The following is a 60,948-nucleotide window of genomic DNA, read 5'->3' as shown; positions in this document are numbered from 1 at the left end:
GAATGAAATAAAATGAAATGAAATAAAGTAAAAAATGGAATGGAATGAAATAATGAACAGAAAAAAAGAAAAATTAATGAAGAATAACAAATAAAAAAAGCGAAAAAATATAGGTATAAAAAAAAACAAAAAAAAAATTAAATTAATTAATTAAAATAAACTTAATTAAAGTAAATACAATTTTATAAAATTAACAAAATTCCAATAAAAGCAGAAAAAATTAGAAAAGAGCAAATTAAATAAAGGACAGAAAAAATGAAAAATTAATGAAGAATAAAGAATAAAATAAAATAAAATAAAATAAGGAACAAAAAAAATTAAGTAAAAAAATTTGAATAAAATTAAAATAAATTGAATACGATTATACAAAATTAACAAAATTCCAATTAATGAATAAAATATATTAAATTGAAACGAAATTAATTTAATTAAATTTTAGAAAATTTGTAAAAATCTAATAAAAGAAAACAAATAATAAAAAGGAATAAAATAAAATAAAACAAAAGAAAAAATAAAAATAAAAAGTAAAATAAAAACATAAAAAATGAAAAATTAATGAAAAACTAAAAAAAGAAGAACCAAAAATAAAATAAAGTGAAAAAAGAAAATAGTGAAAATAAAAAATGTTTACTAAATTGAATAAAAAAATGAAGAAGAAAAAATGAAGTAAAAAAATTTGATTAAAATTAAAATAAATTGAATACAATTTTAAAGAATTAAACAAATTCCAATAATGAAAAAAGTAATATAATAATAAATCAATTAAAAGCGAAATAAATAAATAAAAATATAATTAAACTAATTTGAATGAATTAAATAAAATTAAATAATATAAATAAATAAAATTTTACAAAATTAAATAAAATCCAATAAAAGAAAAAAATTCTGAAATGAAATAAATTAAAACGAAACTTAATTGAATAAAACTTTAGAAAATTAGCTAAATTCCAATAAAAACAACAAAATAAGAATAAAAAATTAAAATAAGGAACAGAAAAATTAATAAAGAATATAAAAATAAAGCGAAATAAAAAAATAAAAAGCAAAAAAATTGATAATAAAATAAGTAAAATAAAATAAACTTAAATAAATAAAATACAGTTTTATAAAATGAGCAAAATTCCAATAAAAGAAGGAAAAAAAGAATAAAATAAATACAATAACAAAAAAATGAAAAATTAATAAAATAAAAAAAATAAATAAAACAAACTAAAATTACAATAAAAGTAAAATAAACTTAAATATTATGTAATAACAATAAAAAATTTGAATAATATAAAATAAAATAGAGCAAAAGAAAATAAATAAAACAAACTAAAATTACAATAAAAGTAAAATAAACTTAAATATTATGTAATAATAATAAAAAATTTGAATAATATAAAATAAAATAGAGCAAAAGATATAATAATTAAAAAAATCCATAAAGCAAAAATTCAAAATAAAATACAATTTATAAATTTACAGCTGTGGACATCTAAATAAAACCAATATGAAATTGTATGTTCGTTCAAAATTTAAACTAACTCATAATTCCGCAAAATGTAGAGCAAAAAACTATGCTCTATTCAGTTGCTCTTTTTTTTTCTAAAGTGAATTTGAAATTAAAAAAAAAATTGAAATTATGATTTTTTTTTTTTAATTATGAACTTTTTTCATAAATTTAAAAATTTTTAGTTAACCGTTTTTTTTATAATTTTTTAGTTAACCATTTTTTTTTTTTTAGTGTTTAATTAACCAATTCATATTGGTGTCCCATTAAAAGTATACGCACCCTGTAAGTCGTGCAGAGCACAGAAGCCAACGAGTGCCATTAAAAGAGGCTTACTTGTTATTTTGCAGCTCGAGTCGTGAAAAAGAGTCTGTCAGTGCTGGACGGAGTTGAAAATTTCTACCTTCAACTTAAAAAATAATTTGAAAAATGAAAGCCGCCATTTTGCTGTTTTCTTTAAGCTACATAGGGATACTTCAAATCCAAGCTGACGCACAAGAAAACGGTAAAGGAAACTAAATTTTACTAATAAAAAAGGAATTCGAAATATGAATAATACGCAAAGAATTTAAAATTTATAAAAATGTGTTTAAATGGGAAAACATAAGTAAACACTTAATGCATAGTTTACTTAAAAAGATGTGAGATATGAAGAAGTGGTAATTTGGTGAAGTGTTTTTGTGTTTTAAGTAAAATATTTATATTTTTTAAACTGAAAGCGAATGAGTGCTGTAATTTAAGTAAAGAAAAAAAATTGGGTTTTCTTTGAAACTTAACTTATATCGTCCAGTGCATATATATTTTAACCCTTCTATGCCCAATGTTGCCTATTGATAAAGCACTGTTCTTTTGTGCAAAAAAACCTGTGTTTTTTGAAAATTCGTGTCTGTTTTATTCTCCTTATTTTCGGAGTTATTTTATGCCGCAGAGTTTTTCGGGTAGTGCAATTTAATTGATTGTGCGCCTTAGCTTTGTTATAAATGTAAATAAAAAAATCTGTGATTTGTATAAATTTAGACAAAAAAATATGGAGCGCCATAAGTAGAGTCGAATTTTCAAAGCTTGCACACAGCAGCGGCCTCAGTTGTCTAGCGTAAGTGCATTAGCCTGCCATCCCAGAGGTTGTAGGTTCGAATCCCACGGGAAGCACTATCCACGCACTTTTCAAATTTACCGACTTTCCTTCTTTCTAATAATTTTCCATTCTAAAAACATTTTCAAACATTCACTTCTCAAACCCAAACTTATCCTTTCCATCCTCACTCGCGCACAATAGTCAGTGCATTATTTGCATTGTGCCTGGTAAAATAAGCAAAAACAAAGAAAAACACGCAGTTACACAATGCATTAGTGGCGCCAGCAAGAGGAAGCGGGCAATTGCGTAATAGCGCAGACACACCAAATTTAGCGAAGTCCTCAACCATCTGTGCGATCTTTCTGGCAGAAAATGTGAAACATAGATGGGGCTCCAAGTAGTAAGAAGGCGATGTTCCTAAGCAATGACAGGTGGGCATTCCCACTATTTAGGACTGGCAGCGGCAGGCTAATCACCTACCCAGTCAGAAATCAAAATAGATTAACGAAATCAACGTAAAACTGAGTCTTGTCGAGGCTCTATGCTCCCGAGAGGAGTGAACAAGGAAAACAAATGCAGCATGCCCCAGAAGTCTGCTGCTGTTATCAAAGCAAAGGGTCCGTCTACTAAATACCACTAATTTCTTTTATTTGTACTGCTTTAATAATAAACGATCACTAATTCCGTTTTCAAAACGAAAAATTCAATAATTAATGGGGTGAGTAATACTTTTGGCCAATACTGTATACTGTATGAATTTGTATGTACAAGAAATATCATCTAAAAACATGGAAACTACCAAGAATTGATATTACTAAAGTCATCAAATTCGAAAAGAAGTTCAGAATTGAACTGAATAATAGTTAAACTGGAGTAGACTGCATTTGAAAGGAAACTCCAGAAGTCATAGGAGCTGGAATTTACGGTTCCAGAACCAAACGTTCTGTGTAGATGGGTAGTTTTCCAAGCATCTTTCAAGCGGAGATGTATGGCAGCTGTCCAGAAATTTCCGGAATGAGCAAATTGAATTCTGAGCGACAGTCAGGCGGCACTCAAGGCTCTATCGTCCTGTCAAGTCCTCGCTGGTCCTTGAGTGTATCGAGAAACTTAATCTAATATACTAGGAATGCACAACGTGGCTAATTTGTGTCCCAGGACATAGGCGTATAACTGGGAACGAAATAGTGGTCGCATTTGCGAGAGAGGCTGCGGTCTCGCCTTTAATGGGACCACACACCATCAAGGAGCAATTTAGGGAGTGAAGAGCTAGGGCTAAGGCAGGTTTGCTGGGGGGGGTTACGCCAGGCGAAATCCTTATTGGGAGGGTGCAACCAAAAGAGGTTTTAAATACTCATAACCCTCCCCAAAGATCAATTGAGAATGCTGACGGGCATTCAGTCACAGGCCACTGCAGGCTACGTAGTCATCTGCACATGATCAGGATTTGGTCTACGAACTCTTGTCGTTCCTGCGACCAATCCCAGGAGACTCGAACGCACTTTCTTCTGGAATGCAGAGCTATAGCGCGGATAAGGTTGAGACATCTTGACCAAATGCAGTCAGACGAAAGGCATATATGCTCAATCCAGCACAGGTTTATCCTGAGTTTAATAAGGAAACTGGGTCTGGAAGAGGGACTGTGATGAGTAGAGGGCACAAAAGACCATAAGGTTGAAGTGCAAACCTCATGAAGTATCCATTTATCTATTTACATTTTGAGTATTTATGAGCTTTGAAATATAAGATGTAACCATTATTAAGCAACTCTTCCAGATTACGCCGAGCTCTGCGCACAATGCAATGGATCCACTCTACCAAAGTGTGAGAGCACTGACAATGCGAGGCTGGTCAAGCAAATCGATTGCAACCAAACAGGATGTATTATAGCGATGAGTAAGTGAGAAATATGATGTTTGATAACAAACTTTTTTGAAAAAAATTTTTTTTTATATTAATTTTAACATTTCGTCTTCACTCGCAATTTTTGATAGCCACCAACCCCGAAACCGAGTACGTATGTTTGATGGATGTCAAAAGCCAAGAGGCTGTAATATCGGAACCAAAAGGCGAAAGGGCACAATTTACCACCCTACCAGTGCCATTAGCGCTACAAATGGTTACCACTACCGCAAACGCTGATCCTCAAATGATTCCTGATGCAGCAGAAGATATTGAAATGGAAGCAAAAGTGGTGGATGGTGCAGGACAGCACACGGAGGAGAAGGAATCTGTAAAAGTAGCGAGTGAAGAAGATGGAAATAAGCAGGAACAAAAACAGGAACAGGAACAAAATGTCGACAAGCCAGAAAATTCTGCAGAAAAAGTGGCTGAATCGAAGCCGATTGAAAAAGAGGTGGAAGAAAAACCAGCTGTTGGTGCAGACAATGCGCCGCAGCCTGTGGCCTCCAGTGCGGAAATGGGGGCTGAATCAGAGTTAGCAGCGGCCGAACAGGTACCTGCAAGTACACCGAGTTCTCCAGATTATCCTGCTGATGCACCAGCCATGAATTCGGATAACACAAATGAAGAGCAAGAGATAAATGAGCCAGCAAAAGGTGGCAATAATGTCACGCCAACTGTGGTGCAGAATGTAAGCGAAAATGGCGATGATAGCCAGGAAACACTGACGTCGAATAAAGATAAAGAAGTGGTAAATCATGCAGACCAAGCTGCTCCGTCTGGGGCGGAGCACAGTGAGACCACCACGAAAGCGAATGAGATTGAGGCGGCAGTGCATGTCGCTGATGCTGGACTGCAGGGCGCTGCCAGTGCAGGTACCAATGAGGCTGGAAACGTCGTTGAGCCAGTTGTTATTGCAATGACTGTGGCACCTGCTGCGGCGGCTGCCAACCAATTCTTGACCTGCTACTCGTGTACCAGCACCACTGATAGACTCTGCGTAGCGGGGCCGGTTACGGCGATTAATTGCCAAGCAATGGAGAATAAGATAAACGGTTGCTACACCCTTTACAAAGGTAGGTAAATGATTTATTTTTCTTAGTAGTTAAGTTTTGCACTGAAAATAAGAAGAAGAAGGAGGCTTCGCAGCTCAAATTAGGCCTTGTATTCCAGTAATACTTCGCTAACTTTTCTTGCACCAAATACCCATAACATCCCTATGTTAGGTTAGGTAGTGGCTGGCTGATCTGTACTTATAAAAAGATTTTACTTTGACCTCTAGGATCATTTGTGTTATATAGTAAAGCTATGAATTTGGAGTCGAAGATAATATTTTATGAGTCAAACCACGTCAAGTGGGCCCCGAATTTTCCATCAAATTCCCGATTTTAAAATCAAATGCATTTTTGGATAGAGAATTTGTCACACAATAATTGCTGTGAATAGTTTGTTTTTATTTCGCTTTTTGTTTATGTTATTAACAATTGAATTTTTTTGCATGATATTCTTGTAAAATCAATATCTCAGAAACTACAATTGATAATTTGATGAAATTTATTTCGGTTACCGGAAAATGTTTACTCTACCGATTTAACGTTCAAAGACTGTATATTTGTTGAAACAATAATTTTTAACAATAATTTTTATGAAAAATCGCAATTTTTTTGCGTTCTTCATGCTCTAAATGGACAATATTACAGTCAGATTAAGCGCACAATGCTCACCTTTAATAATCTGTAAAAAAAACTTTGTTCATCCAATCCGTTCTGAAGATATCGAATTTTTTGTCAGTCAAGGCACTACGCACGAAAACGAACTTTCATCAACACGGCTTTGCAGAGTCGTACAGTCGCCGCAACTTCTAGTGTCAGTGTGCTGTGATTCCTAGTATGTTGTCTATGCTTTGAGGTTAGAAAAAAAATATTATGTATTGTTATGAAAATGGTTCGACCTGATGAGTGTTGCAATCCGTTGGGGAAAAAAGGTCATAATTGCGTACGTCAAATCAAAAAAAAATCATGTCGTATGAAGATATATAGAGATGGAATTGTTACTGAAAGTGCAGCGTATATACATACGTCCAAGTCCACAGTGGGTATAATCTTGATATTTATGTACATATATTGTGCATTGAATAGTTATTATTTAGGCAAATAAAGTCAATTAGTTCTCAAAATTTGGGACAGAAAATTTTGATTAATTTTTTCTAGTGCTGACCAAGGAGCAGAAAACGATGAGTCTGAAGTTTCTTCTGATGCAGAAGAATGTTCGGATAGTGAAGCTAATTTTGAAAACCAGGAAATTCAGAATGACCTAAAATTAGAAAAGGTGAACAATATTTTACAAGAACTTGCTGAACCGCCAATAAAAAAACGACGTTTTTCAAAATTAAGTGATATGAATGTCAAAGAGATAATAGGAGAAATCATCAACGAAAAAAAAAATACAGCGAGAGTAAATATTCCAGAAGGAAAAAAAATTGAATTCAGCATTTGTGGAGAATATAAAGTCTGCTTTACGTGAGAAAAAAAATACAAATGAAAAATTCAAATTTTAACAACGGTACCAGATGAGGCAACATCGAAGCAAATGCGTGAAACATTTAGTATTTCGAAAAGGATGGCATCAAAAGCCAAACAATTGAAAAAGAAAAGGGGGTTTGGATCTGTGCCTGATAAGAAGCGCGGAAAACGTATTCCGAACTCAACTATTGAAAAAGTTAAAGCTTTCTATTTATAAGACTATTGCAGCAGAATGAAAGATTGTGTAACTGTAAATGAGAATGGAAAGAAATTGAAACCAGAGAAGAGATTGTTACTTTACAATTTGGTGGATTTACATGAACACTTTAAAATAGAGTATCCTGACATTCAGATTGGTTTGACAAAAAATTCGATATCTTCAGAACGGATTGGATGAACAAAGTTTTTTTTTACAGATTATTAAAGGTGAGCATTGTGCGCTTAATCTGACTGTAATATTTTCCATTTAGAGCATGAAGAACGCAAAAACAATTGCGATTTTTCATAAAAATTATTGTTAAAAATTATTGTTTCAACAAATATACAGTCTTTGAACGTTAAATCGGTAGAGTAAACATTTTCCGGTAACCGAAATAAATTTCATCAAATTATCAATTGTAGTTTCTGAGATATTGATTTTACAAGAATATCATGCAAAAAAATTCAATTGTTAATAACATAACCAAAAAGTGAAATAAAAAAAAAAAAAATATTCACAGTAATTATTATGTGACAAATTCTCTATCCAAAAATGCATTTGATTTTAAAATCGGGAATTTGATGGAAAATTCGGGGCCCACTTGACGTGGTTTGACTCTTATGTAATTCTTAATGCACGTTTTCGCGAGATTTAAAGAGCCGTTCAGCCTTTTTTTCAGCAATATCCTTGAAGGGTGAAAAATATGTTGATCCTAGCCACATTTATATTATAACATTCGCTTCATTGCTGTGTTACACGCGTCGCTCTGGACTAATCCCATTTTGGCTGCGTGATGTGGATTGAGACAGTGTCCCGTCAGTACTCCAACCAATATTTTGCTGTCTTTTCCAGAGAGTCATAAGATAAAGTTTGAAGTTTATCTATTCCTAGTCTTTAGCATCATTTTTGCAGTTTTGTAGAGGTTGAGTATTCCCATATAGACAGGGTTTCCAGCGCGAGTTCGCCATTCTGTTCAGTTTTCTGAAAGGAATTGAATGAGGAACTCGCTTTTGGTGAGGCAAGCAGCTCCTTTTCCGCGGCTGTGTTTACTGCCCCCACACTGCTAACGCTTTCGAGATCTGAGTCTGATTCGACTGTGGTACCTCTTGAGGCTGACCATTTACCTACCTGCAACCACCGCAGAGGAGGGGAATCACCTTTCCTCACCGTACCCCCTGGTGGTAGCATTCACAACTCGCGCCGACGTTTGGACCACTACTTTTCTCTTTCTTCTTCGACGCCATGTTGGTTTTTTTTGTTCAACGTCTCCTCCCATAGCGTTTTATGCCTACCCACCAGTCACCTCTTGACCATGACTGCAACATGTTTGTGCATATCTTCGCCCACCACAAATGTGCTGTATCCTGTAAACAGCCTTTGGTAGGCCTATTACCGCCTTGCTCCTTGCATCCTCGCTCCATTTCCAATATAAAATTTTCGAAAATTCGATTATTAAAAGTGAGGTAGAGGTTGGAAGAGAAAGTATGCCCATTGCGCTAGTGGCACCCTCGCGGAGGGTTCTGTCAGAGGATTTCTGCCACCCATAACATCCTACAAACTGCGCAAATTATCGACGGATTAATCTTATTAACGTCGTGTACAAGGTCTTTTCGAGCGTTATTATGTGAGGGACTGAAGTCAGTCGTCTAAGAACTGATTGGACCTTGTAAGTGCGATTTGCCACGATATGCCAAATCCTGGAGAAAAACCACGAACGACAAATTGATACACACCACGTTTTCGTCGATTTCAAAGGTGCTTTCGATAGCAAAAACAGGAACGGCCTCTATGCCGCTATGTCTGACTTTGGTATCAACGCAAAACTATCTATCTATGAAAGGACATTTACGAGCCGTTAGTGATATATTATGTCAGCCTAGAAAAATCATTGGCCTTCTTCGGATGCGCTGTCTTGGCCATGTCTCGGATATGAACGAAAGTACTCCGGTACGGCAGTCTTTCGAACCCACTGGTGGACGACGAGGAGTAGGAAGACCTAATCTACGTTAGGGAGATCAAGTGAGACATCACCTGGCAGCACTCGGTGTCACTAATTGGCGCCAGCAAGCAGCGAACCGAGCTATAAGGTGCAATATTTTAGATTCGGCCATAACCGACATACAGTTGTAGTCCAATCAAAGTATGTAAGTTGTCTGGCCAAGGTTCGATCTTCTATGCAAAACAAAGCCTTCATTCTGTCTCAGTAGACAGACCTATTCGGGGCATAGAAAAAAGTAGTAGATCGGGACTGGTTAGGTAATCAGTTTGTGAACTTAAAGTCCATTCTGAAAATGACCAAATAAAAGCGTAGAATGCTTGCAGGCCCAATTCAAGTAGCTCGTCGAAACCCCCTTTTACTTCCGCAGTCACCAGGTACTTAACGCAATATGACTGTTAGCGGGGTAATTAGCATTGTAAATGGAATTTTTTTGCACACAATTATAATAAATAATGAGCGCATGTAAATGTATAATAGAAAAAAAAAATTATATTTAAAATATAAATAAAATTTGCACTAAAATAAAGTACAATTTCACCCAAGTTTTCTCCATATTTTTATTTTTTTACAGCCGATACAAATATTACCACACGCGGCTGTATCTCCGAACTTACCGATGAAGGCCTCAAATACTGCGAGTTGAATCCGAAACAATGTATCCTGTGCTATGAGAAGGGTTGCAACAATCTCTTAGCGCCATCGGATGCTGCCCGTAGTAATTCACAGCTGAGCTTCTGGGTGGGCGTTGGTGGATTTATGTGTTTCACATTTCTACTCTAAAATCGCAAATTTGCGTGCGTGGTACACTTTAGGAAACATGAAATATATATTGTCCTATAAATATGTATACCCACATGACATATACAGTTATTAAGAAGAATGTCGTCTATCACTTTTTAGATGCTAGAATTTCCAATATAGACAAAAATAATATATTTTTTCTTTTATTGATACTGAAGTTTTGATATACTTCATTTTATTTTTATGATTAGCGGTACAAATCACGACGTATTCAAATAGTTATAGTTTAAAAAAATGTATATATATTTATATATATATGTAAATATGTATGTGTGTACATGCATATTATTTAGGGTAAATGTGTTTTTATGTTAGTTAGTAGGTAAATATGTAAGTATGTATTTTCACTTGGGATAACGTTAATTTATTGATAGTTTTTTTGTATTATTTCAGACGCCACAATGTTAGGAGAACAGCAGCCAATAGTCCATTTGAAATGAGCAAATATGCCGCGCCGTTTGCTTCTATATTGCAATTAGTTCCGCTGCAAACTTTGCAACTCTCATTGTCGGGATCTTTGCAAATGAACTGATTCCTCTCATCCAAATCTATGAGACAGCCACGAATAACTACGTTAGTATCTGCAAAAAAATACAAAAAAATGTAAAACAAATATGACACAGTTGAATCCGGGTGGGGTGACGATGGGTTTACTCAATGAAAATTTTGACCCAATTACAGGACAGATTTGGGCCAATCAGGAATTTAAATAAAAATAAAAATAAAAAATTCAGTTATTTAAATTAGAATAAAAGAAAATAAATAATAAAGAAAATATCAAAACAGAAGCAAAAAGAAAATAATTTAACTCAAATTTAAAAAAATAACTAAATAAAATTAAACATGAAAAAAGACAAAATTAAAAAAATTAAATAGGAAGGCTAAAAAATAAAAAAAAAAAACATTAAATTAGTGTAAATCGGCAAAAATAGCATAATTTAATAAAATAAAAAAACAAGGAATGATATGAAGTAAAAACAGTATCAATAAAAAAAATTCAGATAGAAAAACTAATGATAAAAAATAAATATTTAATAATAAAAATTAAAAAGAGATACAAAGGCCCTAAAATATATTAAATTTAAATATAATGAAAACAAAGAAAAAAATGAAGTTAAGTAAAGAATTAAATTAAGTTATTTAAAATACAATAAAAGCAAATAAATCAAATAGAAAAAAAGATTAATGAAAATATAATAATAAAAATTAATGAAATAATTAAAAAAAGACAGAAAAACAAAAAAAAAACAAATAAAATTTCAATACAATGTAAAGAAAGGAAAAATAGCAAAATAAAATAAAATTAAAAAAACATTAAATGAAGTAAAAAATACAAAAAAAAAAAAATAAATTAAGTTATTTAAAATACAACAAAAGAGAATAAAGTAGAAAAAAAGATTAATAAAAATATAATAATAAAAATTAATAAAATAATAAAAAAAGACAGAAAAACCAAAAAAAATAAAAAATTAAAAATAAACTAATTAATGAAAAGAAAGGAAAGAATAGCAGAAAAAGTAAGAACAAAATTCAATAGAATAAAAATAATTGAGAAATAATAGAAGAGCCAAAACACAAATTAAATTACAGTAAAATAAAAAATAGTAAAATTAAATAAAATTAAAAAACATGAAATGAAATGAAGTAAAAAACAAATAAATTAAGTTATTTAAAATACAACAAAAAAGAAAAAAGTAGAAAAAAAGATTAAAAAAAAATATAATAATACAAATGAATAAAATAATAAAAAAGACAGAAGAACAAAAAAAAACAAAATTAAAAATAAACTAATTAATGAAAAGAAAGGAAAAAATAGCAAAATTAAGTAAATGAAATGAAGTAAAAACATACAATAAAAAAGTAAGAACAAAAATCAATAGAATAAAAATAATTGAGAAAAGATAGAAGAACCAAAACACAAATTAAATTACAGTGAAATAAAAAACAGTAAAATTAAATAAAATTAAAAAAACATGAAATGAAATGAAGTAAAAAAACAACAAGATTAAAAAAAATTTAATTAAGTTATTTAAAGTACAGTGAAAGAAAATAAAGTAGCAAAAAAAGGATTCATAAAAAGCATGCACAAAAAAAAAAGAAATAAAAAAAAATAAGATGGAAAAGGCAAAAAGTAAAATAATTTGAAAAATAGCAAAATTAAATAAAATAAAAACATGAAATAAATTGAAGTAAAATAAAACAGTAAAAAAAACTTAATATTATGTTATTTAAAATTCCATAAAAGAAAATAAATCAGATAGAAAAAAGGATAATAAAAAAATAAATCAAAAGGAAATAAGTTAAAGTAAAAAGAAAAGAAAAATTAACTTAAACAAAAGAACATGAATTGAAATCTAAAAACAATAAAAAATTTAATAAAAACAAAATTAATAATAAAAAGTAATAAAATAATAACAAAATCAGAATGAAAAGCCAAAAAATTAAATAAAATAAAGTAATTTAAAGCAAATTGAAAAAAAATTAGCAAATTTACATAATATAAAAAAAATAAGAAATAAATTAAAAAAACTTTGATTAAGTTATTTAAAAAATAAATCGGATAAACAAAGAATAACAAACAAAAAAATAATAATAAAATAAAATAAGTTAAACGGAAACAAAAAAAAATATGTAAACAAAATTTTAATTAAAAAACAAAAAAATTTTAATAAATTAAAGGGAAATAAAAAAAAATTTAGTTCAGAAGAAGAAATAAAATTAAATACAAACAAAAATAAATTATATAGAAAAGGGAAGTAAAATAAAATAATATAATTTAAGGGGAAAAGACAATAAAAAAACAAGAAAAATTAAAAAAAAGTTGAATCTCTCTAAACCCAACCAAATTAAACCAGTGAAAATTTTCATTTCTTGACGGATATAAAAATATTAATTATTCGGGACAATCACTTTTTATTGATAAATAGATTATGGCTGTATAGAAAATAGGACGGTTAAAAAGAAAATATACATATCTCACTAAGAAAAGCAAATTAAAAAAAGTTTATATAAATATACATAAATATAAATATTAAAAATAGCTCTTAGTCCAGTCAAAAGAAGATTTAACTTAGTAAATTTTGGTTAAATTTTGTCGGCCTGTGTAATCATGTACGCGCTTCGCTAATGTATTGGTTGCTCCGCTTAGCAGCTCAAAATCATACGCCTAAATAAAGATAGCGGAAAAAACTTATAGACAAAAATGTTCACAAAAGAATGCTCTATAAAAAAGCTCTGATGTATATTTTCCATAAAATCAATAAAAAAAGTTATTACGCTTTAAAACAATTCATCCCTTAATTTTTCGCGTAATTTTGTTTATAACTTTTTTATTATTAATTTTACAATAAAAAGTTTTGAATGAAAGTTGTAGATAATATTATTATCTACAAAAAAGTATTTTACAAAATTTTCGTAACTTTCGAAATTCACGAGATAATCGCAAAAACCAGTTGCACCCTTATTTCCAAGATGGCGGCCGCGGGACACAACACCCGACCTCGAAAACTCAAATTTAAGTTCACAGTGATGGGTTTTACATAATAAAACCATAAACTCGCATACTCCTAAAATTACTTAGTTGGCTATTTTTTTGTCTCTTTTGACTGGACTATCTGAACAAATAACAAAACATCGCGAAGCCATGCAGACAATCCACACACAGTCAGCGCACTAAATAAGCAGTTCGTTAAAATTTAGCGATACTATTTATGCTTTTCAATAGATCAGAAATTTTAACCGCACTGAAAGCGCAATTAAAAAGTTCTAAAGGGTAAAACAGTAATCAACTGTAAAATGAAATGACATTAAATGGAAACAAAAATTTAAAATATAAATTAAAAATTAAAAATGCAAATAAAGAAGCAAAAAGAAGAAATAAACGGGGGAAAAATTAATAAAAACAGGTAAAATAATAATTTTAAATAGAATCAAAAAATAAATGATAAAGGAATAAAAAAAAATATATAAATAAAAGAAAATAGAGTGAAGAAAATTGATAAAAAAAGGCGAGTAAAAAAGATAAACAAAAAAATAAAAAAAAGCAAATAAAAATACAGAAAAATGAAAAATTTTAAATAAAAAAATTAATAATAAAGGTAAACAAAAAAAAAGCAATTATAACCAAGAATTAAAAAATTAATAAAAAAATGAGAAAAAAATAAATAAAAGAAGGAAAATAAAAGAGATAAATTAAATATTAAATAATAAAAATTAATATAAAAAACGTAAAAAAACGAAAAATAGAAAGAAAAAAAATTTAATACGGAAATAAAAAAAGAACATAAAAATGCAAATAAAAAAGAAAAGCGAAAAAATAAAGAAATGCAAATAAAAATACACAAAAAACAAAAAAAAAAAGTTATAAACTAATAAAAAAGGCAAAAACAAAAAAACTAAAAAAAGTTTAAATTAAATTCTAAAATTCTAAAATAATAAAAAATAAAGAGTTAGATATTAATTAGTAAAAAGTAAAGAAAAAAATGAATAAAAACAGTCAAAAATAATAGTTTTAAATAGAAAAAAATTATAAAAAAAGGAGTATAAAAAGCTTACAAAATATAAATAAAAGAAAATAAAGTGGAAAAATTGATAAAAAAAGGAGAATAAAAAAGAAAACCAAACAAATAAAAGTACAAAAAAAAAAAATTAAGAAATTAATAAAATTAATAACAAAGGTAAAGAAAAAAAGCAAACAAAAACAAGAATTAAAAAATTAATAAAAATAGGCAAAAAAATAAATAAAAAAGGAAAAAAAAAAAAAATATGAATTAAATATTAAATAATAAAAATTAATAAAAAACGTAAAAAAACGCAAAATAGAAAAAAATAAAAAAAAGTTAATATAGAAATAAAAAAACCTAAAAATGCAAATGAAAATACAAATACAAAAAAAAAATTAAAAATTAGTAAAAAAGGCAAAAAAAAAAAATAGAAAAAAATAAATAAATAAAAGAATAAAAAATGTAAAATATGAATTAAATATAAAATAAGAAAAAGTAAAGAAAAGTTGAATAAAGCAAAGGCAAAGAGAAAAAAGAAAAAAAAAGAAAATAAAAAATAAAAAAGGAAAAAAATATATATATTAAATATTAAATAATAAGTAAAAAAAAGGAAAGAAAAGATGAATAAAACAAAGGCAAAAAGAAAAAACAAAAAACAAAAGAAAATTATAAATAGAAAAGGAGAATAAAAAAATATAAATTAAATATTAAATAAGAAAAAGTAAAGAAGAGATGAATAAAATAAAGGCAAAAAGAAAAGACAAGAAATAGAAAATTATAAATAAAAAAGGAAAATAAAAAAAAATATAAATGATACACTAAATAAGAAAAAGTAAAGAAAAGATGAATAAAACAAAGGAAAAACAAAAAATAGAAAATTATAAATAAAAAACAAAACTAAAAAATTATAAATTAAATATTAAATAACAAGCAAAAAAAAAAGGAAAGAAAAGATGAATAAAACAAAGGCAAAAAGAAAAAACCAAAAAATAAAAAATTATAAATAAAAAAGGAACATAAAAAAATATAAATTAAATATTAAATAAGAAAAAGCAAAGAAGAGATTAATAAAATAATTCAAAAAGCAAAGGCAAGAAATAGAAAATTATAAATAAAAAAGGAAACTAAAAAAAATATAAAAGAAATATTAAATAATAAAAAATAAAGAAAAGATGAATAAAACAAAGAAAAAAACAAAAAATAGAAAATTATACAATAAATAAAAAAGGAAAATAAAAAAATATAAATTAAATATTAAATAATAAAAGGTAAAGAAAAGATGAATAAAACAAAGGCGAAAAAAGAAAAATGAAAAAAAAATAAAGAAATGCAAATAAAAATTCAAAAAAAAAACAAAATTATAATAGAAATCAAAAAATTAAAAATAAAATAATATTCAAACATTAGAATTACTCCCAAGCTTTTCTGTGTACACATATACATATGTACATACATATGTACTTATATATACAAAATATTGCACTACATAAACATAGTAAATGAGGAAAATCTTAAAGCACTTACTCCAAACACCAGTAAAGCATTTCGCCTCCAATTCCGATGTCACTAGATTTGTGCACTTTTCACCACCTATTTTATCGGCATTAAGGCGACATCCCTCATAGTTATCACTGCGGCATCGAATACAAGTGAAATTCTGCGCGTCCACGTTGTTGCAACCATTGGCATTCGTGCAAGTAGTGCAATTGTTCGCCTGCGTGCACGCTGTCTGTGCCGCCTCATCGAGATCGTAGAAACAGCCGCGCGTCACCACTCCAGCCTCATTGGTACGCGTATAGCATTTCTCCTCTTGTGTATATAGGATTTTTTTCTCACAACTCGTAGCATTGCTCGCCAACTGTCCCCAAGCACATTGGCTATCGTTTGCGCTCGAACACGTCACGCACAATAACGACTGATCCATACTGTAGCCCCACTCATTGCAATTGCTGGTATCGCAAGTTTTACACTTATCATCGCCTTCCGTACTACATTTATTCACTTCAGCCGCATCCGAGGTGCAGCCCCGTGTGACGTGCGTCTCATCCGTGCCATACATATAACATTTGTCGTCCTCCACGTAATGCAGGCAAGGTAGTGAAGTGCTGCTGTCGCTGCTGTTGCTGCTGCTGGTCACTGCATTTGCGCAGGTTGTCTCTGTATCGGTGCACTGAAAGCAGGTGCGGCGATCCGTCGGGAATATGCCCAAATTACAAATGCCACCTTGACATATTTTGCATTTTTTCGTATCTGTGCAGTTTTTTTCGAAGTCCTCCGTAACACAGCCTCGTTCCGTTGTATTCTGCAGCACACTGATCATGCAGGTGCTATCGGCGCTGCTGCAAATGGCGTTGCCAACTGTGGACGCATCAGTTTGGGCACAAGCAGCGTTGTCCTCTGATGTGCAAGACTTACATACAGTGTTCTTGTTGCAATTTGCAGTGGTACAACTGACACAATTTGGTGCCTCGCACGTATCAGTACTCGCCAAACAGCCACGGTCAATGGAATTGTCATCTGTGAAGAGGGAAGAGTTTTTACATTAATTTAATGGTAAATCAAACATTGAGATGAAGAGAATGTCTTGTAGTTATGTAATAGAAAATATTTTATTGCAGAATTTTTTTAAATATTTTTGACTTGAAATGCTCCATTTGTCTTAACAATTGACGTGATCATGACAACAGGTCGAAAGGCGTGCATGCTAGCGGAAAAGGAGAATGGATCAAACAGCATTGCATTTCACGCTTTTAGACTATAATTTGTGAGGTTGTTTGAAAGGTGTGCAAATAATGCTTTGTGGCACCGAGTGCTTCCCTCTTCTCTCAAGCGGTGCCAAATGCTTCGAAGAATCAAACTTTGATACCCTCGAAGGACATACCTAAGATGTTCCTGTGGCTTCCTTAAGTTATATATAATTTTTCGTCATTAATATCCATGTCTACGTAGGTGACGGTAAGTATCGCAGTCGATGGAACAATGAGCTGTATGAGCTTTACAACGACATAAACATAGCGCAGCGAATAAAGATCTACGTGATTTCGCTGGCAGGGTCATCTCGTTCGAATTGATTCAAACGCTCTGGTTCTCAAAATATTCGCTGCGGTACCAGCTGGTGGTCGCGGAGGAAGAGGAAGACCTTCTCTGCACTTCGTGTGTCCAATTGACGCCGGTTAGTAGGAGAAAGCAACAATCGCGTAAGCGATCAAGAAGGAGAAGAAGAATTTCCTGACGCTGCCGTTTTAGAAACAAAATATTCCATAAAAAAATCCATCCTAACAAAAATTCTCCTCATTACCAATTCTCGCTATCAGCGCTTCATCTTTGAAAAATTACGATTTGTAGGTGTGGGCATTAACTGCAAACCGAACCTGCAGAAGTTGATTAGTTCAAGTATAGGTGAGCCAGATTATCGGTTGCAAATATTTCGCACCTTCGATGCATCATCGCACTAGAAATGGTGTGTCTGGTGTATGGAAATTTACCAGCTAGCAAATGAAGGTTATGATGTCATGTCAAAGGTGAGAGAAGAAAAAACTATAATAATACAGAGGGTCCCATACAATAAATTTTCCCTTTATGCTGCACATAGGACCTCAATAAACGAATTATTATTTGATTTATTTAACGCTAAGAATTTAATTTGACTTCAGAAACGACCTGCTTTTTTCGCTTCTGCTTCAACTTGTCGCCTCCACGTGTTGGCTTCCGCATCTCCGACTTTCCTGAGGGTTAGCCTGGAACCCCAGCGCTGCTCTTGTGATGTCATCTTACGGTGTTATTTACGCCCGATCTATTTCCACTTACGGCGCTAGATTTCTATGTGGATATCTACTTGCTTGGTCGCATTCCAAAGGTGAACATTGCTTACAGCGTCGGGCCAGTATATCCGCATAATCTTACGAAGACAGCGGTTAAAAAAAGGTGGCAACATTTTTAGGCCACCCACTGTTAAATGCAATGTTTCGTACATCGGGGAATGTGAGTCACTCTCCATACCATGTCTACCAAACGCAGGCCGTGCCTGTTCTATTCGGGTGAGTATGTCCGCCGCTGATCCCTCAGTCTTTGAAATAATGCTCCCGAGGTAACAAAATTCGTCGACTTCATCCATCTCGGCCATCTGGGTTTCAGAGGTATTGACGCTTATTACCTTTGGTTTTGTAATGTTGACTCTTAGTCGGGCGCCGGAGGATGATTCCGTGTGTAGAAGTCCACGCAAGCGGGGAAAGTCTCTGATTGCCATTCACTTGGAAGTGGCCAGGACGATTCTTCCGCATACGTTCCAAGCAGCTCACAACATCCGAGCATCGCCCAAATATTCTCTGGGTGGCATCCGTTTAAGAGCGAATTAATGTGAGAAGGCGGAGCATCCTAGAATATCTGGTTATGCGCTGGGTTTGGCACCCGCAACATAAAAATCCTGCCCCTGTGAAAACAACAATAAAGCCTCAGATGAGAACTGCCTATTGACAATATGTAGACGCCGTAGCCGGATGGGTGGGATGGCGTGATTACTATTCGGTATTGAGTGGGTACGAAACACGAAATGATTGAAAAAGGGTTTTCTAATAGCGGTCGTCTCTCGACAGACAATGGCAAACGTCCGAGTGTATTTCTGCCATAAAAAATCTTCTGATAAAAAAACTGTTTGTCGTTCGGAGGTGGCATAAGACTGTAGGCTCCTTCATTTGTGGAACAACATCAAGACGTACACCAAAAATAGAAGGATGAGTTCGGCTGAACACCCAACGAATAGGGGAAACGCAAACCACTGAATGCATCTACGGAGATGCGCTTATTGACAATGCAGATCATACATTCTTCAAAGGCGAGAGATGGAAATTAGATCGCAAAGCTGCCGAGGGTAGTCTAGGTCCCTTAGGAGCAGACAACATTATCGACAAAATAGTAACGCCCCAAAAAACTTGATACGGACAGAGAAGCTTAAGCGACATGCTAACCTTACATTAGATTAGATTAGATTTGTGGGGGATTCGACAATTCTAAGCACTCAGTCAGGAAGACCATTGTACCACACTCGGATAGATTACAGTGGGAGGAATAGAGAGACAGGATAGATGCAATATGGATGGTAAGACGGAGAAATTGGTTGGAGGTCACTCTTCCGCGAATCTTTTGGATTCATTGATGAATCTTAAGAGATTCGGAAGAGTATGAACTGTATCCATGCTCAGAACATCGCACCCCAACAGCCTAAGTCTGATACTAGAGAACGCTGGAAAATGCTCTGCAATGTCCTCATTTTCACAACAAGATAGGCTTATTCGGTCGCCTATGATTCCCATGGCAGTCCTTATGGCCTGTGATTACAGCCACCAGCACTTTCAAGTCCTCCCTACTAAGTTTTTGGGAGAAACGTTGCTAATTTACTGTTTGGTTCTTTCACAACTTGCACTTGGCTACTCTGCAGGAGCCTAACTCAGAGGAAGGTCCTCTATTGGTAGACCTCATGAAGTCGTTAAGCCATAGTTGAATTGATGCAGAATTGACCCCTAGGAAGGGTTCAGGTCTCACTTGGGTCTTTGTAATCCCGCAGTGTCCAGGTACTCAAATAAGATAAACTTTGTTGTGTTTTGCTACACTATTCAGTTTTTTCTTACATTCACCTACTAATTTCGAGGATTAGCGTGGGTTAGCATGGGGTCTCGGTGCAGCTTGATTGTTACTACAACTTTAGCCTACCTAACTAATCAGAAGATGAGTCGATTGCATGAAGCTGGCTCCAAAACTGGCGACCCTGCAAGATGGGAGAGTAGAAGAGGTAGTCTTTATCAGAACACCTATTAGGATCTTCTCTGTCTGGGATGAAACCTACCGTAGCTCCGAGGTGGAGAAAACATCCAAAAAAGGACGATCGTTTAAGTGGCACACCACTCGACGCACCAGACGACGGTCGCTGTAAGTGCGAAGGCGTTTTAAAATCTACATCACCGCCACAAAAAAAAAAGAATTATTATTATTATCTTTAGTATTGAAACTCTCATGAAATAATTTCTACCTATCGGACTTTTCATATTGGGTGTACAATTTATGAAAGGCGCGTCTACTTCTGCAGCGAAAGAAAAATAATCATTTTGTTAAGTTAAGAAAGATTCATCCTATTTAAGCAAAAGACGGGAAGGAAACCAAAGCCGCGAAAAACTGATGTTAATATGGATAGAGCTATAATGCTTGAAATAAACCAAGAATCTGGTGCACAGGTGTCCAGGAAGCTTGTAGGAAGGCGACTTAAGGGGGCAGATATCTGTAAACGGCCATATTTCTACTAATTTTCATAAAAATTATTTAAAATGAAGAAGTCAATATATTTTTTTCAAAATTGGCATATTTTCAAAGGATTATATTAACATTTTATTAAAAACAAAATTTTTTTTCGAAATTTTATATTATAGTTACGAGTATCTGTCCCTTTGGCGAAGCCCAGCTGTTTGGCCGCTTAAGCAGAAAAAAACCACTCCTGACAAAAGACAAAAAGACATATCAAACACCGACTTGCCCTTGCTAAAGCCCACAAAGACAAATCTATTCAGTTTTGAAAAAACGTACTTTGGACCGATGAAACCAAAATAAATAGGATGGGACCAGATGGGAAAACTATTGTACGTCGTCCGAAAAATCAAGATCTAAATCCTATGTTCATAAAAAAGACGATTAAACACGGTGGCTGAAGCATCATGGTTTGGGGAGCTTTTTTCTAGCCGATTGTTCGCGTGGTTGGTAAAATGGATAGACTTCAGTGTCTGGATATACTCCAGAACAAAATGCAGCCATTTGTGTTTGAGTTTACGCCAATAAATTGTACATTTATGCAGGACAATGATCCAAAGCATACTGCAAAGACAGTGAAGCAATTGCTCAGAAGAGAAAAAATTAATGTACTGGATTGGCCGGATTTGTGGAATGACATTAAGGTCAAAATCGTTAACAAAAATTTTAAAAATTTTAATGATTCGTGAGCCACAGTTGAGGAGGCTTGGTACTCGATTCTAAAGGAAAGATGCCACAAGCTTGTAGAAAGCATGGAGCGACGGCTTAAAGAAGTAATCAAAAACGGTGGTTATAGTACAAAATTCTAATCTGGTAAAACAATATTATTACTTAACTATCTGATTTGTTTACTGTTTTTGCTTTTATTTGGAATTTTTTAGGATGTGCTATTTATGTGTCCTGGAGATTTTGTGAGTTATCAAAATGCTCGTAAATTAAATCAGAACTGAAATTCTTTTTAACCATTTTTGAAGTGAAAACTTCTTTAGAATCGTTGGGAGTGATTTGAGGAAAAGTGAAACGAAAAAAGCGACCAACTTGGCTACGAAGCGTTGTATTATATGTTGATATAAAAGTAGCGACGAACTAAATAAAAATAACTTTTATTTTTTCTTGTGATTTGAACCAAGGATTTTGGATCGGAATCTCACATTGCTAGTCGCTCGGCTACCGCGCCATGCTGTCGTCGCTGGCCTAAAAGTTATTTAGTTACGAAGCGTTATATTATATGTTGATATAAATAATTTTTGTGAGCGTGTAATTCTCAAAAGTTTTATTAGGTTTATTATTTAAAATGTATTGACTAGGTAGTGTGGTTATCAGCTTAACATCTGATAGATCCTCCATCGGAGGACAACAAATGTTAAACTAATTTTTGGAAATGCGCGGAGTGTTTTAGGGGCTTGCTCCGCCTCTGCCACGGGTTGACCCGGTATTGCAGTACCGCCGGGATTTCAGCCTTGAATAAATACAAGAAAAAATATACTAATACATTTAGCTTTGGTGGGAAGAGCCATAAATTTTTATATGAATACATGTAGACGAAAATGGAATTTTTTTTTTTGAAATTTGCATTGTAGGACATTTCTGATTATTTATTGAAAACAGTTTTTTGGCTTTTCTATTTTTGGTTTAGATACTGAAAGTCAGTTTAAGTGAATCGGTATAAATATTTCGTACATTAATTTTTGAAGTGAAAACTTCTTTAGAATCGTTGGGAGTGATTTGGGAAAAATTGAAACGAATTACATATAAACGTAGCGACGAACTAAATAACTCTTAGGCCAACACCGACAGTATGGCGCGATTGCCGAGCGGCTAGCAATGTGAGCTTCCGATTCAAAATTCTTGGTTCGAATCACAAGAAATAAAATTTTTTTTTTTTTTTGAAATTTGCATTGTAGGACATTTCTGATTATTTATTGAAAACAGTTTTTTGGATTTCAGCCTTGAATAAATACAAGAAAAAATATACTAATACATTTAGCTTTGGTGGGAAGAGACATAAATTTTTATATGAATACAAGTAGACGAAAATGGAAGAAATTTGTAAGTCTGTTTCTTCGGTCCGTTTGGGTATTTTTTTTGACAACATCGAAACCAAAGCATTTGTATCATATTTTATCTATCATAAGCCACTCGTATCATTTGTTGAAATTGAAAACATTGAGGATGAATAATGATAAAATGAAGAAAATAAAATATGAACTTTATAGCAATATTATAATGAACCTATAATTATCCCGCTCCTAATGCTGCTTTCGTCTTATTCTCTCTCAGTTTGTTTTACGGAAGGTTTCACTTCTATCGCGTCTAACCGTTAGACTGGTATTTTTTTATTTTTTTGTTTTAAAGTGGAAGTAAATACGTTTTTTATTTTTTATCTTGCTTTTTTCCCAGTAAAAAATAAATATTTAAAAACATATTCAACTCTTTGCTTTCAAAGTCTAAATGTGCTATTTATATGACAATGGCTGTATATGTAAAAATACCTGCTTACTTCAAATATGTATGCATGCACTTACATGTCTGTATGACCGATATTTACAAGTACAATCAAATGTAATATTTCACCATAAATATTATTATCATCAAACTTTTTTGCAGTGCCATCGTCACTATCGCGAATATTAAAGGCCAGAATCTGTCACGATAACCGAGTTGTTGCGATACATGGAATTCACTTACAAAAATGAAAACACATACAGCGAAAACTATATTTTATGTGCTTTATTGTGTGGATAAATTGTCGGTTTACTGAAACATCGTTTTTTATCAATTCAATGATCCATATATTTATGTTTTAATAAAACGTTTTTTACAACCCGTGCGGATCCTCTGATGAATAACTCAGATTTAGGGACTCGTTTTTCACATTCTAGACTAGAATCTGCTTGCAAATGTTGCTTTTCATACGACGGTCAGTAACTTCCAAATTAAGTTCAAATTAATTAATTTGATTTATTTACAGCTAAACGTTTGATGTCCCGAACATCTCTAGCGCCAAGTTTTGGTTTTCTACTCTCTCTTCTCTCGGTACTTTCGTACTTTTCTCTCAAATGGAAGTAATGTTAAACCACAGTTTTGCTTCTTTTTAATTTTGAAGCAATATTTCGTATTGTATCGCATTATCGCGCCAATCAAGAAGAAGAAGAAGCTCTCTCCCCCGCCCACACTAAAATTTGTATCTGCTCAAATTCAGATAAAACTCTTCCGCGCGGCATATTTTTTGTTGTTAAAGCAAAGGTCACATAAATATGAGATCGAGAGAAGCGCTCAAAAGCACTTATAATAAAATAATTTTGACGTAATAACTTACTTTTTACACCTTTGAGTTAAAAGCAAATGCTTTTGGTCTTTTAATTATTTCGTTTTGTATAGAACAAAAATTTGTGCGTTACTAAAATACGAGCAATAAATGCGGATTAATTTCCATTATGAGATCCCCATTTAAACATGCAATCAATGAAAAGATGGGACATTTTTCTATTATTGTTTTAGCAGATATCATCATAATCGTCTTGGTTTTATAATTTTTTCGAGCAGTGGAGATGACTAAAACAACTCTTTGTCGGGACAACTAGCAAGTTCAGCACTCAGACAACATTAAGTTCATTAAGCTGCACTCGAGTTCCCTTCTTTTTTTTAATTTTTAATTCTCTTTAAATCTACCCGAGCTCCGCAGAAATCTGAGTAGATCTTGCGGTGCCAAGGATCCAAGGTGATCGCTTCTTAACACATCAATGCCAAAGATCCCAAGCCTTAAATCGAGCGAAGACCGGGTAGAGGCACAGAAAGTGACCACTTTCTCATCCATCCCATCCTTCTCTCTAAAAAGAAGAGCCCGTCCTAGCTAAAGAGTCAGAGGTCTCATTACCCGCGATACCCACGTGTTCCTGGACTCATGTTAGCATTTGAATATTATGCCTGCATTTACAGGACTCAACTACCTTTGAAGTGGGTAGAGCAATGTGCAGTTTTATCACGCTGGATTCCACGTTGACACCAGAGCCGCAACCGTGATCGGTCCTAGAGCCATTCGCGAAAATGGGAAAACACTGTTTGCTGGGCTCATTTTCAGAATTTGACCACAATTGAGCCTCGGACAGCATCACACTGTATCTCTTTTTAAGTACGACTACTGATGGTAGGGAGCCATGACGCATGGGTCGAAGTCCATGCCTTCTCTATTGTCCAATGCCGGACAGGGGCCGTATCAATTCCCATTGTGTTTCAGCCTGCAGATGGCCTTCAAGGCCTCTCTTTGGTGCGTTGTAGTCTCGATAGGGCTCTCCTGCCTCCCACGAAAGAGAGAGAGAGAGTCTACTCATCCAGACCACTGATGCATAGGTGATAGTAGGTGTTATCATAGCTGTGTAGACCAATAGGATCTTGTTAAAAGAAAGATCACACGTTTTCCCAAAGACACCCTTGTACTGCCAGAAGGCTGTCAGTTCTTTGGATGTCTTTGCTTCAACGTGTGACTTCCAAAGTAATTTACTATCGAGGATTACTCCAAGATATTTAATTTCTTTGAATAGCTGGATTGTAACTCTTTTTAGGCTAGGCAGAATGGGACCATCAAGCTTCCTCCTTCTGGTAAAAAAGACAATACCAGTCTTGGTAGAGTTTGCCGATAGCCCAATCGCACAGCACCCAGTGTTAAAGTTCAAAGTTTTCAGCATTTTTCTACAGATGTTCATAAGCGAAGGGCCTGTTAATAAACAGGCAGGCAACGTCGAGCGCATATGCTTGGGCGTAGACTCATGGGAGTGAGGAGTTCCTGCTTTTACTAGTCATAGAAGAGTGATAGCAGCGTTGATTTCTCGCCCATTTTCTTGGCAACAAATACACCACATTTTTGAAAAAAAAAATGCGGAACTCCGTCAGCAAAATAAATTATAAAAATCAACTCAACTTTAAAGTTGCCTTTTATTATGCTAAAATTTAGAAGTTATAAAACTACAATTATATAATTTTTTTCTAGGAATTTTAATCAAAAACCGTGGAATTGTGATGAGAAGTTTGTGGAAATTTTCCATAAAGTTTAAAACTTCGACTTGAAACTTGGTTTTTCTAAGACAAGACTTCGATAAAAAAAATGAAAATTAAAAAAAAAATTCCCATGTCAATGGATCGTTCGCGTCCGGCGCTTATTTATACTATATAACTCCAACAAAAAACTAGAAAAACATTCATAAGGTATCTTCCAAGCTTTAACTAAACATATCCGAAGAGATTTTTTTTTCAAATTTTTTATTTTAATAACGAAACGAACGACCCATCCATCGGGATTAGGGTTAATAATAAGTAAGAAAAAACCTGGGCAATGTTGAGTTGCTATTCTTTGCCGCGGGCTGTAGCTTCCAATCACTTGCCTTGCAGCCAATAAGGCTTTGTATGCCGTATAGCCCTAGATTTTTCTGCTATTCTTCAAATATTTCAGACAACTTTTTAATTAACTTTAACTCTGTTAAATGATTAAGGGCACGGCACCATTTGTAGCGCTTTAGATTTTTTATCGGGTTCACGCCCTGTGTCTATGATATTTTAATCCCGTGCAAGATTGAATCGATTGCGCGCATTTCGATCGCGCAGAGTTAAAACTTTTGAAACTATAAAATTTTACTGGAATTGGAGCAATGTGAATTAAATATACACTACGACTCGGAAAATTTTGTGCGGCCTCAATAATTCATTTAAGAATCACGAAATTTCCCAGCAAATTTTATATCTATTTCAAAAAGGTCTCAAATTTCAGTAAAGGAAGCTTTGATCTCAAGTGACTATGGATATCTGCATCAATATCGGCTTGAAAATATATAATTTTTATATCATTGCATTTTTTCAGCAAATTTTTTGTTACTTTCTCACAAGAAATAGCCTCCGCTCTCAGTTGATATATTTCAATTTCTTCATTACATTTAGTTTTATTTCGTATCAAAACCTAACTTTTTTTATTAATACGAGTAATGACAGCTAATCATAATACGGTGAACTACCCACCGACAAATGTAGGTTCATACACACGCACATAGGTGCATACCCATAAAAGATACTCACTGATAACAAATGATATTGACGCGATTTGCAATATGCAAGACATACACACATACATATGAGTATGTAAGTACGTTAAAATTTCTGCAAGGTGCATTCCAAAGTGAACACATTAAAAAAATATATATGTATACTTTTGGTGTCCACAGTAGCAGAGTGGGCTTATATCTAATCAGTACTTGATTCGAACCCGGTTCGAAGCTCATTGCGGACAAGTTACGAAAAATTATAGCAGAGATAGTTCTCGCGCCTATGGAGGCGATCCGCCACTTTTCTGCTTGCTATGCTTGGGCTCTGCTCGCCTAACGGAACAACTAAGTTACTGAGCAAGATTCGTCACTGGCGAGTATTGTTCAAGGATGGTAGATTGAAAAGGTTTGCTCTTTAACTATGGGGAAATGAAAATTTGTGAGGGGAACTTCGGCTGCCATGCCACTTGAAGATTCGCCAGCCGAATACTGCACGATCATTTCACATGGATTCATACTCTCCTCCAATCAGTCGTTGTTTAGATAGCAACAAATCATAATGAGTGGTGAATATGATGATTTTTTTTTATATATCACCAACAAAATCTCAGATTTACATAAACATAAACATACCCCAAGCGACAACAGCCCATCCACTGATTCTGTCAAATTCACTCAGAGGCGAATAAAATTGCTATAACTCACTGGCTTTAATACTGCCAAATCTCTCTGCTGATACTAAGCAAGTTTCATTAGATCGCGTTCATACAGGGAAGCTTTTGTTGCTTCCTAAAGGCCTAAAGTTGCATTTATTTTGACAAGAAAAAACACGAAAAAGATTCTCATAACAAAACCCTTAGCCGTTAGGGTAGGTAAAATGCTGTGGGCTACTCCAGTTAAAGGAAGAAATTAAGACGCACACTAGAAAACGGAGTAGGAACTCAATTCTCAATAAATATATACACATTAGGGTGGGCCAGTTTATATGGAACGATTTTTCTCGACATCGTTTCGTGTTCTAAACAAAATTGTAAGAAACAAAGTTCATCAGAGCATAGCTTGAAAATCATTTTCGCGCTCTACAAATTTTAAAAGAAATCATCTTTAATTTATACAAAAATTGAGAGGGAGTTATGGCAATGGAGAAAGCAAGTAGAAAAAATACAACTTCTATTGAAAGTGAAATGAATCTGAAATCATAATAATTGTAAATCAGCTATTAATTGTAACCGAAAAAAAAATTAATGATTAGAAGAATTGTGTAAAAACAAATTTTTGAAATATAAAAATGAAATGTTATAAAAATGAAAAAAAGTGTTATTTTTGAAATTGGTTTTGATTTTTAAACAGGTTTTAATTTGCTTTGAAAACCAAAAAACAACAAATAACTGACAAGAAAAAAAATTTTAAAATAAATTTTTGAAATATAAAAATTAAATAAAATAAAAATAAAATATAACAAAAAACAAAAAATATTAAAAGAATTGGATTCCCGGTCATTTTCCCGAATGTCTAAAATTCCGATTAACCAAAATCCCGAATGCCATTTTCCCGAAGGCCAGTTTCCCGAATCCATTTTCCCGAAAACCAATTTCCCGAATAACTAATTTACCGAATATTTTTAAATAATTGACGCATAAATGGTATGGTAAAGTGTGCACATGATGTTGTCTTTGGCTTATGTTCCCCCAGATGACGTTAAGCCTAGTTTTCAGTTGCTTTTAATTAATTCACCAGATGAACGACCAGCAAGAGGCCGTAGAAGACAGATTTTGCCTCAATATCCAATCGAATTGTGGAATCAACATGAAGCTGCTCTCCAAGGAGCTTGCAGAACGAACAACGTCAGCGAGGGGTGGCATAACCGATTCGCGATAGTAGTGGGAAAACACCACCCAGATTTGTACTCCCTTCTGACAGAAATACAAAAAGAGCAAGCCGATACAGAGTGTGCTATTGCGGAGTTAAGTTTAGGGAGATCGGTAAGAGCTACACCAAAGAAGAAATGGTATCAGCTTCAATGCAGAATCCAAGCGATCACAGCTTCCTACGATAATTATAGAAGAGAAAACAGAGTATTGGACTATTTAAAAGCAATTTCTTATAATATTGTGCTCTAATTGGTTTACAAATATGTATATGTTCACTTTTACAAAAATTTATTGCAGTAAATCCTTTATTACTAATAAAAAAAAAAATTTATTTTTCGGGGACATAGCCATTCGGGAAACTGGCATTCGGGAAAATGGCATTCGGGATTTTTGTTATTCGGAATTTTAGACATTCGGGCCAGCGGCATTCGGGAAATTCGATTCGGGAAAATGACCGGATACCAAAGAATTGGTAATTGGTTTTTAATTTTTTTGTAAGTTTTAATTTGATTTAAATAAAAAAAATTGGATAAAATCAATTTTCCTATTTCTTTTTTGATGGTTAGAAAAACAAAAAAAAGAAAAACAAAATTTCAAATTTTTTTGATTTTTTTGCAAGCTTTAATTTGATTTACTTATAAAAAAAATTTGATGCAATACTTGTCCTATTTTTTTTGTTTTCGTTGTAAATTGTAAACCAGTTTTTAATTGTAAAAAAAGAACAACAAAGCAATGATTAGAAAAAAAGTTTTAAAATACATTTTCACAATATAAAAATTAAATATAATATAAGAGAAAAATAACATAATAAAAATAAAAAAAATTTAAATTTTTGAAATTATTGAAATTCAGCAAATTTTCAACAAACTTTCAAACTTTCTAGAAAAATTTCGGGTATGCAGTTTTATAGAACATTAAATTTTGGTAATAAAGTGCAAGTTTCAAGTAATTCAGAAATCATGTTGATATTTCACAATTTCGAGTTGGGTGTTTTCTTCCATACACAAAAAAAAATGTAGAATAGGCATTAAATGGAGAAAATACGAGTATACAAGACCGCGTTCGAAAAAAATTCTCAAAAATCTGAGCAATTTTTGATCTACTTGAAACTTGGATTTTATTATACCAAAATTCAATAAGCTATAAAACGGCGATCTTGAAATTTGTTCAGAAATTCTAAGCAAAAAATTTGTATTTTTGATGCAAATTTGCCGAATTTTTACAAATTTTCGTACAAAATTGGAATGATTTTGCTTTATATGGTAGTTGTTGTAGAATAAAATATATTTTTATAAAGACACAATGAATATACAAAATGAAAAAAAAAAATTAATTAATAGTCAAAACTTTATTTTGACGCAGACGGTATTTACAAAAAAATAGGAAAAGTGTGTATTTATAGCAATTTTTGAAGTGAAACTTCTTAGGCGTCGGTGGTCGAGCGAGAATGGAGAATAAAATTTCAAGGCCATGCAACGTTTTGGGCATTTTCGTTCCGCGAGAGAGAAAAAAGATGTAACGTACAGGAAAAGGAGTTTTATATGTAAATCAAATTAAAACGTGCAAAAAAACAATTACAAGAATTAAATTTTTTTTTTAATTTTTATTATATTTCGTTTATATACAATAATATATTTAAAAATTTATTTAAACATTATTTTCCTAATCCTTAATTCGTTTTTTGTTTTGCTTACAATTAAAAACTTATTTACAATTATTTTGGTTTTAAATCCTTTTTATTTTCAACAGAAAATGTATTTCTTCTACTTTCTACCTTCGTTGCCATACCTCCCACTCAATTTTTGAATAAATTAAGGAAGGCTACCTTTAATATTTGCGTTGCCCGAAACTGATTTTAAAGCTACTGCATTTTTTTTGTCAGAATTTTATGCCAGCTACAAATTAGCTATGCATATTGTGGAGAAAAATCGTTCAATGTAAATTGACCCACCCTAATGTGTATATATTTATTGAAAATTGAGTTTCTACTCGATTTTGTGTTGTGCGTGTTGATGCTAAATCACAAATGGAGGGACCTACATTTTTATGCCGCCTCCAAACGGCAAATGGTTTTTATGCGGAGCTTTTGCAATACAATCCAATTATAATATTAAAAAAAAGTTTATTATATATAAGCACTCTTAATTTTTTTCTTCCATTCTTTACTTTCTTAATTTACTTCCTTAAATGAAAAATAGTTGTCAGAAATAAATTTTTTGTACTCTTCATAGTAGTTTGACCGTTTTTTCTTAGAATTTTATGTAGGATTGCCGAAAAACATGTACCCACCCTAATACGAGGGTATATGTAAATTTGTAAATGTAATAAAATAAATATAAATACGAGTTTATCTTTTACAAGTAAGAATATGTACATGTATGTATGCACATACTACATACATACATACACACATATACAAGCGCAAGTACTGATCAGTACCAATTTAGCCAATACCTAGCAGATAAGCCATTGCTTCCTCTCCATCTGCCCCTTTTGCTTCTTTGATCGAACTCAGACGCACTAATACATATAAACAAACACATTCTCACACATTCTCTTATATTCTTGTACATACCATTGAGCTTTGTATAGCATGTTTGTGTCTCGCTGCATGCGATCGTAGTGTCGATGGCTGTAATATTTTTCAAACAGTTTTCCGTTGCGTTGCATTGCACGCATGTAAAATCTTAAAAAGAGAAAAAATAAAGTTTTTTAAATATTAAATTTCGCGTTTAAAAATTTTTGATTTAACAAATTACCTTCAGTTTGGGCGACTGCACAGCTAAACAGCATTAAACTGGCTAAGGAGACTAGAATCCATTTGCAATTCTGCCACATCTTATTGGGTGCACTTTTTCCCCCGGTATTTATTAAAAAAAAAAATAAACGTTAGCAAAGTCTGTTAATTAAATATTTTTTAACATAAACCAAAATTCTTATTTCTCCTTTCAATTTACATCCACTTTTGTCCTTCACTTTTTTTCTTCACTTCGCTTTGGGCACTTCCGTTCACACTTAACGCTAAAAAACGTCTAGCCATTGCTACTTTAACACACTTTCATTGAAGCTATGCACAATCTAATCACACACCTGTTTCGTTATCATATCACATTTGGTGGCAATTGAGTGAAAACAATTGACAATACAAGTCGGTTGTAAATTTTAATTTGCTTTGTTTTATTTCACATGAGCTGGCATTTTTTTATCGCCATCACTGTTTTTAGCAAAGAGAATACTGTTATACCTAACACAGGGAGTACTATGTACGTTGGAAATTGCACTGTTATACTGATAAAATTTAAAAAACAAAAATATTTTGAATGAAATAGATTTTTTTATACCCAATGCCTATATGTTAAGGGATACCAAGTAATAATGCTAAGTTTTTGCGACTGTTATATTTCAGCGGCTGTCAGAGTTACCAGTGGCATCCAGGTGCTAAGATATCCAGTGCCATTTCATGTTGCATCGATTAATGCTTGGAAATTATTAAAAAATATTATCCGAATTCCGTCTCGGAGGCAAAGTTCGGGCATAAGCACATCCTTTTGGAATTTAAGCCATCAACCAGACAGATATTGGAGCAAAGTGAATAAAATATAGTAGCTGTAGCGGTCAGTAGCGGTACCACGAAAGGGTAGTGAGGTGCAACTTGATAGCTGATCCTACGAAATGATGCTTCTTACCTATCATTCTCCTTGCTTTTCCTTTACGTTTTAGGTGCTGTTAACCTTTACTCGAGACTGGGTAGGCCATCATAGCATCGGAAATCCCAGTGGAGAGTATTGTTCCCTTACTAAAGCAAGGTGAACATTGTCCAGAAACGGACTAGGGTGTCGAGGCCGACAACCTTCTACCCAAAACTAATTATCGCAAAAACGCAACTATAGCCTCGGATTGATAATCGAACCCAATGTTGCAGACCAACGCAAAAGCATTCCCTTTCCGATAGGCTGGCTATACCAATCGCCCCCACAACTCATACCTCCACGGTAAGGAGCCTACCGGAGCAACACAACTCCTCCCATACAGCTCGTCCCCTTCCCTCCTGCTCCAACCCCAGTGCAGGGATAAAGCGTGTCAAACTAGAATTCCTCGGAAGCTGGCATCAGTCAAATGCAATTTTTGCAATGGCTAGTGCCACTTTCAGAGATGTTCCGGCCTGCGCACCACCTGTGAGTGGACAACTGACTACGTTGCTCCCTGCTGCAGGGCTCTGCACCCGCAACCGCCCCCCGTGGTACGGCCGCCCACCACCATCAGGCCGCAACAACAACTGCAGGTCGAACGCAGGCAACCACACGCATCCCTCACCCCGCGTGTTGCAACAGCCTTCTCAAGAAGCTTTAAGCTTTTTCAATTCAACTGCAACGGACTTACGAGTAAGGTCGACGAGATAGTTGACTTTATGAGCCGACACGGTATCCCAATAGATGCGGTTCAAGAAACCAAGCTGCACGCTAGCTCTTCTCTGATCACTAGGGATGGCTATAACGTGCACAGACATGATCGTGAGCGAGACAACGGTGGTGTCCTAGCGTTCATAGTCCATCACACAGTACAGTATCGTCTCATCGATGAAGGCTTCGATCTCAGGGACAGCACCTTAGAAAGTCAAGTTCTAGCTGTCCGGTCAGGCGATGCCGAGCTCGAAATCTTTAATATATACATACCCCCTGTCACCTGCTGCCTGGCAGGATATCACCCCACATAGGTGCGCTCATCGGAGGTGAAACTCGATTGGTTGTAGGTGACTTCAATGCGCATCCCGATCTTTGGCATTCAAGCCTGCTAAACGATCGTTGGGGACAACTATTGGCAGAGCAGATAGATGATTCGACATTTACCACAGTACTGTGAACGACGACGGCCCACCAGGGTAGTGGGAAATTGCAGGAGCTCGCCTGACATAACAAAAGCTAGCGCTGGTCTGATAAATAGCTTAACATGGCGACCTATACTATCGCTTGCATCAGACCACTTGCCCATTATCGTCTCGATTGAGAGACCTGCCGACTTTGTATCCGTGAACCACCGATCCTATATTAACTTTAACAAAGCTAATTTAAACGGTTTCGCAGAATTCACCGATGACACTTTTTTCCCATCCCCACTGATGTGCGCGCAGGCGAACGCGCATTCCGCAAAGTGCTCACAGCTGCTGCGGCCCGTGTCATCCCCGCTGGAAGGTTCAAGGACATACGTCCTAATTTCCCAGCGGAAGTAGCCACTTTAGCAAGCGAGCGTGACCACCTACGTTAGGTCGATCTCGGGGATCCCCGCATAAAGGATCTCAATTTGGAGATCCGGCAACTGCCAGATCAACACAAACGGGCCAAATGGGTATGCGTAAGCTCTGGTCCACCGTTGGGTCCCTGATGAACGGTTGTACTTCGTCGGACCTGAAGAGATGCGCAAGCTATTTTAGCCGACTTTTCACACTGTATCCTCAGGCCGACAGAACCAAGCGTCATGCCACCAGACGGCTGCACAAACTGACAAACGATAGTGCAATATTTACTTTCTCCAGTGATGAGGTTCAGGGGGACATCAACAAATCGAAATCATCCAAAGCCATTGGCCCTGACGGACTGAACACACTAATGCTGAAGCACCTGGGACCATTGGGATTAGGATTTCTCTCAGTGTTTCCTGATGAGTGGGAGTAGGAGGGCTTCAACTCTCTTCGCTACTGGGGAAAGGAGAGTTATCGGCCGATAAGATTCCCCTTGGTTGTCAGGTTTCCCAGATTTCAGTAGTGGAACCACTCTCCCTGCTTTCCACTCTTCTTATCCGTGACAAGTGGAAAGCATAAATATCACACAAACGTCGAAACGTTCGAAGTTATGAAGGAAAAATTTGGCTACTGGATCATCTGACGGCAAGCGCTCACCAACTGACCGCCGTGATCACGCGAATTGATTGCCATCGATTATTTTTTCTTGGGATACATCAAGTCTTTAGTCTATGCTAACAAGTTCACCGCAGCTTTATCGGTTTATCAAAAGTGGAATCGACCGCTTGAAAGATTACCAGCGAATGGTCGAGGCGGCCATTTTAATGATGCAGCTTCTAATAAGCAATAAACTAATTAGATATCTTACAACTTTGTTATTTTATTTAAATTTCGTTTCCTATCGTTTTTATCTGGTCACTCACAACGGCCAAATTTCAGGTTAAAAGTTTTCTCTCGTAGTTAATATAGTTATTGGAACTCACATTTGTAGCGTTTTCAAAATTTACCGTTATATGACTAAATTTCGTTAATTTTTATTATCAGCCTCCTCTATATCGAAGCTTTTAGGTGTACCGAGCTCAATTTAGATATACCAACTTTTGAGTTATTTGTATTGAGTTGTCCAATGCACACGTGAAAGAACGGAAACACACATAAAACATAATCAACTGCTGTTATCATTCTGAACATTTTAAGTATTATATAAATGGAATCAGCGCAGTCCCCGAGACCATTGGGAGCTTAATATTGCAAAAAAATAAAAATACCAAATTTGTTTAATAATTAAAAAATTTATTTGTTGATGAAACGCCCTCTGGCGGGTTCGAGCTAGCGCATGCTGTCCAATTGGTGATGAAAAAACGAATGAATAAAACTATGAAATGGAAAAGTGAAGAGTGGAGGGGCGAAAGGCGAGCAGAGTGCAACAGCAATGAATATTACGTACATACTCTATAATAAGAAAGTACCGGGATTGTTTAAATAAAACAAAACAGAGTTAAATTTCAGGCAATTTATTTTATCTCCTTCAAAATATGATCCGTCCGAAGCAACACACATGTGCCAACGCTTAACCCAGTCTTCCATGCACCCGTGGTAGGAAGACGAAGGGATGACCTTCAGCACCTTCGTCGCATTCTCTTTGATCTCTTCTATCGACTGAAATCTCCCTCCACGAAGTGGTAATTTCAACTTGGGAAACAAAAAGAAGTCGCACGGGGACATATCAGGTGAATTCGGTGCTTGTACGATGGTATTTACTTGGTGTTTAGTTAAATAATCCAGCACAATTTGGGCTCGGTGCGATGGCGCGTTATCATCATGCAAAATCAAAGAATTGTTTGCCCACATTTCCGGCCGGCCAGGCAGGCACTAATAATCCGATGGCGCTAGAAAGCGACCGATGTGTCTTATAGTCCTACCAACATAACAAAAAACAAAAAAAAAAAAAATATATGGACCGGTTCCCATGTGCACGGTTCGTTTAAATTAAACATTCCCGGTACTTTTCATAGGGTATGTATCTACATATATCAAAATGCTCCCTTTGTTTCTCCTGCTTTGCAGAGTAAGTTAAAATATGTATGTATATAAACATACATAAGCATATTTAAGCAGGTGAGAGCGGAGCAGCTGAGTTAAAAAAAAATGTATTATATTATATCTAAGCTTTCTTAAGCGCTTATTTTAACACGTATGAGTTTAAGATCTTCGGGGATACACCCCTTTAAATTTTCTGCTTCATATCTTCGTGGAACATTTTAACCCTATAATTGCCATTTTAGACTTTCTTTCATCAAAGCTGTTTTGAACACGGGTTAAAAATAATCATTTACACTAAAAAAATTCTTATTAAATTCTAGTGCAGAAAGGCTGAGAATGGAGCTTTTATTTGAAGTCATTTTATACGTGATATTTTCGATAAATTAATTGCATTTGCTACCAAAAAAGTAATAACAAAATTTAATTTTTAAATTAAATTAAATATTAAAAAAATTAATCGACTCTTTGCACTAGCCCTACCTTCGGCAAAGTTAGTCTGGGAAATATCCTCTTCCATAATTATAAGCGTTTGTTCATGTTAACATTTTTGCAAAATTGTTGGTCTATGTTATGCTATTGAAGGAGAAATAAAATTCATTACGCCTTTACGGTATGGGATGTAACTGTTATATTGCGAACAATTGAAACAGCTTACAAGATAAGCGTTATGTGTTGCTGATAAAATAAAAGTAACAGTGTGAGAATTAAATTAATTTGTTTTTTTTTTTACTATAATTCTTATATGTATGTATGTAACTACTACGGTCCCTGAACATATATGTACAAAAATTATGTTATATTTAAGTTCAAATAAATAAAATAATTTCTCGGGTTATAACTTAAATAAAAAGCTTTGTCAATATTACGCACACAAGTGCCACCAACGATAATTGTGACAAGCCGCAACCGTTGCATAAATCTGTCTGGCACGCCACACACTCGTCACTGCTCGCTTCTGTGCTATTTCCTAGTTCATTCCGCACCGCTTCGCATGCGCTTAGGCCATAAGGAATAGCAATGCAACCGAGTTTCAATTTCTTTTCATCATTATCTGTGAATTGAAGGAAAGAAGTAAGAAAATATTACATATTACATACACATATTTATCAGTAAATATAATAATTATACGAAAAACTCACCTTGAACCTGTACACTATAGCACGCATACCCCTTTACATCTGCCTCGTCAAGTCGAGAAATTGAGCGGTAATTGCGAAGTAGAGTAGCTGATGCACTCTCTGGCAGAATTCTCCTTATTTCCTCAACTGCGTATGTGCGGCCATCATCTGGACAGTTAATTATACTTTTTTCATTGCAATCATCTCCCTCACATGTATAGCATAGAAGCTTATTCGCTATATTGGAAATGAGACAAAAATTTACGTATTTTTGTTAAAGTTGCTTTTTCATGCTGGAAAAGTACATCAAAATTATTGCAGATGACACGTTTTTGAATAGAATTTTGTTGTTTAACGCTCGAAGTGCAACTCGAAAACACAAGAAAACAATACCTATACACCAGTATAAATGCTTTTCGCGCCAAGATACGAGTTCTTCCCAATAACTAAACTTTATTACTCTATATATGAGAAGTGCAGGATATTCGGCGGCAGAATTCAGTTTTAAACTTAAACTTACTCCCTAACCGAGTTTTGTCATTCGTGCGGACTGTATTTGCCGCTTGAGGAGGCTTAGAGCACAAGTGCAAGCTAAGCAGGATAAAGTTCCAATAAGAACAATAAATCTCTACTACCAGAACAACGAAATACGTTTTGAAAATAGTCTTGGGAAAAAGAAATCCATTATGATATGGGAAGAAATCTAATAACTATTGACTGTAGATTCTATCTGAAAATATGATACAGGAATGAAAAGGCCAAGGAGAACCTGCTACTTATAAATGAAGATAACGAATTAAGCATTTACTTACCGGGAGGTGTGGTTGTAGGAGAAGGTGTACTTGTATCATCAGTTGACTTGGAACTGGAAGTTGAGTCCGTGTTTGAAGAGCTACCTGTAGTATCGTCTGTTGTGTCGGCCCCAGGCGATGCAGTTGTGCTGACTGTTGTATCACCACCAGGCGAAGCAGTTGTACTAACTGTTGTATCACCAGCAGGAGAAGAAATTGTGCTAACTGTTGTGTCATCACCCGGCGAATCAGTTGTGCTGACTGTTGTATCACCAGCAGGAGGAGAAATTGTGCTAACTGTTGTGTCATCACCAGGCGAATCAGTTGCGCTGACTGTTGTATCACCAGCAGGAGGAGAAATTGTACTACCTGTTGTGTCATCACCAGGCGAATCAGTTGTGCTAACTGTTGTATCACCAGCAGGAGGAGAAATTGTGCTAACTGTTGTGTCATCACCAGGCGAATCAGTTGCGCTGACTGTAGTATCACCAGCAGGAGAAGAAATTGTGCTAACTGTTGTGTCATCACCCGGCGAATCAGTTGTGCTGACTGTTGTATCACCAGCAGGAGGAGAAATTGTGCTAACTGTTGTGTCATCACCAGGCGAATCAGTTGCGCTGACTGTTGTATCACCAGCAGGAGGAGAAATTGTACTAAATGTTGTGTCATCACCAGGCGAATCAGTTGTGCTGACTGTTGTATCACCACCAGGCGAAGCAGTTGTACTAACTGTTGTATCACCAGCAGGAGAAGAAATTGTGCTAACTGTTGTGTCATCACCCGGCGAATCAGTTGTGCTGACTGTTGTATCACCAGCAGGAGGAGAAATTGTGCTAACTGTTGTGTCATCACCAGGCGAATCAGTTGCGCTAACTGTTGTGTCACCAGCAGGAGGAGAAATTGTGCTAACTGTTGCGTCATCACCAGGCGAAGCAGTTGTGCTAACTGTTGTATCACCAGCAGGAGGAGAAATTGTGCTAACTGTTGTGTCATCACCCGGCGAATCAGTTGTGCTGACTGTTGTATCACCAGCAGGAGGAGAAATTGTGCTAACTGTTGTGTCATCACCAGGCGAATCAGTTGCGCTAACTGTTGTGTCACCAGCAGGAGGAGAAATTGTGCTAACTGTTGCGTCATCACCAGGCGAAGCAGTTGTGCTGACTGTTGTAACACCAGCAGGAGGAGAAATTGTGCTAACTGTTGTTTCACCAGTAGTAGATGCGCCTGTACTCTCTGTTCTAGTAGTGTCTTCTGTGAGGAGAAATTAAATGAAACATTAATATAATATTTATTTAAAAAAGAACCTAAAATCTGTGCTGCAAGATACAAATATGAAAACATTCCTGTTTTTTGACATAACATTGTTTGTTGTATAATAAGCTCCAAATGAGTTCCGTTTGATGTAGGCATGTTTTTCTCTTGTTTTTGCATTCTTCGTTTGTCGTTGATGCTTCGAAACCTTATTTGCACTTTCGCCAAAATGTATGCCAAGATATGCATTTATTATTATTGGGCATGTAGTCGGCGTAAGTGTAAACTATTCAATTCTATTCTAACTATATTCTATTTGCAGAAATCCGCGCAAAGGGAATAAGCGTTTGACTGACATTCACCTGGGAGTAGTCAGAAAATATACGTTTTAGGACCTTTTATGGACTACGATTAAGGAGGATGTAGCTGGAATGTTCGAACCTTTCTCCGGCTGGTTGGTCGGTTGTTGCTCTCTAAAGGCAAAGGCTGATATTAACGCAACCTGGGTAATGTAATAAAAGTGATAAAGTGAGAATATCATCAGACCCTGAGATGTTCACTACAGTAAGTTCGGAATTTGTCATAGAGTATTGCATTTTCGATCATTACAGTGGGCGTGTACATCACCACTGGCCGCATGAAAGCGAGATTCTTCGACAATGCTTGAATCACACTTGTGAACGCTGCCCTTATCACGACAAAAATTGCGCTTTATTCTCTATTTTAATCACAATTTTTATTTTAATTTAGAACTTTGGCTCAATTCGCAAATCTTAATTCGTGTTTATTTTTACTTTGCGATCAGCTGCTTTTTCACTTGCAAACAAAAAAAACTTGCAACTTTCTCTCAAAATGAAATGCCAGTTTGCTTTCTCACTTTCCCCTCCTTTGCAAGTTTTGGTATACAGGGACACCAAAACTAGGTAATTTGTAATAATTGTCACAAATTATTTGCTTCATGAACAGATCTGATGTTGCCAAGAAGATTCCTAATTTCACTGTTTCTTGCGCATGGCTACACATAGACATTATTTATTTCAGCGAGTATGTTTCGTGAAATGTGAAGTGGGGTATAACCACAGTTTCATATAGCCATTCATTTAGTTCGCCCAAAACTGGTGAGTAATTAAAATACGGCACTTACTGAAATCAAATTCTCACAGAGCGAAACATGTGTACGGCTTGTACGCAATTGGCTGATAATAATGGAGATATGGGAAATTATCAATTTGTGAAAATTCAATAATTGTCATGTGAACATACGCGTACATACATACATACATATGTATGTACAAATATAGTAAGTATATATGCATTCATCTTGAGCAACTTGGTATTTTGTAGAAAATAGAATTTATCTTAGTTAGCACAGAAAAGTTTGTTTGCATGCGCAATGGCGTGCTGAAAATGTGTTTTTGGGAACATACTTAAGTACATATGCATGTTTTTAGGTATGTACATATGAATGTTATAGTACAGTTGGTCGGCTGGTTGATGTGGCGATTGTTTTTACGACTAATTACACGTAGCGCGAACTGTGCTATTTTCTTACCACAACTCCCAGCATGGCCAGGAATGAAGAATTTATCTCAACATAGACATAAAAACGTGGAAATTTTCTTTGAAACAGCATCGTTAAAAAGCTATTGCTAACACTCAAGGAAGTAGAGTGTTGCCACCTGTTTGCATTAAAAAAATAAATTTATTAAAAAATAAATTTATAAAATAAATAAATTTATCAAAAAAAAGTATTAGAAAAAAAGTATTACGTATGAGAGAAAAATCTATTAAAAAAATATTTTTTAATAGTGTTGCCACCTTAATTTTATGGCAAAATTAGTAATTTATCACACATTTCCGTTTAATATTAAGATATATGTCAAATGATAAGTGTCTAAGCAAGCTTTAATAGAAAAAAATATTTTGAACTGGTGTTGCCACCTAATTTTAAAGAAAAATTTTATTTTATAACTAAATTTATGTATTACAAAATAGCCACAAGTATTAGAAAAAAGTATTACGTATGAGAGACAAACGTATTCAAAAGAATTGTTTTAATAGCGTTGCCACCTTAATTTTAAGCCAAAATTAGGAATTTATCACACATATCTGTTGTATATTAGGATAAGTATGGCTATCAAATAAGTAAGCTTTAATAAAAAAAAATTTTTAACTTTTTTTTTTTCGAAATTGATTACAAAAATAGATTATTTTTTGTAAAAATATATATGTACTCAAATTAGTCCAATAGTGTTTTGAAAAGGCGTTGCCACCCAATTTTAAAGAAAAAATTATTTTTATAATCAAATTAATGAATTAAAACCAAATGCATTAAAAAATAGCAATAAGTATTAGGAAAAAGTATTCGGTAGTACAGAAAAACTTTTAAACACAATCTATTTTGATAGCGTTGCCACCTTATTTTTATGGCAAAATGAGCAATTTATCGAGCATTTTAGTAGAATAGTAAGACATATATCGCTATCAAATGAGAGGTCTCTAAGTAAGCTCTAATAAAAAAAAACAAAATTTAACTGGCGTTGCCACCTATTATTTGGGAATAGTGTATTAAAAAATAGCCGTAAGTATCAGGAAAAAGTATTTGGTACTACAGAAACTACTAAACAAAAACTATTACACAAAATTTGTTTAATAGTGTTGCCACCTTAATCCATATATCTTATTACTTTACTGAACTGTGTGATAAATGGTTATTTTTGCCATAAAAATTATCTATTTATCACACAGTTCAGTAAAATAATAAGATATATGGAGCTATAAAATGATAGATGTCTAGGTAAGCTTTAATAAAAAAATTATTTTGAACTGGCGTTGCCCCCTATTTTTTTGTAAATTCATAACAAAAATATATTTTAAATTGTAAAAAAAAATGCTAACCTAAATCAATCCAATAATATTTTTAAAAGGCGTTGCCACCTAATTTGGAAGAAAGAATAATTTTATAATAAAATAGATGTAAATTAATTAAAAAGTATCTATTAAGTATTAGAGAAACATCTATTCGAAAAGAAAAATTCTTTAATAGCGTTGCCACCTATTTTTTTGGGAAGTTCATAACAAAAATATATTTTTAATTGTAAAAAAAATATGCGTACCTAAATCAATCCAATAATATTTTTAAAGGCGTTGCCACCTAATTTGGAAGAAACAATTAGTTTTCTTATAAAATTAAATATACTTATTCTCTCACTTTTTTATAATAAAAAATTTGTTAACTGAAAACAAAAATTGTTTGCCTTTTCCTTTCAACAATTTAATGTTACGGCAGGCGTTTTAGACGAAAGTGTTTGTCTGTAATTACTATTCGGTAGTGTCCGAGAGTACTTTTTTCATAAAAATCCTTCGCGTAGGAAAACCATCTGCCGTTCGAAGGCAGCATTAATTTTTATGTCCCTCCATTTGTGGCACAACATCAAAACGCAAACTAGATCAATTAACTGATTTGCGTTTTTTTGTTTTTTTGATAGGTTGCCACATTCCAACCAAAATTGTATTGCCACTGCTTGACATTTGTAAAAATTTGCATAAAATTTTGCGTTAAATATTTATTCAATGGTGCATAAACCTTAGAAATAAAGTCTCTCTGAAAAACACCAAGCAAGTGAAAGAAAAGTTGATCAATCAACTATTAGACGACTGGAACATTGCTTATGGATTCGTTCATTCGTACATTCTAGTTACTAATTTAGGTTTGAGCCGCGTTGCTGCTAAGTGAAGTAAATTTGCCAAAATTAAAGGATTTGTGGGGAATAAAATCGTGGATGTTGCTCCATGATAACGCCATCTTTGTCCGTGTATTTTTGACCAAGAACGAAACCAATACCATCCAACATACATCGAATTCACCTGCAGGGAGTCACTCGAATCAGGCTTGAGGTCTTTGGCACTGAGGTGTTAAGAAGCGACCACCTTGATTCCTTGCCATCATAAGAACTACCCAAATTTCTTCGGAGGTCGGGTCGATTTAAAATAAAAATGGAACCCGAGTGCAGAAAAATGGACTCAATGTTGTCGGAAAAAAAACTTTTATTGTTTCTTGTTGCCCAAGAAGGTCAGCCTACCAGATGACAATGATTTCTGCCTTAAAGACGCTCGCTTTAATAATCGCATATACTTTTCGATATGAAGATATGTTGAATTCAAAAATTGGCCATATGTTTTCGTAGGACTGGCATTGCCGAAATTGCAGTTGGAAAAATATGGCTATTCTGCAGGGTCAGAATTGAAGGCCTCTGGAGAGTTTGAAGCAATTTTCGATTCGAACAGCGACGTCAATATCCAACAATGCGTGCTAAAATAGCTGGATGGCCTAATCGTTTGAAGCTTTGTGTAAATGGCGACCATTTGGAATGAAAATTTTAAAAGTATTCTAATTTCACATCTTTAACGGACTTAACTTGTAATAGAATTTATGGCAAAACTACATAAGTAAAGTAGCGAGAACCTCTTCCGCTGGAAACATTCGTGCAACAGATGCTGCGCTCAAAGAAAATGTGAAATGAGGTCGACTATGAAAAATATGAGGCGGCTGGAAAACTGATACTTGAGGGTACTAACTTTTGAGGGTAGTCACGCTCGGAGAGGAGATGCGAATAAATACGCTTAGCCTGGTTTTAAAAGGCGCATAAAAGTACTTGCATTTTTCTCGGAGATTTCTTGGCGATAAACGAGTCAGAGCCGCATTTAAGAAAAATTTCCTAACGTTCGGATAATATTATATTTAGCGTTTGGAATTAGCGTATAGCGAATTCTTCCTGAATTCCGGCTGCTGGACCAATTGAGTGGTAGTGATGCACAAATACTCGCCTATAATGGCTATAAGGGGAAATTCTAGTCAAAATCGACCAAACAAACTTTTTTTGTATTGCTTTATTTTCATCCTTAAGGTCTTAAAAATGTGTAGGCAAAAGCATATTTCCCTATCTAATTGATTTTACGAGTTATAGCGTTTGGACGAGAAAGCGCGTCGGCCGAAAAACAGGTAGAAGCGCGCGCTCGGAGAACTTTAAACGCGTTTTTCTCCAAACACATTTTTTTTGCGCGCGGGGCGCGATTCCGCTTCAACGACTTCACCGATTTCGACGTTTGGCGGCTCAAATTAAAGCTTATTCAATTTAGGAGGCCGTCAGGAAGCGTTTTTTGTCAAAAAAATGTTTAGTATTGTTTTTTTAACGTTATATATACATATATATAATGGGCGCGTACACCCTTTTCGGGTGTTTGGCTGAGCTCCTCCTCCTATTTATGGGGTACGTCTTGATGTTGTTCCAAAATGAAGGGTCCTCCAGTTTTACGCCGACTGCGAATGACAAATGGGTTTTATGAGGAGCAGAAACCTTCTGTGATTTGCCATTGCCTGCCGAGGGGCGACCGCTATTAGAAAAAACTGTTTATATTACACGGAGATTTGAACCTACGCACTTCCGAATGGTAGTCACGCACCAACCCATTCGGCTACGACGGCCGCCGTTTTTTGTTTAACGTTAAAGAGAGGCAAAAAAGGTGTTTTTTTTTTCAAAGGGTCCCCATTTTTTTAAAGGGTTTTTTAAAAATTGGCAATTCATAAGGCCCCCAAATTTCATCTACTTTAAAATTTTTTTTGGTTTTTTCGTTTCAGATCACTTTTCAGGACTGCAGAGTGCACGACCGTCGTCAGTGAGTGCTGGAGCTGCCATTTTGTATTATTTTTACTCTAAAAATGTTTGTAAACTTTTTCAAATATAGACAAATAAATGCCACAAAACTTAAAAAAAAAATACGTACGTATGTACTCTAAAAAAAAAATCATGAAATTACGCAGATTTTTTGGCCTTTGGACTAGAATCTCCCCTTAAAGACCTTTAGAATATATCATATCTAAATACGGCGTCGTCCGTCAATCATATTTGTCACTTGTGCACTAGGCAGCTGCAGTATACAACAAGAAAAGCAATGGAGTGCGTAAAGAACGAAACAGAGATTTTCATCACTTAAAATAATTTTTTTATTAAGTAAAAAATTAATTAAAAAAAAAGAAATCGGGTGATTAATTTTGCGCCACCTTGTGAATCTTGACCTTGATTTTCTCTGATTTGTTTCTTTACGCTGAAGTGAAATAAGCTATTCAAACAGAGTTGGATGATTAATTTTGCGCCTTCTTGTAAATCTTGACCCGTGCTTTCTCTGATTTTTTTACACCAATCGCTGAAGTGAAATAAGCTAATTTAAACAGAATTCGATGATTAATTTTGCGCCACCTTGTAAATCTTGATCAGTGCTTTTTCTGATTTTTTTACACCAATCGCTGAAGTGAAATAAGCTAATTCAAACAGAATTGGATGATTAATTTTGCGCCACCTTGTAAATCTTGACCAGTGTCGTCTCTACTTGCTGTCGATTCAGGACACCAATCGCTGAAGTGAAATAAGCTAATTCAGCAAAATTGGATGATTAATTTTGCGCCTCCTTGTAAATCTTGAGCCGTGCTTTCTCTGATTTTTTTACACCAATCGCTGAAGTGAAATAAGCTAATTTAAACAGAATTCGATGATTAATTTTGCGCCACCTTGTAAATCTTGATCAGTGCTTTTTCTGATTTTTTTACACCAATCGCTGAAGTGAAATAAGCTAATTCAAACAGAATTGGATGATTAATTTTGCGCCACCTTGTAAATCTTGACCAGTGTCGTCTCTACTTGCTGTCGATTCAGGACACCAATCGCTGAAGTGAAATAAGCTAATTCAAGCAAAATTGGATGATTAATTTTGCGCCTCCTTGTAAATCTTGAGCCGTGCTTTCTCTGATTTTTTTACACCAATCGCTGAAGTGAAATAAGCTAATTCAAACAGAATTGGATGATTAACTTTGCGCCACCTTGTAAATCTTGACCAGTGTCGTCTCTACTTGCTGTCGATTCAGGACACCAATCGCTGAAGTGAAATAAGCTAATCCACATCATTGCATGCAAATTACAAAATTTACTCCTTCGTTGGTTTTAATTTGTTTCAAAATAATTTGACACAGAAATTTGTAAGAAATGCTAAAGTTTTATGAATTCATTATTAATTTGAATTAATTATCAATTAGAATTAATTTACTTCTTGCTTTCATTTCACCAACACTTCATTTTCACTCTCACTTTAACATTTCGTGTTTTACGCTCACCTGCAATTGTGGCGCCGGCAATGATTGCCAACAGTAAAAACACGGTAAGTAGCTTCATTTTGAATTTCTTTCTCCTTTCTCGAGCGATATTTTATGGTTTTGAAATCGACTGATTATCCTTAGAACAGAGCTGCTTTTTTGGCTTTTGTTTTTGTTTTTTTTTTTCGTTTCTTTGTGTTTTTTTTGGAAGTATACAAGCATATATTTGTACGTATATCAAAAGTGAATTCCCGTATTTAGTGAGTTGAATTAATTTCCTAATTTCTATATTTCACTCGCAGCGTAGGCGCGCGAGACGTTACGGATTCTGTTGTCGCCACCGTTTTGCCTTTGAGACTAAATTCGTTAGAGTTTGCCGTTATGACTACCATGAAAGTTGAGTGTTACTTGGCTTTTATCGCCTCTGCATTAAAGTGGTCCGTTAGAAATCGTCCACACCCTTAGGCCACGCCGCTCTGGTCTATATCTCTTATCAGTTCTAATGCTGGCAATGCAAGCAGGTGTCAATGACAAAAGAGGAAAACAAAAAACAAAAAATCGCTGGGTAGGCGCGAAAGTCGATGTGTGTGCGTGTAAGTGTGTGATTTGGGGCTTGCAAATTTTGCTGTTGTGATTGGTGTCTATATGTATGTGTGTGCGTGTGTATGCACTGCATACCAAATACTTACATACATACGCACATTTGTATACACATCTGGATATTTTGTACACGTTTTCCAATAATATGACATTTTTTATTTCCATTTTTATTTTTATTTTAATTTTATATATTTAGTTTGGGTTATTTGGCAAACAAGTTGTGTATGTAACATAACGGTACACTGTTACACACGAGTGTATGACGCAATTGATATTGTTAAAAAAAATCGATCAGTTAATAAACTAATAACCGGCAAACCTAAAACGACTTATTTTTGGGATTTTGTTTTTGCATGTGAGAATGCGGAAGTGGTGAGAAAATGCTTAGATCATCTGTAAGAGAGAAATTGTATGCTTAGTTAAGAGTTTTGATTTGCAATCGAGATATTTAAAGTTAAGTTAAGTTAAAAAAAAATAATAATAATAACGCCTTAGATACAGGCCCACCCTATAATAAATTAACCAATGCCAATTAGTAATAATTTTTTTTTTAATTTCTATTAAATGCTAATCAGATTGGAGGTGCTTTTTCCAACAGCGTTTTTTGACAGATCACCCGTGACAATTCTGAAAGTATCTACTTATGAGTATTGCGTTGGGGAATAGGTTCATAGCGCTTTTATATTTTCTTTTATCTTACAACGATTTGTTTACTGTTTGACAAAGGGTAAGTATTCATTTGATAGAACTCTTTCTGCTCTACAAAACTATTAGGTGCGCAACTAAGTTCCCGCTGTTTGTCAATAGATGTCGCCAGCAATGTGTGCTAGTCGATTCTCACATAACCTAAAGGTCATAAACCAAGCTTAGACGTATGGTAAACCAACTGCTTCGACACATTAGTGATTTTGTTTTGGTATCATCTCGGTGAAAACACCAAAATTAAGAAAAACATTTTTCTAATAGCGGTCGCCCCTCGGCAGGCAATGGCAAACCTCCGAGTGCATTTCTGCCATGAAAAAGCTCCTCATAAAAATATCTGCAGTTCGGAGTCGGCTTAAAACTGTAGGTCCCTCCATTTGTGGAACAACATTAAGACGCACGCCACAAATAGGAGGAGGAGCTCGGCCAAACACCCAGAAAGGGTGTACGCGCCAATTATTATTTTTTTTTTTTTTTACTTTAAGTGAAACAACGTGCCGAGATTGGTTCCGTCGTTTCAAAGACGGTGATTTTAATGTTGACGACGGTCTGCATGAAGGAAGGCCAAAAACCTTCGAAGACGCTGAATTGGAGGCATTGCTCAATGAGAATCCGTGTTAACCGCAAGAGGAGCTTGCTTCAGTATTAGCTACCGCCAATCCATTTCCAAACGATTGCATGCTTTAGGAATGATTCAGAAACAGGGGACTTAGTTTCCTTATGAGTTAAAACCAAGGGATGTTGGACGTCGTTTTTTCGCCTGTTAACAACTGCTCCAGCGGGGAAAAAGGAAGCGTTTTCTTCATCGCATCGTGACGGGTGATAAAAAATGGATTCATTACAGCAATCCAATGAAAAGAAAGTCATGGGGACAGCCCAGTCATGCTTGTACGTCGTCGCCTCGCCCGAATATTCGCTCTGCGAAGGTTATGCTATCTATTTGGTGGGACCAAGTTGGTGTTATTTATTATGAACTCTTAAAACCAAGCGAAACCATCACTGGAGATCGGTATCGACTTCAATTGATGTGATTGAGCCAAGCACTTCGCGAGAAGCGGCCGCAATATGCGGAGAGGCTAAAAGAGTGATTCTACAGCATGACAACGCTCGTCCTCACGTTGCCAAACCCGTTAAAACCTACCTGAAATGGGAAATCCTACCCCACCCGCCATATTCTCCAGATATTGCGCCGTCCGATTATCACCTGTTCCGATCGATGGCACACGGTCTAGCTGACCAGCAGTTCCATTCATATGAAGACATTAAAACATGGCTTGATCTGTGAATAGCCTCAAAAGATTAACAGTTTTATCGAGAACTTAGTTGCACATTTTTGAGTTATTTAATTTTTTATCAGTTTTGAGGCATAGAAATGGAATACCCAGGAGGCAAAAGTCAATACTTTCGACACATGCTATTATTTGCTTTTCATCGAGGTGAAAAAGCTCCCGAAGCGGCCCGGGACATTTGCGACGTGTATGGAGAAAAAATGGTGTGCAAAGTTCAAAAATGGCGACTTTGACGTCGATGACACGTCTCGCAGCGGAACGGAAGGCCTTCTGAATTCGATGAAGAACGTCTCAAATCACTTTTGAAGGCGAAGAACGGTCGCCAAATCAGTCGTGAATTGGCGGAAAAAATGAACTGTGATCGTGAAACGATTCTCAATCCCCTTCATTCAATGGGATTTACCGAAAAATTGGGAGCCTGGGTGCCTCACGAGCTCAGCGAGAAAATCAAAGAAAGTCGCCTCCAAATTGCTTTTCAGCATTTCGCCGGCCATCGAGCAACACGCGGCCATAAGCAGCGCTTTTTGTATTGAATCGACACAGGAGATGAGAAATGGCGCCTAAACATCAATATGACTCAAAGAAAGGAGTGGATGGCTCCAGGAGATACGTCAAAGCCGAGTGTCAAGACGGATCTTCATCCAAAGAAAATCCTGAAATGCATTTGGTGGGACTGGGAGGGCATGGTGCACTGCAAAATGCTCGAAAAGAATGTCACGGTCAACAAGGAGCTCAACACTGCCCAGCTTCAACGCGGTAATGAGGCTATTCGACTGAAAAGACCTGATCAGCATCCGCCGTATTCTCCGGACCTTGCACCGGCCCATTATTTTCAAAGCCAATTGAGCAGTGAATGGCGAACGCTATCGCGCTATAATAAACGGCATTTCGTTCCAAGAAGACGGTGGACGGCGCTACTTGCCATACAGCCCGTGAAGCAATAGGTTTACTTTGTCGTCGGTTCGGTTAGCAATTTATCTCTCGTCTCGGACCAATGGATTGGCCACCAAGATCGTGTGATATCACACCTTTGGACTTTTATTCGTATGGGTAAGTAGAGTCTAAATGCTTTGTGGATAAACCAGCTTCGATTGAGGCATTGGAAGCCAACATTACTAAAGTTGTTCACGAGATACCGACCGAAGTCCTCCAGCGAGTCATCCAAATGTTTGTTTACGGAGGGCCGATTTACGGCGCAGTTGCGGCCAACATATGAAAGGGATTATCTTTAAAAAATAAATGCCAGGAATGGTTCTACACAAGAATAATAAAGATTTCCTAATGAATTGGAATTTTCGTTGTTTTATTTTTTTATTTAAAATCCCATACCTCTAAAATGATCACCCTTCACTTGCACTTTCGCCACCCTGTATAAACGTTTTGATTTAAAATTTGCTTAGCTACTATCTCGTATTCAATTATTTCCTCTTTACAATTAATTACTAATAAAATTTAATTGAATCAATTAAACGATTGAATTTCCTGTATATTTGAGTACTTTGTTATCGCTTTATGTCTTTAATTGAAGGAAACTAATAATAACTAACAGTGATTATCGAGTTTTTTCACTCACAAAGAAACGAAGATATGAAATAGAACCTTTAGTGAGTAATGTTTTGAGTGCATAATTCATTATAAATGTGAAATTTTTGATATTAAAAGATGGTTTTCAACAAATTCTACGAAAGGAATATCCTAATTCTCGCCTGGCTGACAAGCTTTAGAAAATAATTCAAAAGTTACGAAGGCTATTCTATATCGTGTCGGACATGCCCTCTCACCTGCAATTGCTACAACTCTGCATTCATGGTGTGGCTACCAAAGCAGCCCTTAGTATAGGGGAACTTGGGGAAGTGAAGAAGAAGTGGCAGTCGGTCTTTAAATCAATTCACTTAGACCGTTGCCCATCCATTGAGATCTAACTATGGGTGATTTGAAAATCGTGGTTCAATTGCTCAGTTAGATGTCGAACACCCTTCATCTGGAGATCTTATCATGTCTGTCACATAACTTGAATTGGAGTGCAGAACTCACGCGCAAATTCTATCTTAAGAGACTATCATAGACCATACCCAGGCTGCGTAATATTGAACTTAATATTGGGTTTGTACTTAATCACCTTTTTTGGGTTCTTTCTCTAGGCATTGTAACTTGATTAAGGCTATCAATAAAAGGTGTACCAAAGTTACAAAAGTTTGGGCAGCTATATACGAGGAAAATAAATCGTTTCCTATTCATCATTGCCCTAGCAGTCGTGGTTATTGCTAAGGCACACAATTCAGTCTAAAAGTTTGTCTCTAACTACTCGACACTTTGACTTGTAATATGCTGAAGTGATAAAACAACCAAAAAATCCTCGATAGAGGGCATTACTCCCGTCCCTGCCTTCAAAATGTATTTAGATTCAAATCGTATTTATTGTCTTCTCGTTTAAAAAAGTTCACACGAGAGCATGGAAATAAGATCACAGTTGCTCAGAAGAAATTTGAATATTTATATATGTATGTAAATATATTTAGGGGCCGACTTTCTTTATAGAATGTAGTTAAATCAGCATAAGATACAAATACTCTTAAACATCTTATCCTCTTAGTATTCGATTGTCATACTCGTATCACATCTGATCTGCATTGCGATTTCGAAAAATGTGAATGCTGACCATTTGCTTCAAGAGAGTTGCTCTTGAGTGGCTGGAATGGAAAGAAAGGATTTGCTAATATTCTGTATTGGAAAAATCAACACAATTAAGCGGATAAACCATTTCGCTTTGCTTTTCAACCCGAAACGATTTGCGAAGCCGTCCTACATTGAAGATTTCTTCAGTCTTCTTCATACAGAAATGGTACTTTACTGTTTACTACCTAATTACACTGTGCGACAAAATGGGTCTAAAACAGGGCGCGAATGCGTTACAGCTATTATGAGAGAGGTAAAATACTGAATCACCAAATGTTTTGCCCCTTAAACATCACAAGTTTTTTACAATATATTGAAGTTTACCTAATTTGGCCTCAAGCGGATCTAAATTATTTGAAAAAAAAATCGTCTAAAACTACATTTACCATTAATATTGTCTTTAAGACTTTTTAATAAAATTTAATAGCGTATATTTTTGTAGAACATTTTTGCCCAATATTGCTTACCTATATGGACCCTTATTTGTAAAAATCTGAGAAATATTAAGTTTGGTTGAAATGTTTCACATAAATATTTCCTGGATAAATTCAATAGAGGTCTTCTCGGATGAAAAGAGGATGTAGTAACGGTAGTGTACAGTAGTGTACAGTAAATTCATTTATTTTACCTGCTGCTTAATGTCATTAACTGAATGGTCATTACAGTCTTTTTATACATTAAATAATTACAATACCTAAAAAAAGGCGCTTACAATCGTTTTGGGAGTTTGGTCGAGCTCCTCCTCCTATTCGCGGCGTGCGTCTTGATGTTGTTCCACAAATGAAGGGTCCTCCAGTTTTAAGCCGACTGCGAACGACAAATGGTTTTTATGAGGAGCAGAAATACACTCGGAGGTTTGCCATTGCCTGCCGAGGGGCGACCGCTATTAGAAAAAACTGTTTATATTACACGGAGATTTGAACCTACGCACTTCCGAATGGTAGTCACGCACCAACCTATTCGGCTGCGGAAGCAAAAAGTAAGGTGAACTTATTTGTCAAACTTCGCGGTATTAAAATTTCGCTCTAGTTATTTTTTTCATGAGCTGGCAGCACTGTTAATAACATCTGGGCCAACTTTCAAGTGAATGTCATTATCAGTAATATATTTACGTTTGTGTTTACCAAACGACCAAGAGTGCATTTTTCGATTTTTACAATGTCTGATTTGATTGAGCAGAGCAGTGCCATCAAATTTTGTTTGCGGAATGAAATTTCGGCTGCGGAAACGTTTAGAATGTTGCAGAAGGCATTTGGTGATTCGACCATGTCGCAGAAAAATGTTTATAAGTGGTACAAAGACTTCAAAGAGGGTCGAGAACGTGTTGATGACTTGGAGCGCTCCGGACGACCATCGACGTCAACAGATGACCAACACGTCAATAAAGTGAAGGAGTTAGTGCTCAAAAATCGTCGGTTGACTGTTAAAGACCTTACTGATATGATCGGAATATCAGAAGGATCTGTGAAATACCATTTGGGCCTACGAAAAGTTAAATCTCGTTTGGTACCGAAAACTCTCAATTTCTTGGAAAAAAGTCGTCGCGTTGATGTGTGTGAAACAATGTTTTCAGACTATCAGGACAAGCTCAAATGCATCATTACGGGAGATGAGACTTGGATTTATGCTTACGACCCTGAAACAACCGACCAATCAAGCGAATATCGTGCTAAAGGCGAGGCCAGACCGAAAAGAGCACGTCAAAGTGGTTCAAAAATAAAGGTCATGATGACAGTTTTTTTCGATTTTCGTGGTGTGGTGCACTATGAATTCCTTCCACCTGGCCAAACTGTTAATAAGGAATATTATTTGAGCGTTATGCGTCGTTTACGTGAAGAAATTCGTCTAAAAAGACCAGAATTATGGGCCAACAACTCTTGGTTTTTGCATCACGATAATGCACCGTCTCACACTGCACTCGTTCTTCGTGACCATTTCGCCAAAAATTCCACGCATATCGTTCCGCAGCCACCGTATTCGCCTGATTTGGCTCCGTGTGACTTCTGGCTATTCCCAAAACTCAAGAGACCACTCCGGGGAACGCGTTTCGAGTCGATTCAGGAGATAAAAGCTGAATCGAAGAAGGTGCTGATGGCTATACCGGAAATGGACTATTTGGCATGTTTCGGGGATTGGAAAATTGGATTATTTTGAAGGGGGTGAAATTGATTTACAAGAATAAATAAAGATTTTTCATTTTACAATCACCTTACTTTTTGCCCACAGTATCACATATATATGTATGTATCATATATTATCATTATTTACATATGCAACTTTTTTGTTTCTAAGATAATTATATGTAAACATTAAAATAAAATGCCTGCTTTTAAATTTAGATCGGTAAATAATTTCAAGAGAAATTTTAAAATGATAAGAAATTAATTAAAAGGTTAAGTATCATGCGGGTATTTTGTTTAGTGTTTTGAGGTACTTTTTCATATACTTGTAGAATAAAAAAAAAGAATAACAAAGTCAATATTTTGGCTTTATGTTGTTTTTATTTATTATTAAATTGATTTACCCGAAAGTCCTCTGCGTTGGATGGGACTCCCAATAAACTTATAAAATATGGAGGGAAATACGCAAGCTTTTCTTACAAATTTTCGATATTAGGATTAGTACCTCAGCAGTGGAAGGAGTGAGTAAGCATGCCTGTCTTTAAGAAAGGAAACAAGAAGCTATTCACAAAAGTAATAGCCGACAATATTGCAAAAAAAGGCTTTAAAAAAGAATAACAAAGTTTCCGAAAAATCGAAAAATTGTAAACTCAATATTTGTTGCAAGTTAAATAGAGGATTTTTCAATAAGGGCGGGTACATGTTGAAATGGAATAAAGCAAGCTGTGTGTGAGTTATTGACAAAATTATTTTTTTTTTGAAAGGCGCATATATGCCATTATGTGTGAAATATGACATCATTCAAATGCCCGCCTCGGCTTCTTACGGTGGAACGGATCCGAGTGGTCCAATTTTCAATGACTCTTCCGCATAGATCCTGCTGAATTTGAGCGATGGCCTGTTATGTTCACCTTTAGAGCATCGATCGATTGTGGTTTATTTGCATAGACCTGAGACTTCAAGAAACCCCACAGGAAAAAGTCTAGCGGGGTGAAATCGCATGACCTTGGTGGCCAATTCACATCACCCCTGCGAGAGATAACCTTACCCTCAAATCGTTCATGCAGAATGTCAATCGTGGCGTTTGCTGTACGGCACGTAGCGCCGTCCTGCTGGAATCACATGTCGTCTAGGTCTATATGGTTCAATATGAGCCATAAGAAATTGGTAATCATCGTTGTGTAGCGCTCGCTGTTGATGGTGACCGCCTCACCAACGTCGTTTTCAAAAAAGTACGGACCAATGACGCCACCAGCCCAAAATCCACACCAAACGGTAACTTTTTGAGGATGCATTTTTACCTGGTGAACCTCGTGTGGATTGGTGTCGTCCCATATACTGCAATTTTGTTTGTTAACACAGTCATTCATCCAAAAATGCGCCTCGTCACTAAAGATGATTTTTCGTCCAAAACTGGGGTTCTCTTCCAAACGATTCGAAGCCCAGTCAGCGAACAAACGGCGTTGTCTATGGTCATCAACTTTGAGCTCCTCGGTCAATTGGATCTTGTACGGGTGTAGGCCCAAGTCCCGACGGAAAATTCGCCAAGTTAAAGTCTGCGAAAGGCCAAGTTCTTGTGCACGGCGAGGAATAGACTGCCTCGGGTTCTGCTGTACACTTTCACGGACCGCGGCAATGTTCTCGGCTGATCTTGCGTTCCTTGAACGTACAGGTGTTGGCTGATTATTTACTGACCCGGTCATCTCAAATTTGGCTACCAAACGTTAAAAAGTCGACTTTGAAGGGCCACCACGTCTACCGAAAAATGGGCGCAATGCGCGCAACGTTTGCGTTAATGAACACTCATTTTGATAATAAAGTTTTATCATTTGAACGTGCTGTTCAATCGTGTAACTTGCCATGATGATTTGGCATAAAGAACTGAATAATAAACAAAAGATTTGACAGATGTCACCAAAACAAAATGGCTGCCACAGGGCGCAAAAATCGACCCGCGCCAATTGAAAAACCCTTTATGTAAAAAAGCTCTGGAATATAACAAACCTGCTTACATATGTCTTTGCAGACTTAAAAAAGACTGGACGTAGTCAGGCTGGACGACGTTTTAACGCTTCTTCATCAGTCAGGTATACACCAAAATGTTATGGCCATCATGAAAGAACACAACACGAGCGGCAAGATATCTGTTAGAGTTGATGGCAATCTGACGGATGACTTTCCAATAATATTTGGAATTCGGCAAGGCGACAGAATAAGCCCAATGCTCTTGCATATTATAATGGATCCCATAATTGAAGAGGTGAAATTAGTAGCTCTAGGGTATCGCATGTGCACTGGAGATTTCCAAATGCTTTGCTATGCTGATGACGCAGTTCTAAAAGGTGCCTACTGTATTTCGGGACAACAAAAATTTAATGAAACTTCAAGAATTTTTTACACAACATTAACGTTTTATATACCTATAAAATTATTCAATAAAATTTCCATGCCTCCTCCATCCAGGTCCGGAAACGATTGCATGTTCGAATCAAATTCTTCATATTGACCATAACGGCATTAATAGTAGCCTTCAGAGAAGAAATAGTGTTATGAGGATGCTTATAGGTTTCACGCTCAACTACGCCCCATGCGTAGTAATCCAGCGGATTAAGGTTTGGCGAGTTAGTAGGATGTAGTCTTGTACATTTTCAGCCAAACAATCTTGTGAGGCCATCGCTTTGTGTGACGGAGGAGAGATTTGTAGAATTGATGACTAGTCCGTTTGTTGTGAATACGGAAAAGAGAATACAGAGACAAACGACAGAATGGCAAAAATGGCCTAGACGGCAAACTCCAGGGAAGACCAAAGATGGTATGCGTTATGGACCTACATTGCCCGGAGGTATGCATGCTCTGAAACTCGGCATCATTTTGAGTTCTTCTTGCGGTAGCTGTTGTGTCTTTAGCTGCCCTGTTCTCTCTGTAAAATGAAGTGCAAAAGGTGTAACTTGTTTCATGCTTACATGCGAAAAAGAAATTTAGCTCAACTAGCTCAGACAAATGTGTCGGTGTTTCTTGGTGCTTTATTAACGAGAGTTCAAAAATCAACTATTGCGTTTGTTTGGAAAGGCTTAAAGAACAGTCAGAATGACTTTTCAACACAAAAGAGGCCTCTGCTCCACCTGCTGGTGCCGCATCTAAAACTTTCAAAGTCGGAGCGCTTGATTGCATTCGGACGACATGACTTAGCCAACGAAGTCGCTGGATCTTTATTCGTTGTGCTATGTTTATGTCGTCATAAAGCTCATAAAGTTCTATGTTCCATTGCCTACGATACCCGCCGACAACAAAGTGCAAAGGTCCAAAAATCTTCTTTCGAATTCCAATTAATTTGTTTTAATATTTCTTAAGGGGTTATATACCTTGTGGTCCGGTGAAATTAGCGAAAGTTGGGTTTTTTTTAAAGATATGTAGCAATAATTTTATTGTATAAAAGTTTTTATTATTGGATATTACAATGTTTAAAGAAAAAAAAAGGCTTTGTTTGTGTAAAAATATTTAAAAATGGCGGAGTTATGGCGTTTTCCCCCAAGACCCTTTTTTTGGAAGAGGCTTGCGGTGGACGCGATTCAAGTCCACCAAGTCAACTGAAATCAAAAAATCGAAAAGATTTCATTAGTATAGGGTTATATCTTCTTAGTGAACGATCAATATATTAAATATTTTGATTTTTGTGAAAATAGGAACATGTTTTTAAAAAACTCCACTTCTACAGTCCTAAAATTGGCATTAGAAAATTCATATCTGCAAAATAAAAATTTATACATAAAAAGTTGATCGTTCACTAAGAGGCGACATCAATTACGAACAATTTAAAAAAAAAAATTATAAAAATCGGTTGAATACTTTTTTTGCAATCGCGTCCACCGCAAAAGCATTTTTGGAAAAACACGTTTTTGAGATAATCGCGTTTAAAGTTTCAAGTTTAGTTACGTTACGTTGTGACGACGCACAATTTAAAACGCTGTAACTTTCGATACTTTCGATCTATTGCTCAGATCTCTATGAAATTTTTGGAAAATGTTCTCAAGGGATTGTACTTTACGATAAAGAAATAAAATTTATTTTGATTTTTTTGAAAAACACAAGGTATATAACCCCTTAAGGGGGTGGTAGGGTTTAGCGCTAAAAAAAAAACACTTTTTTTTTTAATTTTTTACAGAAATATGGCTTAAGATACTTTAATAAAATCAGTTGCATGTTAGTTTACATCTTTTCAATAAGTTTTTAAAAAATATTAATAATAAAATATTGACAAATAAGCCCATGACAGAGTTTTTTTGGAGATATGTTTTTCGAGAGGTGCTCTGCGGTGCCAATCGGCATTCGTCGCAGAATCATCTGAAACCAAAAAAGTCGAATTTTTCAGTTAAAGTATGACGTAATGCTCCCCCCCACATGAATACAATTTTTTTTTTTCATTTTTGTAGTTTTGGAGGCAAAAAAACGTAAAACGAGCATTTTTGGCAAAAAATTTCGCCATATTTGTAAGTGAAAAGCAACCTTAAAAAAAAATAAAAAAAAAACAGTGTGGGGGGGAGGTATTTTTGATTTAGAAAAAGTGTGCCAAATTTGAAAAGAATCGGTTGAATAGTTTCGGAGTTGTGATTGGCACCGACTTTTAAGAAGTCGTTTCGGGAAAAACGCGTTTGAAAAAATGACTCTGGAAAATTATCTATGCTCCGCATTCGAGGTAGAGTGCCTACAAAGGCTATAACTTTGAGAGTTCTGCTCCGATCCACTTAAAATTTTGACACAACATTCTTGAAATGATTTACTATAAGATGAGTGAAGAAAAAAAATTTCGATTTTGTGACCCTACCCCCCCTTAAGTAAAAATATTTTTTTTAACTTTCACTTTTTCAATCGCCTTCGATGTAATGCTGTCGTCAACATTTTATTTGGAAAAATAACAACATTCAAAATTTATTGAAATCTACAAGATCTTAACCAATAATCGAAATTTATTAAAATTGTTTGATATTTGAAGGCGAGCTTAGCAGATCATTCAGCGCCATTATGCGTTGAGCCCCTACTGTGAATTTCTACTGGAAAACTCGCCATAAACTATTTGCTATTGAATTCGCTATTGAATAGTTTGTCTGTATCGTTTACCATCGACGGCAACCTTGGCTCCAATTTTTAGTTTTGAAACGTATGGTCCCACTTTTGCCTTCAGACCAAACAAAGAGGTATCAAGAGCACCGTGAGGATTATTTACACAACGAATCTGGCATATTTGCTCAATGATACATTCGTTTCATAATTTAAATGAAGTACTTGGTGATTCCCATCTTTACGAAAATAAACTTATTACACCTTCAAGTACTTCAATTCTGGCAAATTCAATGGGAGACTTTTCTGTGACTCATCTCTGTCTGCTTTGTTGTTAGTATTGCGCATTAAGAGGTGTCTTACACTGCTTACATCAATATGCACATGTAAAGTGATAAGAAAATTGTATTCAAAGGGTGCACCATCGGCTGGTTTATTTTTAAGTTATAAGCTTATTACATTTCAAATTATAGTTTCTTAGTTTAGTAGTTGCTTGAACATTTTAAAAGGCACCGCAGCACCTGAAATACTTTACTGAAAATTAAGCTTGCCTGAATTTCTATTTGAAAAGAATAAAAACAATGGTTCAATTTCAGGCAGGATCGTTAATTTGACGACCTCTGCAATATATAGTAGGATTGGGAGCGTAAAATGCACTTTGATAAGAAAACAGTTTGCTTTTGCGATCTTCTTCGTGCCTCGCTCATTTTTCCAACTTTGTTTTGTAAAAGTATGCATGTACGGCCTTTCATGATATAACTTTTTTCACTTAAATTTAGCACACATTCTTCGTTAGTTACAGAGAAATCGCATTTTTACAATATCGAGGAAAGAAGGCAAGCTGTTTACCGATCTCATCCGTTTCAAATGGTTTCATGCCTGGGTGTCTCAAATTTGATTTGAATTATTCTGAAAAATTTTTATCGAAAACTACCCTTATACAGCATACGAGGTGTGTTCTAAAAGTATCGCGAATTTTAAATTTTCGCAGGTTACGTATATTCGAATTTCGAGTTTTTTGTGGCGATATGTTGTTACTCATGTCTCTCACTCATGCTGACGAGTTCGGCCATTTTGATTGTTCAGCTAATTGTTGACAGCTGGTTTGCTTGCACGTGTTTCGGCTCGTCTTCGATTTTTACCCATTCAAAAAGATGGATCAAAGAACCTGTATCAAATTTTGTGTAAAAAACGAAATTAAGTGCGCGGATGCATTCCGAGTGTTGACTGTGTCATACGGAGAAGCTACTTTGGACCAAAGCAACGTTTATCGGTAGTACAAAATGTTCTCAGAAGGCCGAGAAGATGTGAACGACGAAAAGCATGCCGGACGCCCGAGCATTTGAACAACAGACGAAAAAATTGATGAAGTGAAGAAAATAGTATTGGCCAATCGTCGAATTACCGTTAGAGAAGTTGCTGAGGACCTAGACATATCGATTGGCTTGTGTCATTCGATTTTTTTCAATGATTTGGGCAAGAGACGGGTCGCCTCAGAATTCGTGCCAAAACTGCTCAATTTCGACCAAAAGCAGCATCGCATGGACATTGCTAATGAGATGTTGGACTCTGTCTGCGACGACGCAAATTCGCTCCAGAGGATCATAACTGGTGACGAATCGTGGGTTTATGGTTATGACGTGGAAACCAAAGCTCAATCAAATCAATGGAAGTTGGCGCATGAACCAAGACCGAAAAAAGCGCGCCAAGTTCGGTCGAATCTAAAAGTTTTGCTTACCGTTTTCTTCGATTGCAGGGGCGTTGTGCATCATGAGTTCTTGCCACAGGGTCAAACGGTCAATAAGGAATATTACCTGTATGTTATTAGATATTTTTTAGAATTTTTTTTTTTAAGAAAATAAAATGCGGTCGTTTTGATCTTATTATCTTAGTATGTTATTATTGATATCAAATAGTATACAAAACCAATTTTTTTTTGGACATATTTTTTTGTAGTAAAGTGGCACCAAAGTAAGCGTCTTAAAAAAAGATAGGTGGCTTGTCAACACTATTTTGGGTCTTCAGGACATCTGAAATGAAAAAGTTAAATTAAATATTATTCTGTAGGCTTGCCAGTCTGGCAGGTGCTAAAACGGGAAAATAACAAAATGGCGGACTTTTGAAAAAAGGTATGTTTTTCGGGTGGAAATCAGACCGTAGTATGGAAAGTTAGGGCTGAAAAGAAACGAAAGTAGCACTACTGATGTGTGGAATAACTGATGAAAATTTCAAATCAATCGGTT

The 60,948-nt window shown here is 35.3% G+C and overlaps 3 protein-coding genes and 1 pseudogene across 3 annotated transcripts; 2 read left to right on the top strand and 2 right to left on the bottom strand.

The window, feature by feature from the left end:
* The first annotated feature begins 1,848 nt into the window (after positions 1-1,848).
* On the top strand, positions 1,849-10,119 carry LOC129248177 (FK506-binding protein 5). The gene is made up of 4 exons (XM_054887638.1): positions 1,849-1,997; positions 4,341-4,460; positions 4,559-5,542; positions 9,758-10,119. The coding sequence occupies exons 1-4, from the start codon at positions 1,922-1,924 to the stop codon at positions 9,964-9,966; spliced, it is 1,389 nt and encodes a 462-aa protein (XP_054743613.1). The 5' UTR covers positions 1,849-1,921; the 3' UTR covers positions 9,967-10,119.
* A 141-nt stretch (positions 10,120-10,260) lies between these two features.
* Positions 10,261-31,518, bottom strand: LOC129248872 (protein psiI). Its single transcript, XM_054888485.1, has 4 exons — positions 31,440-31,518; positions 31,256-31,366; positions 16,014-17,006; positions 10,261-10,568 (listed from the first exon to the last, which is right to left on the bottom strand). Exons 1-4 carry the CDS (start codon positions 31,516-31,518, stop codon positions 10,372-10,374), a joined length of 1,380 nt encoding a protein of 459 aa, XP_054744460.1. The 3' UTR covers positions 10,261-10,371.
* LOC129249556 (U2 spliceosomal RNA) lies at positions 22,065-22,248 on the top strand (annotated as a pseudogene).
* A 5,045-nt stretch (positions 31,519-36,563) lies between the features above and the next one.
* Positions 36,564-46,342, bottom strand: LOC129248871 (polysialoglycoprotein). Its single transcript, XM_054888484.1, has 4 exons — positions 46,285-46,342; positions 37,890-39,119; positions 37,099-37,314; positions 36,564-37,010 (listed from the first exon to the last, which is right to left on the bottom strand). The coding sequence occupies exons 1-4, from the start codon at positions 46,340-46,342 to the stop codon at positions 36,799-36,801; spliced, it is 1,716 nt and encodes a 571-aa protein (XP_054744459.1). The 3' UTR covers positions 36,564-36,798.
* Positions 46,343-60,948: the final 14,606 nt, after the last annotated feature.

The sequence above is a fragment of the Anastrepha obliqua genome, chromosome 5 (genome assembly GCF_027943255.1).
Source record: "Anastrepha obliqua isolate idAnaObli1 chromosome 5, idAnaObli1_1.0, whole genome shotgun sequence".
NCBI lineage: Eukaryota > Metazoa > Arthropoda > Insecta > Diptera > Tephritidae > Anastrepha > Anastrepha obliqua.
Note: the sequence above shows the minus strand (reverse complement) of the source record. Positions and strands in the feature narration are given on the sequence as shown.

Excerpts from the sequence above, each read along its gene's own strand:
- LOC129248872 (XM_054888485.1), bottom strand. The coding sequence starts at position 31,518 with ATGTGGCAGAATTGCAAATGGATTCTAGTCTCCTTAGCCAGTTTAATG. Across the intron at positions 31,367-31,439 it reads TGCAGTCGCCCAAACTGAAG|ATTTTACATGCGTGCAATGC; the intron begins GTAATTTGTTAA and ends TCTCTTTTTAAG. Across the intron at positions 17,007-31,255 it reads ATGCTATACAAAGCTCAATG|ATGACAATTCCATTGACCGT; the intron begins GTATGTACAAGA and ends CCCTCTTCACAG.
- LOC129248871 (XM_054888484.1), bottom strand. The coding sequence starts at position 46,342 with ATGAAGCTACTTACCGTGTTTTTACTGTTGGCAATCATTGCCGGCGCC. Across the intron at positions 39,120-46,284 it reads TGCCGGCGCCACAATTGCAG|AAGACACTACTAGAACAGAG; the intron begins GTGAGCGTAAAA and ends TTCTCCTCACAG. Across the intron at positions 37,011-37,098 it reads CTATAGTGTACAGGTTCAAG|ATAATGATGAAAAGAAATTG; the intron begins GTGAGTTTTTCG and ends TTCAATTCACAG.
- LOC129248177 (XM_054887638.1), top strand. The coding sequence starts at position 1,922 with ATGAAAGCCGCCATTTTGCTGTTTTCTTTAAGCTACATAGGGATACTT. Across the intron at positions 1,998-4,340 it reads AGCTGACGCACAAGAAAACG|ATTACGCCGAGCTCTGCGCA; the intron begins GTAAAGGAAACT and ends CAACTCTTCCAG. Across the intron at positions 4,461-4,558 it reads AGGATGTATTATAGCGATGA|CCACCAACCCCGAAACCGAG; the intron begins GTAAGTGAGAAA and ends AATTTTTGATAG.